The sequence below is a fragment of the Carex rostrata genome, chromosome 24 (assembly GCF_964058835.1).
Source record: "Carex rostrata chromosome 24, lpCarRost1.2, whole genome shotgun sequence".
NCBI classification, from domain to species: domain Eukaryota; kingdom Viridiplantae; phylum Streptophyta; class Magnoliopsida; order Poales; family Cyperaceae; genus Carex; species Carex rostrata.
In genome coordinates this window covers 653,547-725,635 of record NC_135941.1, presented here as the reverse complement: position 1 = coordinate 725,635, position 72,089 = coordinate 653,547, and the positions used below count along the sequence as shown (strand labels likewise).

General features: G+C 33.0%; 4 protein-coding genes and 1 pseudogene across 9 annotated transcripts; 1 reads left to right on the top strand and 4 right to left on the bottom strand.

Annotated features, from left to right (window-relative positions):
- Positions 1-13,716: 13,716 nt before the first annotated feature.
- Positions 13,717-23,134, bottom strand: LOC144575706 (putative F-box/FBD/LRR-repeat protein At4g13965). 3 transcript variants are annotated; one of them, XM_078325944.1, is made up of 3 exons: positions 22,231-23,134; positions 21,756-21,953; positions 20,869-21,257 (listed from the first exon to the last, which is right to left on the bottom strand). In XM_078325944.1, exons 1-3 carry the CDS (start codon positions 23,131-23,133, stop codon positions 21,105-21,107), a joined length of 1,254 nt encoding a protein of 417 aa, XP_078182070.1. In that variant the 5' UTR covers position 23,134; the 3' UTR covers positions 20,869-21,104. The 3 variants fall into 3 exon arrangements, with proteins under 3 accessions (XP_078182071.1, XP_078182070.1, XP_078182069.1); XM_078325943.1 differs by having other exon boundaries at positions 20,869-21,287; positions 21,783-21,953; XM_078325945.1 differs by lacking the exons at positions 20,869-21,257; positions 21,756-21,953 and adding an exon at positions 13,717-14,544.
- On the bottom strand, positions 14,573-15,767 carry LOC144575976 (F-box/FBD/LRR-repeat protein At2g04230-like). The gene is made up of 2 exons (XM_078326249.1): positions 14,825-15,767; positions 14,573-14,599 (listed from the first exon to the last, which is right to left on the bottom strand). Exons 1-2 carry the CDS (start codon positions 15,740-15,742, stop codon positions 14,573-14,575), a joined length of 945 nt encoding a protein of 314 aa, XP_078182375.1. The 5' UTR covers positions 15,743-15,767.
- An 8,284-nt stretch (positions 23,135-31,418) lies between the features above and the next one.
- Positions 31,419-63,606, bottom strand: LOC144575922 (FBD-associated F-box protein At5g38590-like). Of its 2 annotated transcripts, none has more exons than XM_078326178.1 (4): positions 62,639-63,606; positions 62,247-62,417; positions 61,589-61,758; positions 31,419-32,348 (listed from the first exon to the last, which is right to left on the bottom strand). In XM_078326178.1, the coding sequence occupies exons 1-4, from the start codon at positions 63,548-63,550 to the stop codon at positions 32,192-32,194; spliced, it is 1,410 nt and encodes a 469-aa protein (XP_078182304.1). In that variant the 5' UTR covers positions 63,551-63,606; the 3' UTR covers positions 31,419-32,191. The 2 variants fall into 2 exon arrangements, with proteins under 2 accessions (XP_078182304.1, XP_078182305.1); XM_078326179.1 differs by lacking the exon at positions 31,419-32,348 and adding an exon at positions 60,133-60,519.
- Positions 37,258-42,141, top strand: LOC144575866 (protein NUCLEAR FUSION DEFECTIVE 4-like). Of its 2 annotated transcripts, XR_013518543.1 has the most exons (4): positions 37,282-37,804; positions 39,842-40,809; positions 41,355-41,891; positions 41,993-42,141. XR_013518543.1 is itself a non-coding variant. In XM_078326115.1 (3 exons), exons 1-3 carry the CDS (start codon positions 37,469-37,471, stop codon positions 41,839-41,841), a joined length of 1,791 nt encoding a protein of 596 aa, XP_078182241.1. In that variant the 5' UTR covers positions 37,258-37,468; the 3' UTR covers positions 41,842-42,141. The 2 variants fall into 2 exon arrangements, 1 of the variants encoding a protein (XP_078182241.1); XM_078326115.1 differs by having other exon boundaries at positions 37,258-37,804; positions 41,355-42,141.
- LOC144575975 (BIIDXI-like protein At5g11420) lies at positions 49,755-52,430 on the bottom strand (annotated as a pseudogene). Its single transcript, XR_013518573.1, has 4 exons — positions 51,999-52,430; positions 50,809-51,070; positions 50,349-50,575; positions 49,755-50,157 (listed from the first exon to the last, which is right to left on the bottom strand). The product of XR_013518573.1 is annotated as a BIIDXI-like protein At5g11420 (transcript).
- Positions 63,607-72,089: the final 8,483 nt, after the last annotated feature.

The following is a 72,089-nucleotide window of genomic DNA, read 5'->3' as shown; positions in this document are numbered from 1 at the left end:
GACGCTGATGGGCCTGAAGTCAGAAGTACACCTCGGAGTATCCATCTTGGAGATCATAATAATGGTTGCTTGTTCGGAAAAGTACCTGAAGGTTCTCAAATGCATTTGAATCTGTAAAATTTATTTCTGATAATTACGCCGGTTAATATTCTGTATGTTTTAGAATTATTCAAGTAAAATGTCAGATAATCTTTATGTTGTTAATTACAAAACATGCTTAATTTATTTGAATTTAACGCAATGCAACCCATAAGTTTTTGGAAATTGCATCAAAAGATTCTAGATAGGTTTCAACAGTTTGGATTCGTTATTTAAAATCAATATGATAGATTTTGGAGTTGAATTTACAAAAAGATTTGATAAATTAAACAAAAACCCTAGTTCTACTCATAAATTATGCTCTTATTTTTTTTAACATAGAAACAAGACATATTGTCTCATGTTAATTCAACAAATTTAATTTTCGTACCAGTTAATTTATTTTTTTTCATTTGGGCCAAGTTGCTTCAATTTTTCACGGTATCAGTTTCACTTTGTCTTGTTACCACGGAAATAACTACGATCCTAAAGGATTGTAGGGTGTCTACAATTTCAAATCTAATCTTTCATTTTTTGAGTTGTACGAATCTCTTAGAAGTTATTTTTTATACACAAATCTCAAAACAAATAAAAGGTTGGATTTGAAATTGTAGGGACCCTACAATCCCTTGGGATCGTAACAGATTTATTTCCTGTTACCACAGGACAGCGGCAGCAGCATCAATCATTCTTCATTAAGGCTATGGCCAACCTGATGTCATTCTATATCTGCTCTATACAACAAGACACGGTCAAATTAATATTTATTGTGTATCCTCTTATTGCGTCCACCATAAAATATTATAAAATGTAAAAGAAATTAAGAAAAATAACCAAACTATGTAAAAAAGTAATTAAATCATTCGAGACTTGGATTAACGGGTACCTAAGCATTAACCACATGACGTAAAAACGGAGATGTCCAATTTTACTGGTCAGAGATATTTTTTTAGTTTATATTGCAGCCTAAAAGCAGTGGCGAAACTAGGAATTCAATCAAAGATAGACAAGCATAACTATATAAATAGTTATTAAAAAAAAATTAACATAAATGAACATCTGAGATTTCAACTAAGTCAAAAGTTTATAACAAATATTTTTTACATATCAAAAATAGGCAAAATATATTAATGCTACAAAATCAAGTCAATGGAGGGAGCGTTCCTCTATGGTAACTCATATTTTGCCATCGTTGCATAATTCGTTCATCATCTACCTCATCAAATAACTCACTCTCAACGCAAGTAACTAAACAATCATTCAAAAATTGATCTCCCATTGAATTCCTTGGTTTTTCACATAATTCATCGCCGAAAATACCCTTTCAACACTAGCCGTCGTATAGCATCTGTCCATTCTCTATTAACAAATTCAAAGAAAAAAAAATTAGAGTTAAGCAAGAGTCTAAGCAATTCTAAATTTCTAATTATCCGATTCAATTCTAATCTGAACCTCAGCCAAACCCTCTTAGCCTCATGTACTGTCTGATGTAAATAAGCCTATCTCTGATGGTAAACAATAAGGAGCCTGATAATTGTACCCCAAACAAAATCTCCGAGCGTGTACCCCAAGTAGTTTAACAGAAAAAAAACTTTCAATGTTATCTAACTTCCATTTTCAGCGCTAATATCCAAACATTTAAAGCTATGTTTATAACATTTTACAATGCTACTCGCAAGCATTTAAACCTCTGTCTGCAAGCATTAAAATTCTAAATCTGTATAGTTTTAACTTCTAACTACTTTTATTTTCAAGCCAAAAATATAAGGATTCCTTTTACCCACTTTTTTAATTTTTTATTTGATCATTCTCATCAATTTTCTCGACGATCAGTGATAAATTTTGCGCATCTAAAAATATGAACGTTTTTTATCTAATTTTCTCTTTCAAATGAGATCCATGAAGAATAACTTTCGAGTTATATTTGTGTCGTAATTTTTTTTACCACTTTAAATCTTTGTGACTTTCATTTTTTTTTTAATTTTGCTTCAAAATAATTTAAACCTCTGTTTACAAGCATATAAACCTCATTAATAACACTTTAAATCTCTAGAATAAAACATATAAACCTCATTTACAAAGAATTAAAACCTCAACAATAACATTTCAAAACATATAAACTCAACAATAACACTGCATTTACAAAGCTCATTTACAAAGCATATAAACCTCATGTACAAAGAATTAAAACCTCAACAATAACATTTCAAAGCATATAAATCTCAACAATAACACTTCATTTACAAAGCATATAAACCTCATGTATAAAACCTTGAAAATTTTAATGATTGCAGATTGGGATTTCAAAACTTGAAAATTTAAAGTACTCATGAGTTTTACTTTAAAAAAACAAATAATTTTAAAATTACTCAAAAGTATTTCTTCATTGATCTTATTTGAAAGATAAAATCGAATAGAAAACGTTCGTATTTTTAAATTCGTAAAATTCATTACGGATCATCGGGAAAATAAATTATAATGATCAGAAAAAAAAATAAAAAAGAGTAAATGAAATGAATCTTTTTGTTTTTGACTTGAAGACAAAAGTAGTTAGGAGTTAAAATTATGCAGATTTAGAATTTTAATGCTTTCAGACAGAGGTTTACATGCTTGTGAGTAGCATTATAAAATGTTATAAACATAGTTTTAAATGTTTTGATATTAGCGCTGAAAATGAAAGTTAGACAATATTGGAAGTTTTTTCTGTTAAACTACTTGGGGGACGTGCTCGGATATGATGGCTCGGGATACCAGAACATTTCTCAAACAATAAAACACATTCATACTCTATTTTTTCTTTTCTTTTCCGATTTAATCCTTTTTTTATTATTCTTTTCCTATCTTCTTTTCTCTCTCTTTCTCTCTCATTTTTCTTTTTGGCTAGGGGTCAACAGTAAAAAAATATCTTAGTCTGAAGCATGCAACAAGAAGTATAAACGGCGAGGGGGTTTCAGGGAGAAGCACTTACGGCCAAGGGGTTTAAGCTCTTTTGGGGGTTTAAGAACCAGATTTCATCGGTCAGTAAGTGAAGTCAAGTTTATGTGATTCGGTAAAACATGGTCCATGAGCCGAGCCCACTAAAACCAAATGAGACCCTTGGAATTAACTAATGCAAAGTTGATTAGAATGGAGTGATACAAAACAATTAACAATTAGTGAGACAACTAGTATGAGAATAATTATAAATAAATAATAAAAAAAGGTTAACTAATGTCAAACTTATTACAAAAGAAGAATTGTAACATTGACACTTTTAATTGACAACTGCAGTTAGAAACAAATTTTTAGGTCTGGGTTCTGAGGACAAAAAAATTTCAGCAACACCTGCTAACTTGTACAAGTGTACCCTTAATTTTTGGTGATACCTTAAAAAAAAAAGTTTCTCCGATACCCACCCACCTTGACAGTGGTATCTGTTATGCAGTATTCTGGCATCATCCATTGAAATTTCTACTTTGGATCCTCTAATTTAAAAAAACTCTTCCTTGGTTAAAAGAACTGAAAATAAATATTGTGCAAAAGAATGTTGTGATTTTTCCTACAATACAATAACACATAAACATGAATTTTGATAATAGACCTTATGCCAACTTTGGTTTCAGTGAACCAGTACAATTTGGGACTGTTTGGATCAGAGAAAATGCTAGTTCTAGCACTTGATAAAACATGGTTGAATCAGAGAAAATGTTGGTGAGGTCTACAACTTTTTGTAACAAAGCACAAAACTTAACAGTTGGCACAGACATTTGGTTGTCAGTTCGTCTATTCATAATATGGATTCATATAAATGATCGCCATTGTAGTAAAAACTCGTCTCTATCACATTTACTGTGGTTCTTTTTGTGAGAAACTAAAGAAATGCTCAACTCTCTGTTGAGCCAGGTTTATATTTAACTAGTTTTAGACCTCTAAATATAAACATTTCTTATAGCCAATATGACTAAAAAAAATCAGACCTTGTTCGCAACCTTCCTCTATATTTCCTCCATCCTTTCTATGAACTACAAATACACACAAAACAAGAGGAGCGAAATCAATTTAGACTTACATCAATGATTGTTGGAGTTCAAGTGTATGCATTTTTCCAAAATTATAAACAATAAAAAATACTTGCAGTTCTTTAATCCAGTAAAATTAGTCATGAGTCAAATGTTTTACTATGCCAATACTTGCAAATAGTATTGATTCATTGGTAACTGGTAAGGTACAATTGCACAGAACTCTCTTGGCTGTCTGAAATTAGCTTAGGCTCGTAATGTCAAAGATTCAACCAAGCCTCATAGGTCAAAATTTCAGTTTATTGAAGATTAATTTATCAATAAAAAGCTTACTCAGAGATCTTTTTCCATGTTATAGTAGGTTTAATTGGTAGAATATGACCTAATTGATTATGGGCAAGCTTAATTTTTGAAAAAGTTGGGAAAAAATAATAACAAAAGAAGAGTTTTGGAAGAGTTTTTTTTTTTTTTTTTTGGATAAACTCACGTTATAGGAGTGTTTGTGATGTTCTTGTATTCTCAAGGCTGTTGAAGAGGGAAGTCCCCAGTCAGTATTTGTAAGTGTTTCTTTGCAAAGCAGCGCCAGATGACAGCAATAATTACATGGCTAATTTGGTGCCTTAAGAAAATGCCCAAGTACTCTTCCCTCCAAATTTTATTCCGTATATCTATAGACATTTTCAGAATGACTGAAATCTAACTATTTTTTGTCGAGGTAAACTAAAAGTTTGAAACAATACTCAAATGTGAAGCATTACATCTAGGGGTGTAATAATCCGCTCCGTATTCGCTTCGTATCCAAATTAAATGGATACGAATAATTGCAGATACGGATACGGATAATTTTTGCATATGGTGAAAAAATGCCGGATACGGATACGGATAATTTCATGAAGGTGAATATCCGTATCCGAAATTACTCCAATTAGTTTTGACTTTACTGCTCCGGATAGAAGTTATATATTATCCCATATTCATTTCAGTCTTAGTTGTGGTATAAATGATAATACGATATGATTTTCAATTTAATCTTTTTTTCGCTAGTGATGGTGCTACAATAATACAATTTATTTTTCTTTTTACTTCCATTTCTTCACTCTTCATTCTTTTATATTCAAGACTTTAACCCATAAATGTAACTTTAGTCTCAGCTAAATTGATTTTAGTCATTGTTTCAAGACAACAATAAGTCACTCTTTTGTATCTTAAAGTGCATAACTCAATTATCCGATAATTATTCATTCCGTATCCGTATTCGAATCCGTAGATTATCTGCTCCGTATCCGTTTAAGGCGGATATGGTTTTAAATTTTGATATTTGTTTACTATCCGTATCCGTATCGTATCCGCTCATTGAAAGACGGATACGGATATGATATTAGCATTATCCACTCCGAATCCGTTCCGTTTACACTCCTAATTATATCAACTAGTTTCTTTTTCCTCTCCTTCATTTTGGTATATCTTGTTAAACTATTAAAATAAAATGAAACTTCAACCAAGTTAAATAGGTGGAAAATAACTCAGTTGATTAATAGTTGTCTAATAAAAATAAAAATACCACCATGGACCAACATAACAATAAGAAAAAATAAAGACATTTCACATCAACCTGCATGCATATGCCCCATTTGAGTCCTAACTTTACATAACAGTGGACCAAAAACAAAAGCATTTGAAGTATAGCTTTTGACAACATGCTTCAAACAAATTAAAGCCATGTTAACACAATACATGGCTAGGATATTTAGCTCCAACAAAAATTATCAAAACAAGCAAATCAATGATAATGACTTCAGTTAGTTGGACCATGCAAAGTCCTAGTTACGAGCTTGCCTCTTAGAGGAACATTTCTTACTCAGCAACTTGATGACTTCTTTACGATTCTCTTCTAAATGGAGATTTTTGAAATAAGCATAGCGGTAATTACCATCAGCATTTTGCGGCAGCTTTGTTTGCCAATCTTTCCTTTTCTTTATGGTTTGAAAGATCTAAAGCACAAAAAAAAATGCATATTTATATAGTCAATAACATACTAGAGAATTTGGAAAAAAAAATTTAAAAAAGGATGCTATTGGCAAGAAACCTAGTCCCTTTGTATCACTAAATAAAACAAATTTATCGTGCCTCCTGTCAATTCTCAACCATAGTAAAGCAACTCCAAATGAAGTCGAACTAAGGTAACATTTTTGTCCGGTGGAGTAGACACAAAGGATATCAAGGCCAATGTATTTATAAAAAATAAGATGGGATTTAAATTGGTCACAAACCCTCAATAGCATGACCTCATAGTTGGACCATGTATAGTATGAACTATGAACTCTGCTTCTATTTGCAGCTGTGTGAATGGAAATGATGCTATATAAGTACACAATTAATTAAAAAAAATACAATACTATGAACTAGGACGGGCAAACATCAGAAAAATATCACACATTTTTTCTGAATACGGCTAACTAAGTAAATATAGAAAATACTATACTGTAGGCCTAGCATACAATGGCAAAGTACTGCAAAAGATTTCTGAACCTTCAGATAATTTAATAATAGTACAAAGAGAAGCAATCAGGATTGCCAATGGTTTTATTCTGTTTGATTGTTCAATGGTTTGACATACTACACATACCATAAAAGTAAAGGTATTTTTCCAACTATTTTTTTGTGAAAGAGAGATACCCTAGGGAGACTCATCAATCAATACTTTGCTTTAAGCACTAAGATAGGAAAGGTGAAAATGATGTTAAGTACCTGGGCTGTTGAGTATTTGGGGTATAAAGAGGATAAAAAGTAGTATATGAATTCAATTACCTATTTCATCTCCTATCTTAAATGCAATCATTCGACATCAGCAACTCAATTAACAAAGTTGCATCACCAGTAATTAATGACTGACAAAGGAATACAATTGAACCCAACTCAAAAGTTCAACCTCATGCACAAGTTCAGAGTTTATTCCCAACATTCCAGAAGAAACTAAAAAGAAGAAAAGGAAAATATAAAATAAAATACTAAATAATAAAATTGAGAACTTAAGAAGTAATGGGTTGACAACAACGATGGAAGTTTCAGACGAAACTATATGGGTTGGATTGAATCAAATCAAGTATTGCCACACTCCTAATTATATCCTACTTGCTCTTCGAATAAAAATATATAAATAAATAAGAGCTCAATCCCAACGCTAGACTTATTGAAAGAAGTAGAAAAAAAAAATTAAAAAGGTTATGCACCTTATGAACCAGCTTCAGTGATTTCAGAATAGGACAATTATGGAGCATCATAATGACAGCTGCCAAATTGTGCTCATGAAAAGAAAGGTTCACATCCAAGTGCTTCAAATTATGAAAATGTGGCACATCTTTTCTTGATTCCAACAAAATAGGAATTGGGTGCTCCTCATCCTGTAGAAATCATACACATGTCAAGAATACCCAAGTAAAGTATCAACCTACAATTGTACCGTTCATTACCAAGTAATCATATAAAATTGTCATACCGGTTTCAGATAAATATCTAACATATCATAAACCACCACTTTAAATTAAAAGACGGTCAACTGATAGGTTCAGACACACATGTCTAAACAATTCGAAGATGGTCTCGCACCAGAGATGCAGAAAGAAAACATAACTGACATGTGCAAAAAAATAATAATTAAGAGGATAAAGTGTATGACCATGCTGTTGTCTAAATGCAGGCTTAGCTCTTCCACATGTGAGATACAATTCAGCAGTCCATCAACAGTACTAACATTTTTCTCACAAATATAACCAAGTTTAATAACAGCTTTTCTTAACAAAGGAATCTTTGCATGGATGTGGGATAGATTTCCAAGACTGTACAGAATTTCAAAATGAAGGGACTCCAGTAAAGGAAGAGATAACCCCACAATATCAAGTTTTAGAGGATAGTTGTTAATAATCAGTTTAAGTTTTCTGATTGTCTGGGAGGAAAGGCTAAACCCAGGAGTGCCTATTATATCAAGAAGATGTAAATCTTCCAAAGAACACAATTCAGAGAGAAGTTTGTGGAGATCGGCCACGTCAACCCTAATAGATTGAAGAATAAGGCTTCTCAGGAAGGTCAAATTGATTGCAGAAGGAAAACTAAGTTCTTGACGAGTAAAACTAGGGGAATGTAAGCAAAGCGAGAGGCCCCTAAGAGAGTTAATTGTAAAAACAATGGGGAGAATAGGGAAGTACTCTGACAACCAGAAATCAGCTTTGATGGTGAGGTGGCGCAAGTCGAGGGAGCGGGCCTTGGTAAGCAAGGGTAAAATGATCGCTATGTCATTTTGGCTGACACAATGGGATATCTCTAGGAACAAGCTGTGGAGGGGGTAGGAGGGATTGCGGCCAAGCAGCGCACGATTAACCATGGCAATGAAAGTTTTAGATCGGGGCCTAGGAAGGTCGTAGGTGTTGCTGATGAGAGCCAGGGAAGGAGAGGCCTCCCAGAGATGGCGGAAGCGGCGGCATATGACGGAGGTGCGAGCGGCGATATGAGTGGGGAGGAAGGAGATGATTGTGACAAGCAACTCGTCGGGGAGATTAGAGAGGCGATCCATTGAGTCGGAAACTATGAAAGAGTTGAGCATGGCAGCCGCTTCGAAGAAGGGCGAAAGGGTTTAAGAACAGGGTTTGGGTTTTATTTCAGTTGGGAGACGATCGAGTCGGAGTCTGAGTCTGTCTGAGTTTGAGTGAAGTCAAGTCTTTGATTCGCTAGAACATGCCCATGAGAATATGAGACTCTTGGATATATCTAGATAAAATGATGTCACGGATATTTTTGCAAGTTCATGTGCTCATGATCAGCTTTTTTTTTTAGAAAATAAAATGTGAACTCAAATTAAATTAATGTTTATAGGTTCGCGTTTTCTAAGCTAATGGTTAAAAGTATGAACTAGTAACAATATCAAAAGCTAATTACACATAATATATATTTAGAAAATTATGAATTTGTCTTTTACACAAAAAAAATTAAGTGTCAATATGAAAATAACTTTTGACTTGATCAAGTGAACTAATCGTTTATTCAAATTTAGTGAAATATCAACTTATATTTTAAAAAGTATATAAAAAACTTCAAAACTATTGTCGTGTCAAATTTACAAAATATTTTAAAAACAACTTTGAACTCATATATATAAGTATGTGCAAAAAAAAATTCAGTACATACATTCTAGAAAAATTCTGTACAAAAATTGTTAGCTTTAATAAGCTTATTTTCAGCGTAAAAAATTGTCCTTCCTTTTAATTATGATTTTAGTACCCTTTTAATTATGATTAAAATCATGTACAAATTTGAAATTTGGGTTCAATTAATTAAGATCGAATATTTCTTTGTTTTCGATATTCTATTGAACTAATTTACATTGTAATTGGATATTGTTTGAAGCTTGCATTGATTTTGATAACAGAAACAGGAGAATATATTCTACGATTGTAAGTTGTTGTTATGGCGAAAATTAAGTTAATATAAACTAGTTGCTCTTTATAGCGGAGTACCTTTTATTGCAATTTTAGCATTTCAGGAATTTTATTAAACAAGCAAATACATTTAAAATTTATTATTCAACATAGAATCATAACTAAGGTCGTTGAAACTTTTCATATTCAACAATTTTGTTTTACAATAGTTAATTAGTGCATCTTTGCGCAATCACTATTATTTTAATTGAATTAATTGGATCATAACTAATTAAGGTTGTTGAATTTGATTAGGTATACATAGTTGTCTTCATCGGAATGATAACGAATTAGGCAAAACTTTCAAGATATTAATGAGTAACGGAAGAAATTTATAAGCTCTTACATTTACCCAAACTCCCAGTTTAAAATTAAGATATGAACAAGTTTTTTTTTTTACTACACTGACTCTTTCACTCCACAAATAATTAGGGGTGTTCAAATGGTTCGGTTTATTTGGTTTTGAACTGAACCGGTAAGATTCGGTTTAAATGGTTCGGTTCGGTTTTGATTTCTCAAAACCGATTAAACCGAATCGACCGATTTTATTGATAGGGTCAAGACTTCTAGTATTATTTTGGTTCATTAATCAAAACCGAAGTTTAAATTGGTTCATTAATCAAAACCAAAGTTTAAATTGAGTATTATAGATGTATTGAGTTTTGATTTTTGAGAAAGTTCGGTTCAACCGAACAAACCGAAGTTTAAATCGGTTTAAATGGTTCGGTTTTAATTCGGTTTGCTATTTTAGTTCGGTCGGTTCGGTTGGATTTTCAAACTTCGGTTTTAAGTTCGGTTTGATTATTTTAGTTCGGTTTAAACCGAACCGACCGTTTGAACACCCCTACAAATAATGGTCTAAAAGTAGCAGTACCAGATTCTGGTACAATCTCAGATTTTCAAGGTAGGGGCATTACTTCTTCTTCTTTTTTCTTTTTTTTTGATAACCAGATAGCGACTACCAGGAGTACAAAGGTATGGGCATTACTTCACTGTTAGTTTTATGACTTTAGTCTTCCTTCATACTTCTATTGCAACATTTTTAATTTCATAATTGGAATTAACAGATGCAAAGCTAATAAGAACGGAGTGATACAAATCAGTTAACAAATTTAGTGAGGCAACTAGCATGAGAATATTTATAAATAAATAATAAAAAAATATGTGAACTAATGTCAAATTTATTACAAAAGAAGAATTGTGACATTGACACTCCTAATTGAGAACTCCTGTCAGAAGCAAATTTTTAAGCCAGGGTTCTGAGAACAAAATTTTGAGTAACATACCCGCTAACCTGTACAAGTGTACTCTTAAATTTTGGTGATATCTTTGAAAAAAAAAGTTTCCCCAGTACCCACCCGCTTTGACAGTGGTATCTGGTATGCTGTATTCTGGCATCATCCATTCAAATTTCTACTTTGGTCCTTTAATTTAACGAACTCCTCCTTGGTTAAACTATGTGCCAAGTGAAAATTATAAGAACGACAATAGAATGTTGTGTTTGTTCCTACAATACAATAACACAAAAACAGGAATTACATTAATAGCTCTAATGCCAGCTTTGGTTTTAGTAAACCAGTACAATAAGGGACTGTTTGGATAGTGAAAATGGTAGTCCTAGCACTTGATAAAACGTGGTTGGATCAGAGAAAATGCCGGTGAGGTTTATAACATTTTGTGACAAATCAGAAAACTTAACATTTGACACAGACATTTGATTGCCAGTTTGCCTAGCTATATAAATACAAGTCGCTCTCAATAACAATATTCTTAATATGGGTTGATATAAATGATCTCCATTATAGTAAAAACTCGTCTCTATCGCATTTACTATGGTTCTCTTTTTGTGAGAAACTAAAGAAATGCTTTACTCTCAACTATGAGACCTTGCTCTATATTTTTCCTTTCTATCAACTACAAATACACACAAAACAAGAGGAGCGTAATAAATTTAGACTTACAGCAATGATTGTTGGAGTTCAAGTCTATGCATTTTTCCAAAATTATGAACAATAAAAAATACTTGCAGTTCTTTAACCCAGTAAAATTAGTCGGGAATCAAATGTTTTACCATGCCAATACTTGCAAATAGTATTGATTAATTGATAAGGTACAATTGCACAGAACTCTCTTGGCTGTTTGAAATTAACTTAGCCTCGTAATGTCAAAGATATAACTAAGCCTCATAATGGTCAAAATTACAGTTTATCAAAGCTTAATTTATCAATAATAAGCTAACCCAGAGTTCATTTTCCACATTATAGGAGGTTTAATTGGTAGAATATGACCTAATTGATTATGGGCAAGCTTAATTTTTGATGAAGTTGGGAAAAATAATAACAAAAGAAGAGGTTTTTTTTGGACAAACTCACAAAAAGTTTTGAAAACCAAGGTTGTGTTTGTGATGTCCTTGTATTGTTAATTGAAGAAAACTGTTGAAGAGGGAAGTTGCCAGTCAGTATTTGTTAGTAGCTAAGTGTTTCTTTGCAAAGCAATATTGCTAGATAAAAACAATAATTACATGGTTAATTTAGTGTCTTAAAAAAATGTCCAAAGTCTTCCCTCCAGATTATTTTCCGTATATCTATAGACATTTTCAGAATGGCTGAAATCTAACTATTTTTTGTCTGACGTAAACTAAAAGTTTGAAACAATACTCAAATGTGAAGCATTACATCACCCAGTTTCTTTTTGAAGGTATATCTTGTTAAACTATTAAAATAAAATGGAACTTCAACCGAGTTAAATAGGTGGAAACATAACTCAGTTGATTAATAGTTGTCTAATAAAAATAAAAATTACACCATGGACCAACATAACAATAAGAAAAAATAAAGACATTTCACATCAACCTGCATGCATATGCCCCATTTGAGTCCTAACTTTACATAATAGTGGACCAAAAACAAAAGCATTTGAAGTATAGCTTTTGACAACATGCTTCAAACAAATTAAAGCCATGTTAACACAATACATGGCTAGGGTATTTTGCTACAACAAAAATTATCAAAACAAGCAAATCAATGATAATGACTTCATTTAGTTTGGACCATGCAGAGGCCTAGTTACGAACTTGCCTTTTAAACAAACATTCAGCAACTTGATTACTTTTTTACGATTCTCTTCCAAATGGAGATTTTTAAAATAAGCAAAGCCGTAATTACCACAAGCATTTCGCGGTAGCCTTGATGGCCATCTATTTGTCTTTCCGGTTTGCATATAGATCTAAAGCAAAAAAAATAAAATGTATATTTATATAGTCAATAATATAATAGAGAATTTGGAAAAAAATAAATAAAACAAAGGATGCTACTGCCAAGAAACCTAGCCCCTTTGTATCACGAATAAAACAAATTAATTGTGTCCCTGCAACTCTCAAACATAGTAAAGCAACTCCAAATGAAGTCAAACTAAGCTAATATTTTTATTCAGTGGAGTAGATGCAAGGATATCAAGGCCAATGTATTTTTAAAAAATAAAAGAGGATTTAAATTGGTCACAAACCCTCAATACAATACTATGAACTATGAACTCCATTTCTATTTCCAGCTATGTGGATGGAAATGACACTATATAAGTACAATTTAAAAAAAAAAATTACTATGAACTAGGACTGGCAAACATCGGCATATGTTTTCTAAATACGACTAATTTAGTAAATATAGAAAATACTATGCTCTAGACCTGACATACGTTGGCAAAGTACTGCAAAAGATTTCTGAATCTTTAGAAAATTTAATAAGAGTGAGTCTATGCATAATAGGTTCGTACTACGGATCAATATTTTTGTTTTAAAAATCCTAATGGTTGATCCGAATCGCTCAACATGATTTCCATATTAATATGTACTTGCAGATCAAATTTTACATTTTGTAGAATTTTTTTACTATTTTTTAATATAAGTAGAAAATCATTTGATCTGAAAATTCTGGACCATTCAAATACAGTGATTTTCTACCTATTTTTAAAACAGTAAAAATATTCTAAAAAAATGTAAAATTTAGTCTGCAAGTATATATTCATATTGAAATCATGTTGAATAGTTTGAATCAACCGTTAGAATTTTTAAAACGAAGATATTCATCCGTAGTACGAACCCATTTGTGTTATGCATAGTACCATAGACCCACTCATTTAATAATAGTACAAACAGGATTGCCAATGGTTTTGTTTTGTTTGATTGTCAAATGATTTGACATACTACACATACCACACAGGTAAAGGTATTTTTCCTAATATTTTTTGTGAAAGAGAGATACCCTAGGGAGACTCATTGATCAATATATGGGCTGTTGAATATTTGGGATACAGAGAGGATAGAAAGTAGTATATAATTTCCATTACCTATTCCATCTCCTATCTTAGATACAATCATCCTACATGATCAGCAACTTAATTAACAAAGTTGCATCACCAGTAATTAATGACTGACAAATTAAGGAATACAATTGAACCCAACTCAAAAGTTCAAGGGTCAATTGAAAAAAATAAAAAAAAATAAGATAAGAGGGCAATTCAACCCCATGCACAAGTTGAGGATTTATTTCCAACATTCCAAAAGAAACTAAAAAGAAGAAAATGAAAATATAATATAAAGAAAATAAATAATAAAATTGAGAACTTAAAAAGTAATGGATTGACAACAACCGATAGAAGTTTTAGCCGGAACTATATGGATTGGATTTAATTAAAACAGGTATCGTCACACACCCAATTATATCCTACTTGGTCTTCGAAAAAAATAAATAGATTAATAAGAGCTCAACCCCAACCCTAGCCTTATTGAAAGAAGTAAAAAAAAAACAAAAAAAATTAAAAAGGTTATGCACCTCATGAACCAGCTTCAATGATTTCAGATTAGGACAATTATGAAGCATCATAGTGACACCTGCCAAATTGTACTCGTGAAAACAAATTGTCACATCCAAGTGCGTCAAATTAGAAAATTTTAGCGCATCTTTTCCTGATTCCAACAAAATAGGAATTGGGTGCTTCTCATTCTGTACCAATCAAACATATGTCAATAAGTCAATAATATCCAACTAAAGTATCAACCTATAATTCTACCATACATTACCAAGTATCATATAAAATTGTCATACCGGTTTTAGATGAATATCTAACATATCGTAACACACCACTTTAAGTTAAAAGATAGTCAATTGTTAGGTTCAAACTACACATATCTAAACAATTCAAATATGATCTCGCACCAGAGGTGCATAAGAAAAACATAACTGACAATGTGGAAAAAAAAAAAATTAAGAGGATAAAATGTACGACCGTGCTCTCTTCTAAATCCAGGCTTAACTCTTCCACATGTGAGATACAATTTAGTAGCCCACCAATAGTACTGATATTTTTCTCACGAATATAACCAAGTTTAATAACAGCTTTTCTTAACAACGGAACCTTTGCATGGATATGGGACAGATTTTCAAGATTGTGCCGAATTTCCAAATGAAGTGTCTCCAATAAAGGAAGAGATAACTCCACAATATCAAGTTTTAGAGTATAGTTATTAATAATGAGTTTGAGTTTTCTGATTGTCTGAGAGGAAAGGCTAAATCCAGGAGTGCCTATTATATCAAGAAGATGTAAATCTTCCAAAGAACACAATTCAGAGATAAATTTGGGGAGATCGGCTGAGTCAGTATCAAACCATATAAGGGAAAGGGTAAGGCTTCTGAGGTTGGTTAAATTGATTCCAGAAGGAAAATTAAGTTTTTGAGATGGGCCACTGAAGCTGCTATGAAGGGAGAGGCACCTGAGAGAGTTAATTGTAAAGACAATGGGGAGAATAGGTAACAAATCTGACAAATAGAAACCTTCGATGGCAAGGTGGCGCAAGTCAACGGAGCGGGCCTTGGCAAGCAAGGACGAAACCATCGCGATGGTATTTTGCCTGCCACTGTTGGATAGCTCTAGGCTCAAGCTGTGAAAGGGGTAGGAGGGATTGCGGTGAAGCACCGCACGTTCGGCCATGGCAATGAATTTTTCAGACTGGGGCCAACGAAGGTGGTAGCTGATGAGTGCAAGGGAAGGAGAGGCCTCCCAGAGGTGGCGGAAGCGGCGGCAGAGAATAGAGGTGCGAGCAGCGATGGGAGTGGAGAGTAATGAGATGATTGTGATAAGCAACGCGTCGGGGAGATCAGAGAGGCGATCGATTGCGTCGGATTCTGTTGAAGAGGTGGCCATAATAGTCGCCTCCCCACAGAGAGGGTTTAAGAAAGGGGAGTGCTATATTCAGCGTATAAATTACAATTTTGAACGCAGAGAGATTTTTTTTTTTAAAGAGAAATTTAGATATACCCATCTTAACTTTTTTAATTAGATATTTTCCCATTCAAACTCTAAAATTAACTATTTACACATCTAAATATAATCATTTTTTAAGTACCGCACTGTACCATTTAAATATACTCTAAAATTTAGTTGTGCCCTTAAAATTAAAAGGTTACATTTACATCAGTTTCCTTGGTACCGCACCGTACCATTTCTTCAGTACTAGTCCCCTGTTTTGTACTAACCTTTGCATTATATATGATATATCTCTAGTTCATCCAAGTTTCACAACTTTATATTGACAACCAAAGTTTCACCACTTTAAAAAAAAAAATAGGCTGACCAATCCAAATCGTTCATTTTGTTCTCCATATTAATATGTATTTAGAGTAACACAAAATTACAACACAACCTCCTAGCACTGTTTACGAGTAACACAACCAGTAAATTCAAGTACCAATCTGTTCATCCTAACTGACGTCTCATACTTATCTAACAGTCTGGTACCACTGTTCACCCTAACAGCAGCCTTAGTCTGAACTGATCTCAATCAGAACCAAAAAACAGGAGCAAATATGAATAAAGTGAAATTAAAATTGAAAGAAGCTACCGTTGGATCAGCGATTTTCAAAATGGCTTAATAAATAGTAAAAAATTTCAGAAAAATGTAAAATTTGGTCTCCAAGCAGATATTAATATGGAGAAGAAGATGAACGGTTCAGATCGACTTTTTGGATTTTGAAATTTCAACTTTTTACCGGAAGCATTTCGGCCCATATGCTAGAGGAAGCGCGTTAGCCGTACTCCATATACATATATTATATTATATATACCTATACATATACATATGCATATATTATATTATATTATTTTTTTTTACGGTCATAAAAAATCCGGCATGAAAAATGTTGATCCGGATTATTTGTAACAGTCCTTCGAATAAATCAAATTATATAGTATTCCATCTATTTTTTAAAAAACTATATTAAATATTTGTAATACTTAAATACAAAAAATAAATAAATTATAAATAAAAACTGAAAAAAAAAATTTCCTAAAAAAAAAAAAAAAAAAAATCCTATTTCCAGAAATTTTTTTTCCGGATTTAGCCTATTTCCGGAAAGGGTAGATTTCGAAAAACGTTACTGATCCGGTTATTTTTTGAAATTTAATATTAAATTTGGATATTAGTAAAAAATTCGGGATTATATATATAATGTTTTCATTGCTTTTCTCATATATCTTGTTAAATTATTAATTAAAATAACTCAATATTATTATTTGATATTTGTTTTTTTCTATCAAATTTTATATTAAAAAAATATAAATAATTGCCAGTAACTTTTTAACTCTTTCTACATAGATCATTAGTTTCATTCACGAAAACAAATGAGATATTTAAATAAAAATTCAATATGAAGAGGATGTATCCGTAATTAAGTGTTTTATAAAGTATGTTACTTTATAAAAAAATATTTTTTTATCATATATTATTTTAAAATATGTTCCTTAAAAGTTACAATAAAATCTGTTTATAAACTTTATGTTATCGTATAATAAATATTCATTATTTATTTTAATCAAATGTTTAAGATTTTTTTGAGAAAATTACAACATTGATGTGATCTCTACAATAAGTTACAACAAGTTACAACAAGCATTATTTACATTTTCAAAGTCCAAATTGTCGATCCAAACCGTTCGATGTGATCTCTACAATAAAATGTGCTTGGAGACCAAATTTTACATTTTTTGGAATTTTTTTTACTATTTATTAAGATGGGTACAAAATTCAATGGTATGAATTTGACTAGTTTTTGTACCCACCTTAATAAATAGTAAACAAATTCCAAAAAATATAAAATTTGGTCTCCAAGCACATTTTATTGTAGAGATCACATCTAACGGTTTGGATCGACGATTTGGACTTTGAAAATGTAAATAATGCTTGTTGTAACTTGTTGTAACTCAAAAAATGTTGTAACTTGATCCCTCCTCTTGATTTTATTATATTATTAAAATTTATCAGCATTGTATATATCGATTTATTTTATATGACTTCACAAAAAAAATATTTAACAATCTACTATAAAAAAAATTGTCTATTAACATTTTATCTTATTTTTTTACGCAATAACACTAAGAAAACAACATTATTATTTATATAAAAAACATATTGAATGCAAATTATCATGAATAATTTGACATTCAACTTATAATTAAAATAATAAATTAAAAGTACAGCAAAAGACTACAAACTAACAAATTTATTTGGTCGCAATCCGCAAATTGTTAGCATACATAGCCTTTAGCACCATATAAATTACGAACAACAAGAAGTATATCATCACGATTTTCAAACTTTAAATTAAGAAGTTGATTGCTTTCATTTGCATAATTCAAAACTTGACTTTCAAGGTTTTCTTCTGATAAGTTAGGGATTGATAGATCTATTCAATTAACATATATAAATTAATTACAAGACATCAATAAAAAAAATTGCTAACAATTTTAATTAAAATAGACTATAGATTATAAGTATCAAAATAAAGAAGAAGAAAATATAAAAAAATTAAAAAAAATATTTGAGTTGGAATATATCATATATTAAAGCAAGTGTATCTTAATATATAAAAAATAAATTTACAAAAAAAGTTAAATACGTACCATATTGAGTCATGAGAAAAAGGAAAGATCAACAAATTTATGTAGCTTTTGATTTTACATGAATGCAAAATATAAAAAAAGAGAAAAAAATCTAGTAATTATGGAAACCAAATAATTTAATGATCACTATATTAATTACATTATAAAAAAATAGTAGTTAGAGAAACATTTAATGAGGGTTAAAATTGTCCATACATTAAATTTTTGTAAAATTGTTGTGTTAATATAAACGTGTGTATTGTTAATTAAGGAAAACTGTTGAAGATGGAAGTTCCAGTCAGGATTTGTTGGTAGCTTAGTGTTTCTTTGCGAAGCAACGCCAGATAAAAAAAAAATAGTTACATGGTTAGCACAATATTGGATACCAGGTTACAAAGTTGGAAAGGCCAACTGTTATCTTTAGGTGGACGATTAACACTAATTAATTCGGTACTTTCAGCGATACCCTTGTATACCTTATCTTTATATAGAGCTCCTAAGACAATCTTAAGAAGATTAGATACCATTAGAAATCGGTTTCTTTGGCAAGGTTCAGGTAAGTCTAGGAAAAAGTACGCTTTAGTTAAATGGTCTAAGGTTTGTTTGGCCAAAACCCACGGTGGTTTAGGCATTCTTAACTTTCAGGAAATGAACATTTCATTACTTTTGAAATGGTGGTGGAAATTTCATAACTCTCAATATTTTGCCTTATGGAAAACTGTTATTCAATTTAAATACTATTCGCCATCACCTTTACAGTTCTCTCACTTTTGGTCAAACATTATCAAATTAGATGCGTTAGGTCAACTCAGTGTTACCTATACTCCTAGTTCCCAATCTGATCTTGAATTTTGGAATACCCTTTGGTATGGTAATTGTACCCTGGCAACTCAATACCCTCAATTGTACACTATATGCTCCAATAAATCTATATCTATAGCTGAAGTGTTTAACTCACAAGGGTATGCCATTCATTTTAGACGAACACTTGCTGGGGTTTTATTATCAGATTGGCATGCTATTTTACAACTAATTAGTGCCTCTAGTTTTACTCATAATATAGATCGAATTGCTTGGAGATGGACCACCACAGGTTTGTTTACTGTTGGATCGATCTACAAGATTTTAAACTTTCGGGGAGTTAATGACAATCAATTTGCTATCTTATGGGAATTGCCTATTCCTCCCAAAATCAGAATTTTTCTTTGGCTTCTATTAAATAATAGAATCTTAACTAAGCAAAACTTATCTCGTAGGGGATGGAATGGGGATCGTCAATGCCACTTCTGTTTTGATGTTGAGGATAATAACCACCTATTTCTCAATTGCCAACAAGCGCAAAAAATCTGGTTTTGGCTAGGGAAAACTCAAGATTTCTTTCATACATGGACAACCCTTGTTGATATTTTTCACTTTTCCTCTACTTTTAGTGTTGTAGAACAAAAAGGTTTTTTAGTTATTCTAAGTGCAGTTAGTTGGACACTATGGAAGTATCGCAATGAGATATGCTTCCAATCTGGTTCACCTAAAACGGTTAGATCTATCATTCTATTGATTATTTCTGTTTTTGAATATTGGACAGGGCGCATGGATAAGAAGATTAAAGCAGCTGCTCTCGGTTGGCTCCCGACTGACATCAATGCTATTCCTCTACAGGTATGGGCTCCCACTGACAACCTGGTTGTGCCATATTCTAACAATGGACTCCTTGAGACTAGTGATCATGGTGAACAAGCTCTTAGGATGATGCCTTTAGACAGGGGTATTGGGTCTCCAGATGAATGAAGATGATTACAATCATTTTGCGTTTTTTAGGTGGTGTTTATACTTCCTTCAGCCCAAATGTCAGTGGCTTAATCTTAGAAAAATTTTCGCTAATTCTGTCTTGTGGTGGGCTCTTAAATGGAGAGCGCGTATATTTGTTCGGTTTTTGTTGCTTGACCTCTTAGGAGATCAGTGAGGTATTTGTTCGGTTTAGGGTTTTCACATGTTTGACTTGGCTGTAATTTAACTTTTGATTTCATGAAAATGAAATGGGCTTTATTGCCTTTTTTCAAAAAAAAAAAAAAAAAAAAGTTACATGGTTAATTTAGTCTTAAAATAATGCCCAAAGTCTTCCCTCCAAATTCATTTTCGCATATCTATAGACATTCAGAATGGCTGAAATCTAATTATATTTTGTCGACATAAATTAAAAGTTTGAAACAATATAATCAAATGTGAAGCATTACATCACCCAGTTTCCTTTTCTTCTCCTTCATTTTGGTATATCTTGTTAAACTATTAAAATAAAGTGAAACTTCAACCTAGTTAAATAGTTGTAAAAATAACTCAGTTGATTAACAGTTTTGTCTAAGAAAAAAAAATATAACACCATGGACCAACTTAACAAGAAGCAAAAACAAACACATTTCACATCAACCTGCATGCATATGCCTAATTTGAGTTAAGTTTACATTACAGCGAGCAAAAAACAAAACCATTTGAAGTATTGCTTTTGACAACATGCTTCAAACATAATTAAAGCCATGTCAACACAACACACGGCTAGGAAATTTAGCTCCAACAAAAATTATCACAACAAGCAAAGCAATGAAAATGACTTCATTTAGTTGGACCATGCAAAGTCCTAGTTACGAGCTTGCCTCTTAGAGAAACATTTCTTACTCAGCAGCTTGATGACTTCTTTACGATTCTCTTCCAAATGGAGATTTTTGAAATAAGCATAGCGGTAATTACCATCAGCATTTCGCGGCAGCTTTGATTGCCAATCTTTCCAATTCTTTCCTCTTGCCAAACCAGCGATATAGATCTAAAGCCAAAAAAAACAAAATGTGTATTTGTACAGTCAGTAACATACTAGAGAATTTATCCAACTATTCCATCTCCCATCTTAGATACAATCAATGCCACATTAGTAACTTAATTAACAAATTGCATCACCAGTAATTAATGACTGGCAAAGGAATACAATTGGACCCAACTCAAAAGTTCAAGGGTCATTCGAAAAAAAAAAAAAAATAAGATCAGAGGGCAATTCAACCTCATGCACAAGTTCCGGGTTTATTCCCAACATTCCCGAAGAAAATGAAAATATAACTTAAAATACTAATAAGTAATGGGTTGACAACAAGCTATGCAAGTTTCAGCCGGACTTATATGCGTTGGATTGAATTAAATCAGGTATTGTCATACTCCTAATTATATCCTACTTGCTAATCGAAAAATAAATAAATAAGAGCTCAATCCCAAACCTAGCCTCACTGAGAGCAGGAAGTACAAAAAAGGAAAAAAAAGGGTTATGCACCTCATGAACCAGCTTCAGTGATTTCAGAATAGGACAATTATGGAGCATCATAATGACAGCTGCCAAATTGTGCTCGTGAAAACAAAGGGTCATATCCAAGTGCTTCAAATTAGAAAATTTTGGCACATCTTTTCCTGATTCCAACAAAATAGGAATTGGGGGCTCCTTATCCTGTACAAATCAAACATATGTCAAAAATATCCAACTAAAGCATCAACCTATAATTCTACCGTACATTACCGAGTAATCATATAAAATTGTCATACCGGTTTCAGATGAATATCTAACATATCGTAACACACCACTTTAAGTTAAAAGACGGTCAATTGATAGGTTCAGACACACATATCTAAACAATTCGAAGATGGTCTCACACCAGAGGTGCATAAAAAAAAAACGTAACTGACAATGTGCAAAAAAATAATAATAAGAGGATAAAGTATATGACCGTGGTCTCGTCTAAATCCAGGCTTAGCTCTTCCACATGTGAGATACAATTCAGTAGCCCATCAATAGTACTGACATTTTTCTCACGAATATCACCAAGTTTAATAACAGCTTTTCTTAACAACGGAACATTTGCATGTATGTGGGACAGAGTTCCAAGGCTGTACGGAAGTTCCAAATGAAGTGACTCCAACAAAGGAAGAGATAACCCCAAAATATCAAGTTTTGGATAATAGTTGTCAATAATCAGTTTGAGTCTTCTGATTGTCTGGGAGGAAAGGCTAAACCCAGGAGTGGCTTCTATATGAAGATGTAAATCTTCCAAAGAACACAATTCAGAGAGAAGTTTGTTGAGAAAGGCTAAGTCAATATTAAACAATTGAAGAGAAAGGCTTCTCAAGCAGGCTAAAGTGATTCCAGAAGGAAAATTAAGTTCTTGATCACGAGGACAGGAACTTAAGCAAAGGGAGAGGCACCTGAGAGAGTTAATTGTAAAGACAATGGGGAGAATAGGTAACAAATCTGACAAATAGAAACCTTCCATGGTGAGGTGGCGCAAGTCGAGGGAGCAGGCCTTGGCAAGGAAGGACGAAATGATCGCTATGGCATTTTGGTTGCCACAACCGGATACCTCTAGGCGCAGGCTGAGGAGGTGGTGGGAGGGATTGCGGCTGAGGAGCGCCCGATTAACCATGGAAACGAAGTTCTCGGAGCGGAAGGGAAAATCTTTGCTAATGAGAGCAAGGGAGGGAGAAGCCTCCCAGAGGTGTCCGAAGCGGCGGCAGAGGACGGAGGTGCGAGCGGCAATGGGAGTGGGGAGTAACGAGATGATTGTGATAAGCAAAGCATCGGGGAGATTCGAGAGGCGATCGATTGGGTCGGAATCTGTGGAAAAGTTGGCCATGACAGAGGATTTGAGGGTGAAGCACTTGCGGCGAGAGGGTTTAAGAAACTGTTTTTGGGTTTGGTTGTTTTAGTCGGAACTTAGATTGATTTTAGCGGTCTGAAGTGGAGTTTCTTATTCGATTCCGTAGAACATGGTCCATGAGCGGAGCCCCATAGAACCGAATGAGACCAAACTTGGGAAGTATACAAAATGATGTGATATTTTGCAAGTTCAGGGTGCTCATGACCAGCTCTTTTTATAAAATAAAATATGGACTAACAACTATATCAAAATTTAGAAACTAAAATAAATTTCTAAATATATGTTAATTATCTTTTAAAAATTAAAACTTCTAAAATTTTGTAACTTTTCCAGACATTTTTATTAATACCCTAAAAAAAAATTACAAATCTAACCCCGATTTCATTTTTTTTTTTTCAAAAAATGACCCAACCGCCCAGGGGCAGGGGCGGTCCATACTCAGAGCTGACTGCCCGGGGCAGGGGCGGTCCACTGAGGACCTGATCGCCCATAGGCCGGCGGTTAGATATCACAAGTCTAAAGATAATGCTAATTAAAGACTTGACATTGATTCCTAATAATTTATATTATTCAAATATACACAAGGAAATATGATTAGATTGCATCAATGATGTCAACTTTTATTTAGAGAATAATTGGAGAGAAGGAGAGAGAATAATTGAATTATTTGATTATTGTCAACATATACCATTTGCTCGAAGATAGGCAAAGAAACACAATAAATAGTAAATACATTTTAAAATAATTATATGGATAATTCTTGAATAATCTCTTAGGCTTTTACCTAAACAAAATACCGATCGTTATACGTCTACCGTTGAACGAAAACTTAAATTGAATTTTTGAGGCACTAAATGACATTTTTTAAAATTCTGATACTTCGGATGCCCGGAGATATTTTCCGGGCGATATTCGGATCCGTCTCGTCCCCCCCCCCTTCCGAAAAGTGGTCATATGTGCAAATCCGACTTTTCTAGCCAAAATTATGACTGTTTAAAGTTTTTTCAAAAACTGAACTTCGAAAATTCATAACTAACTGCAGAAAAATCCAAATAAATTGAAATTTGTGTCAATTCTGTGTATTTTTTAATGCTCTACATGCTGGTGTAATCACTTTTTCATTTTGGTCTCTGTATTAGTCCAGACTTACTGATTTATCAATAGAGGTCAAATTTGATGTTTTTAGTGCATTGCACTATACCAGGGGCCTTTGCTTAATGCTTGCTTACTGAGTTTGGACTTGGTACCATACCAGAGGACAGTCTAGGATGCTTTTTGCATGGACAGAGATCTAATTTGAGGTTTGAACATATTTTAGTAACTCTAAACTACTGTTTTAGTATCAGAAATATAGAGAAGAAAATCAACAAGCTGTCAGAGCTTGAAAATTTTTGAATCAAGGCCAAGTGCTTATTTAGTGTTATCTTTAGACTTTTAATATCCAACTGACAAATCAAATCAAAGTTATAAAGAGTTACGACATCACTCGTAAATATATCAAATATTTTATTTTTTTGACATATACCCTACTAAACAAAAAAAAAACTAAAACTTCACAAATGAATATCAGATCTCTAAAAAAAAACCACAACCATATAAACAGTAAACTAATTTTATAGTTTATAGTAAATCATATAAACAATAAATTAAAAGGGAGCAATAATTTGAGTTAGTCATTTGGTCAGCATAGAGTTTATAAACAATCTTATAAAATACTATTAAAACTCATTTGAATTTATAAAATACTAATTTATTCTTTATAAAATCATAAAGTGTAATCATAAATTGCAACAACTACTAAAACATTAAAACAAAATGAATAATCATGAATTATCATGAATAATATTGAAACATATATTAATTGTTGTTCTAGCAATAATCTTTTTTGTCTATTTGACTAATTTGCAAAACATACAATTATTGAATTTTATGATTTCTTATATTTTAGAATTATGTAGATTCAAGCCGAATTGGAATTGCAATGTAGAATGCTTGAACTGAAGAAATCATGAAGATATTTATCAAGAATTTAATTTGTAATATTTTAAACTTGGTAAAGTATTTTTGATGTTGTTTCAACAGGATAAAAATGTTGGTAACGTTTGTAAAACATTATAACGATTATACCTTAAGAAAATACTTTGAAACAACTCGATCAAAGTCAAAGAAATCGAAAACGTTGCTGTAACGTTTTAAAAAGTTATGGCTGTAACGTTTTAAAAAGTCATAACGTTTGTGGAAAAAGCTGTAACATTTTAAAACGTTGGTAAGGTTTTAATTAATTTTCAAACTTTAGTAATTCCTGATTTTGATCAAGTTTTTACAGTGCAAAACGTTACATAACGTTTTACAATCGTTGGTAACGTTTTACTGAGCTCACAGAAAATTGAAAACCCTAAATCGTATTTTGAACTAAAACGTTGTAACGTTTTAACAAACGTCTGTAACGTTTTAAGTCAAATTGCTCTTTCTGGAGCTGTCTCTATAAATAGAGCTGTGGGGTCTCTTCCCCACTTGAACTCAGCCGCCCCAAATTTCAAAAAACCAGATCCCTGTGAGCTTGAGTTTCTCTATTGTTGTGAGAGCTTAAAACTTCAATATCCGTCAAACAACCTCAAATCCACTTCACTAATCTTGAGTTAGATTAGATTAGAGTGAGTTTTTGAGTGTTTATCTTGCGAACATTGATTTAAAGACTTCGTTCTCTTCTTGAGTTGTCCTTGTGACTTTCCTTGGTTGTAAGGGCTCGCCGGCTCTCATCTCTAGTTAGCCGTGTGACTTCCCTTGGTTGTAAGGGCTCATCGGTTCACAAGTTGTAAACATTTCTCATTGAGTATAGAAAGGCGCATCGAGAAGAGGTTGTGACGCCCCGGAGATGTAGGCTTTTTGCCGAACTCCGTTATCATCCCGCGTGTCAAATTTCTCTAAATTCATTTATTTACTTTTAATTGCAATTATTTTCATTTTTTTGAGTAATTAGTGGTGCCCTAAGTGTAACATTAATTAGTCAAAATGAAAGTAAATTTAGAAACTTTAAAATAATGCATAAGCATTTCATAAAAAAATATTTATGAATTTTAAGCCTAACCCTTAACAATAAAGGATGTTAATTTAAGATAGTTTGATTTAACAAACAGCTAGAATGAAACAATTAAGTGACTTTCGGGTATTGTTTTCTGTCTTTTTCTCCATCTAATAAACAATGAGGCATGCATGTCGTAAATTTTATCTTCAAATCAAAAAATAAAATAACCAATTTTTTTTATCTATTATTAAATTTATTCTGAATATTTTTCTCATGACAATAGAATATCATGCACGTGGATGTGCCAACAAGTTTAAAAACAAATTTTTTAATTTTTTAATTTTTTTTTAAAACGCGAAATACAAATATCGTGTAAATGTAAATTATTACATTTTTTATGAATATAATGAACGAAACAAATATATTTATACTTGAGAAAGAACAAAAAAATTGACATGAATATTTTTTACAGAACTCAGTACGCTAAGTCATAACATGATGGCTATAGGTTTTTTTTCCATTAATTTTTATCTTTAATTAAAAAAAAAGAAAAAAAAATCCAATTTTTTATATCTATTATTAAATTTATTTCGAACAATTTTCTCATGACAGTAGTACAATATGTATGCAATGTGCAAATTGGGGATGGCAATGAGCTGGCTCATCACGAACTAGACCTAGCTCGCAATCAATTTGTCACATCAACTGAGTGAGCCGAATGAACTGAGATTTAGAAGAAGAGCTTAACTACGAGCTTATAATCATGACGAGTCAAAAGCAAGCTAGACCAAGTTGACTTGTTTAGCTTGCTGGCCCTGGCTGAACTTGTTTTAAGAAGAAAAAAAAATGTTACAAATTTTTTGGGCCAAGCTAGGTCCAGCTCAAACTCATTAATTCTGGACCGAACTAGTAGCATACTAATTCGTTTATAGCTTGAACAAGTAACATACGACATGTTAGAGATCTAGTCAAATTCGAGTCCCGATTGTTTCACGGACTACGAACTTTTTATTGGTCATAATGTCAACAACTTTCACAATCATAAAATTTTATAGAGTTTCTTGAACACAAAATACAAGCATACTGTAAAGGTAAATTATTATATTTTACAGACCAATGAACACTTTTTTTTATAATTATATCCGAGGATTATAATAAATTATCATTTTTTTTTTTGCAACTAGACAGAGTTCATATCTCTCGATGTACTTGAATGATATCAAGGCACAGTTTTTTGACATGAACTTTAGTCCGTTTGATTTGAATCTCGTTCAAACTTTAACTTTTCATCATTATAACTAGTCATATACTATAGTTTAAATACGATTATTAAAGCAGCCCTTACATTCCACTTCGGACCGAATTGGACCGGATTTAAACTTAAAATCTGAGTTACTTCAGGGAATCCGCAATCCATTTGTTGATTCCGACAGATCACTCGGCCGAGATCGAGCCAGACTTGTTGCCAGAAAAAACCACATCCGTCCGATCTGTAAGAAACCATCAAGTCCTGGCAACTGGAGAGGTATCTTTATTATTTGTCCATCTACTCATGATCTAATTCATAATATGGATGCGAAATAAAATTGGGCCAATTAATGGGCCGAGAAACTTCAAATTTACAAATAAGTTAGATAGCAATAACACATTAAACTATAGATCTGTAATATAATAAAGGAAGCCCATGTCCGTTTTATCTTACTTTCTCCAAGGGTCCCGCCTGTCTGGAATTCAGTCTTTCACTTCCTTTTCTTTCCTTTTTTCTATTTGTCATCATTTCTTTGTTTTATGATTTGCTTTTCTTGTCCTCCTTTTTTTTTTTTTTTTTTTTTTCTGTTCCGATCTTCTTTTCTCTCTTTTTTTTTGTTAGGGGTTAAATATAAAACAAGATTATAAATTCTGGGGTCCAATGCCTAAAAAGAATGATAAAATCATTACAACAATTGTTAAATATATTTAATATTAAACTCAATTCTATCATAGTATGGAAACAAATATTAGACAAAAATAATATTATTTCGAAATACACACCAAAAAAATACACACATAGAAAATGATTCATCTTGCGCATTTTCATTAGGAAAAAAAAAGGAATAACCACTTATTTTCATTAAATTATAGGAAGCAGACAGTTTTAAGATTCGTAATGGACGGTCGGGATTCTTCACGGGTTTGAGTATGCACTGCAAATTAGAGGATGCAAAACCTTGTGAAATTTTCATTGTAGAAAGTCCTCTCCGAATTTTTATTCATATCCTCAATTAAAACAAAAAAATTAACAAATGCCCACGTTATTTATTTTAGTCATTTCCTTCATACCTTTATTGCAACCTTTTAAGTTCCATAATTGGGATTAACAAATATAGTGAGGCAACTAGTCTGAGAATAAATAGATGAATAAGCAAAAATATGTTAATTATTGTCAAATTAATTACAAAGGAAGAATTGTGACATTGATACTCTTTATGACAACTTCTGTCAGATGCAAAATTTTCAGTAAGCACCTGCTAAACTGTACAACTCTTAACATTATTGAAATTTTGGGCATTTTCCATTAATTTTTAAAATTAAATCACGGCCTCCTTAATCTTAGTGTTTTCCCTGTACCCGACCTGCTTTGATAGTAGCATGTCGTATACTGGCATCTCCCATTAATTTTTTTATTTTGGATCATTTAAGTTGAATAACCTCTTTCTTAATTAGACTATGTGCCAAGTGAACATTAGAAGAACTTCAAAAGACTGTTGTGTTAGTTACCACAATACAACAACTGATAAGGAGGAATTACGATAAAAGCCCTTATGCCAAGTTTGGTTTCCATTGGGAAGTGAACTAGTAGATAAGGGACTGATTGGATCAGAGAATGGCAGGTGAGGTCTATAACCTACTGTGAGAAAAGTATTGTAAACGAAACCGAATCGTCTGCCCCCCGGGGGGCAGGAAATTCCTGCCCCCAGAGTCTCTGCGGAGTGGGACCAATTACTGTTTAAGGGTTTAACTATTGTTACTGTTTTTAAATGGACCCCACCCGCAGAGACTCTGGGGGCAGGAATTTCCTGCCCCCCGGGGGGCAGATGATTCGGTCTCATTGTAAACTATAGCCTTGAACATTTTTTAGTTTCATAACTTAAGTTATCAAAGCTTAATTTATCTAAGAAGCTTACCCGTTGGTCTTTTTCCACATTTTAGGAGGTTTAATTGATATAATTTGGTCCTTAACTTATTATGGAAAGGTTTACATGACCTGCATTAAATTAGGCACAATCCCTGCTTTAGTAATTTTGTCACTTGCCGCACAGTTATACAACTAATTACACATCTGCAGTTACTACAAATATTTCTGAACAGTTAGACTTAAAACAGCAATTGTATAGTGTATTGTTAACTAAGGAATACTATAGAAGAGGGAAGTTTCAGGTCAGTATTTCTGAGTAGTTGTTTAACAGGTTCTTTAGCTATTTGTTTGCCAAAGTTTTTTCATATATCAATAGACATCTTCAGAACGCCTGACATCTAGCTATTTCTTTGTCAGCATAAATTAAACAGTACGCAAATGTAAAGCATTTCATCCCCCCTTTTTTATGCTTTCTCTCTTTTGTTTTGGTATATCTTGTAAAACTGTTAAAAGTGAAACTTAAGCTGAGTTATAATTTTATCAGTGGGAATATAACTTGCTAGATTTATAATTTTATTTAACAGAAATATCACCAAGAACCAACATAACAATATAAACACATTGCGCATCAAGCTACAAGCCTACATGCATGCCCAAATTTGATCTAACTTGACATAAGAGTGAGCCAAAAACAAAAACATGTCAACATGACATAGCTTGTCTCTTAGAGGTACATTTCTTGCTAAGATACTTCATGAATTCGAATTCTATACTATCCTCTTCCAAATGGAGATTTCTGTAATGAGCATAGTGGTAATTAACATTAGCATTACGCGGCAGCATTGATGCCCAATGTTTCCTTTTCCTTTCTGTTGCCCAACCAGTGAACTTGGGAAATGTATATTTGTATAGTCAGTATGAGAATTTGGAAAGACATAGAAAAAGGATACAATTGGCAAGAAACCTAGCCCCTTTGCATCACATAATAAAAACAAATTGAATGTATTCCCTTCAAATTTCAACTAGCAGTAGAGCGAAGCTAACATTCTTGTCCAATGAACTCGAAACAAAGGATATAAAGGCCAATGTAATTTGCAAACAAAAGAGGATTTATTACCAGTGATGATAACATCAACAACATAAAGAAGTAAAAATAGGTGATATTATGGTCTGAGCGAAGTATATGTAAAAAGGGATCATACTTGGAGGAAATGAAGCTAGTTTTAAAAAAATGTATTGAGACGAGAAAATCATTGCACAAGGTGCTTGTTTAATGCCCTAGATTGTCTTTTTAAGCATCCAAACATGATTAAGAAAAGAAGGATCAATGAAACTGGAGGTTGACTAAAGTACACAATTTCTTGTAATCTGCCATGTAAGAAGTCGATTATTCACATCAAGTTGATGAAGGTGGGCAGTTTAGAGCAATGAATTAGTTTAAATTGAATAAAATATGTGTTGTTACATGAGATATCATGTTAAAGATCAAACTATCCTTTCTATTTAAAAACATGTAGTTCGACTACGGATGGGAAGAACATCTAGCAATATAAACATACAGTCAAACTTATTTTTTATCACAAGGAGACTTAATTTTCTTTGCTGTGTATTTAATACCTTTGTAGAGATCTCTATATTTAATTTTGCACACAATGGATGGTAATTTTCTTTGTTATCAGATTTAGGTGGTCATAGTTTACAAGGGTTATAGGATTATCCTATACAATTTAGTGTAGACTCAATTCTAACTATTAAGTATAGCTGTTCCATTATCCCATTTTTATTCAAATCATGATTAAGTATTATAAAAGAGGGAGGACAATTTCGAAACAAATTTATAAGGAAATTAACATATTTTTTTATAAATTCAAAATTGTAAAACAAATTTCCAAACATGAATATTACAATGCATCTATTCATACAATTTGCCAAAACTTAACTATCTCCACACATCAATACATTGCCTACTAGAAAGCATATGCATATTAATAAATAAAAAAATACAAACAAAAATATTATAATTGAAAATAATTGGAAGAGCTTAATTAATAATAGTACAACAGTCACATATGACATAACATAATAAAGTAAAAATGCAACAAATAACTAGAAGAACTTAATATATATTAGTATAACAGTCACATAACATAATAAAGTAAAAAGTGATTTTAGAAATTCGACACAATTACATATAATTAGCGTTCAATGCATAGTACACCATAATTGAAAAACATAATCACCAAGTATGATGTAAAGTATATTGTGAGCCAAATTCGAACTACAAGTTACTATAATAAATTATGCCATATAAACAAAAGTCAAAATAACATAAACCTACTTAACAAAAGCAGCTCAAATCTATAGAGTGTATTTGGACTGGTTAGGAGTTCAGAGGTAGTTGACCAGACCGAAACAATTCAACTACACAGTTGACAAAAATCATCAAGCGTTCATTATCATCTTCTTTAATAAAACAGCTTCTTATCCAAGAATTGACCAAACTCAACTTCATATCCACGTGAATTGCTGGTGGTAATGCCAAGGATTGTAGCTTGTTCAAAACCTGCTCATGTACACTATTTGCTTGGCCCAATTGAGCAATCAGCTCAGTTTCTTTGTTGCTGCTGGCAAAGGAATCTCTCTGCAAATTCATCCATACGGTTAATGCTTTGTTTCTGTTTGGTACATCGTGAAGACTGATCACCCGAGTTGTTACCTCTCTTACTATTCTGTGAAGAAGGTACATGAATTGGCTCATAAACTGGCACATTTGGCATGGGATCGACTGGCTCTGAAATCGGCACATTTGGCGAGGGATTGACCGACTCATGAACTACCTCAACATTATCTGCCATCACATGAAATTCAGGGTTGCTGAAATCATCAATTTGTTGTTAGGTCGTGGTATTGTCATCATCAGAGCTAGAAACTTCACATAATGTGAGGGGAATTGAACGGTTTGGTGCAGTGGCTATGCTCTTCCCATAAAGACCCTTGCCCTCATTGCCACCAAATGCACAAGTTTCTTCCACAAGTACATCCATAATTGACCTACAACAAATTAGAGGTCTGAAAAATTAGCCCATGTACACCTTAATTTGGGGTATCATAGACACAAAGAAAATTCTAAAAATGAGCTCAAAATTGGTCAAATAACTTGCTTACCGGTACAAATTACGACATCACTGTTAGAAGTGAACAGTGCTCTTGTAAAATTGGTCATATAATATGCTTACCAGTAGAAAGTTTAACATTACTACCACTCTAGAATCAAAACTGGTACCCTTGGTACCAGAACAAATCCTTTATACTTCCTTTCTGGGCTTGTACCTTGCATTGCACGTGCAAAATGGTACACGAGGACAAAGAACCAAAACGTATCCAAGGTTTGCATTGAATTCCTGTCTAAATCTCACTAAATCACTATTTCTCTCAAATAAAAGAGATGAGATAAGTTTTGAACTACAATCAGAATTATAATATAACTATATACTAAATCACAGAAGGGAAAAGGAAATATCAACAACTTGGGTACGAAATTGTCCACTATCAGACAAGCTTCAGCATCTAAAATCAGGATATGAGAAAAAAAAAATGAAGTCTAAATTACCAAAAACCAATTTCGTACTATCAGATCTAAGCAAGAACCAAATGTGAAGCATTACATCATCCAGTTTTTTTTTCATCGCCTTCATTTTGGTATATCTTGTTAAACTATTAAAATAAAGTGAAACTTCAACCGAAATAAATAGGTGGAAAAATAACTCAGTTGATGAATGGTTTTGTCTAAGAAAACTAAATATCACCATGGACCAACATAAAAATAAGCAAAAATAAACACATTTCACATCAACCTGCATGCATATGCCCAATTCGAGTCCTAACTTTACATAAGAGTGAGCCAAAAACAAAAGCATTTGAAGTATTGCTTTTGACAACATGCTTCAAACATAATGAACCAAGCCATGTCAACACAACACACGGCTAGGATATTTAGCTGCAACAAAAATTATTAACACAAGCAAAGCAATGAAAATGAGTTTACCTCTTAGAGGAACATTTCTTACTCAGCAAAGCTGTGGAGGGGGTGAGAGAGATTGCGACCAAGCAGCGCACATTTGGCCATGGCAATGAAGTTTTCAGGTCGGGGTTCAGGAAGGTTGTAGCTGATGAGAGCAAGGGAGGGAGAGGCCTACCATAGGTGGCGGAAGCGGCGGCAGAGGACGGAGGTGCGAGCGGCGACAGGAGTGGGGAGGAAGGAGGTGATTGTCATAAGCAACGCGTCGGGAAGATTAGAGAGGCGACCGATTAGGTCGGAATCTGTTGGGTTGTTGGCCATGACAAGAGCCGCCTTGAGGAACGGCGAGAGGGTTCGAGAATCTGTTTTTGGGTTTTGTTTCAGTCGGGACTGGGGACTCCGATTGATTTCATGTGAAGTCAATTTTCTTTGATTCGGTAGAACATGGTCCTTAATTGGTCCATAAGCGGAGCCCACTGAAACCAAATGAGACCCTTGGAAGTTGGAAATAAACAAAATGATGTGATATTTTGCAAGTTCAGATTTTTCATAACAAGCTTTTTTTTTATAGAAAATATGTGGGCTAATATTAAATTAAAATTATTATGTTCCGTATTGCAATATCAAAAGTTAATACATATATTATATACTTAGAAAACTATGAGCTTGTCTTTTACACATAGTTATTAACACAATAATTTAAATGCCAATATGGAAATAACTATTAACCTTAAATATTTGGAGATCTCTGAACTTAGTGAAATGTTAACTTAAATTTAATTAAGTATATTAAAGACTTCTAAACTATTGTTGTGTCAAATTTGCAAAATATTTTCAGAACAATTATTTATTTTTTTAGAATTGTTTTTGGATAATTCTGAAATACAACATTATTTTATATAAGCATTTGCAAATGTAATCTATGTTAGGAATTTAAGATATTTTGCACTAAATAACCAAGACTATTTTATTAATATATACGAACTAATATTTTGTGGGAATTTTGTTTCACAAGTAAATCTTACTGAGGTATCAATTCTCAAATGTAGCTTAATCGGGTTGGGTTTCTTTTCTTTTTTTTTGAAAGCTTTCGCAAAAGCTGCGAAGTCGTGAGAGGAAATCGAACTCTCTATCTTTGAGTATAACAACTCTAGAACTTTTTTCTAACCAATTATGCTACCTTCTCTTTCAAATCAGATTGGGTTTCTGGACCCATGTAGTTCGGTCCCAACTGATTAGATCAGGTGGACCCAATATGTCAGGAAATATGTTACCAACACTACATAATGAAGGGTCCATGAAGATACCAATGTTATTTTAGGAAGCAATTGTGTCAGGAAAATAAAATAGCCAGTCATAACTCGTAACATTATAAGATTGTACTTGAATGTTTTCTCATAACATTATTCAATTTATTAAATATTTTCTCATAGTTATATAAACCATACAATTAATCTAACTTCAATAAATATATTACAAGATATTGGACCGTTAGAATTAGGCATTCCTGAGATTTAATTTTACTAATGTGCACGGTCCGGTCAAGATTAACCATTGAAAGCATTAATAGCAATGGTTAATGTTTGCTATTGACAAGCCAGCCTGGTTCATTGTATTACAACTTACCAGGCACAAGATGAAAAAGGTTGCATTTCATGAAACTGAGACTTCAAAACTTGTTTTCACATGCACTGGATGCTGATGCCACAGTGCATAATATGTTGTGCGCTGAACACTTGACTGATATGTTCAGACTGGGTGTGCCTCCGAGATTCAAAGTTTTTGGATGGTTAATTATTAACTTATTATTGCTGAACAGTATTCTGACAACTGACAATTTAAATAAAAAGAGGGTTTCTGCTTCATAAGCCTTTGTTACATGTGTCGAGCTGCTCATGAATCAGCAATCCACCTGTTCAATGAGTAGAATAACGGGCCTGATTATTAGAGGGGCATGAAGTAGTTCAAGCTTTATTCAATTTTACTGGTATTTGTTTTGCTTTTTATTTCACTCGCCTGTTTAGAGGAGCATGAAGCTGTTCAGGCTTTTTTCAACCTTACTGGTATTTATTTTATTTTATTTTATTTTTACTTTTTTACTTTTTTCAACTTTACTGGTACTTCTTTTGTTTTTGTTTTTTTTTTTTTCTGTCAAGGGGTTACTTCTCAGAACTATAAAATAGGAGCTAGGCTCCTATATATTCTTTGTCACAAAAAATATTTTATAAAATAAATGGATTACACTTTATCTTAGCTAAGCACCATTCCGAACAATGCAATTAAAATAATATCTGCACTGGTTCAAATAAAACAAAAATAAAAACATAACTTCTATTTATGTTATCTTGCATGTACCAGAGACCTAATCAAATAAAAATAATTTCTAAACCTTTCTTTGGCTTTCCTTTATTCTCTACCTCCTTGGCTCCTTCATATATAACAAATTAACAAGTATAAAATAGAGCCGTACAAACACAATGGAACAACTGCACATGCAAAGATGTGACACCCCTTGAGCAACGAGAGCCAATTTCTTATCATTTTATCAATATAAAGGACAGTTAATTAAATAATATATTGATTCGGGATCAATATATCAACCCTTGAGCACGCAAAAGACCATCGTTATCTTAGCTAACCAACAGCCATATTTTACCTTTTATCTATTTTATTAGAGAATTAGGAACCCGATGATTAACTCAGAAACCAATCAAATTATAGCACGAAATTAATATCCAGCTATACTATATTTCTTTGGCTGACTTTGTAATGATATGTATGAATCGGTTCAGGGGCGGACCTACATTGAGCCACGGGTCGTCTGAATTTTGAGTTTTTATGGAGATTTATAGGTTCGAAACAATTTTGTCTCTTTTTGAAATTTTATTTGCTCCTTTCTGAAATTTTAATTTTTACTTTAGGCTAACTTTAGAGTTAAAATTATAACAAATTTTTTGAATTATCATTGATAATTAGAATCAGACAAAAACATTGAAACTTAAATATCAGAGTGTTGAAAATCACAAGTTAGAGTATTGTTTTTTATCTAGTACTTAATTAACTAATTGATTTGAACCAAATTAGTTATTTAAATCCGATTCGTTATTTTCTTGCTCTCTGACAAATTCCAAATGCAATGAATTAATATTGGAATATGAAATATAATCGGAACACTGAAATGTACTAGATTTCTCATTTAGTATTCAATTCAAAATTAAACGGTAAATCTTTTAATGATATTTTATTGTAATGCTGATATTGTTTATTTTTAACAAAAAAGGGCTTATAGCGATAACACCTTTTCCTAGAGCTAGGATGGAAAACATGTTTTCATTTCTAGTAAAGGAAAATTTTGTTTGAAGTCCCAAAGCCTTAATTTAAAAAAAAATCTTCGTCTCTATTATTAGAAGCGTACATGTTTTCATTTTATGTGTATGCATATGTTAATTTTCTAATAATAAAAATTCTAAAATATTTATGTCAAAATAAAACCATAGATATAATTTATATTATTTGATCTACATGCACATAAAAAGTTATCGATATATAATTTTAGTTTAATATGAATTAATAAGTTAAAAAATAAACGGTCAAAATATATACACATCGGTGTATTTTTACAAACTATTGTACAAAAAAATTATATATATAACCTCTAATTTGTTTATTTTAACATTAATGTTTTTATTTTAAATTATTATAGTTGTAAAGACAAGATGAATCTAAAAAAAAAACATAAACTATTCTCATCTCTAATACATTTTTTTTTACTTTGTTATTGTCACTAGAAAAAAAATTGTGTCATACCCATAAGGCCAAAACTTCGGAGACATCGAGGAAAGCAACTCAACAAAATAAAATATTATATGTGACTTTAAAAGAAATAAAATATTTATGTGACTTTGAATCAAGGTAAGCATCTCTCGTGCAAAATTCCTCTCAATGTCCCTTGCACCAATGACCAATCACCTCTTGCCTCCTTCCAAATATCAAATAGCAACGGTCTTTCTTCATTCTTCAACTACTCAATGCTCATTCTTTCCATCACTAATCTCTAGCAAAAGCTCCAATTAACAAAATCCTTCTCCTAAATCACCTATAAAGATTGCACCTTTCTAAATAATCGGTGAGACCGACACCACTGAAACACCAAATGGGGAAGCTGAGAGAGAGAACAGCCGCATTTCTCAACAACAGGTGGCTGGTTTTCGTTGCGGCCATGTGGTTGCAATCCGTGGCGGGCATCGGGTACCTGTTTGGGAGTATTTCTCCAGTGATCAAGGCCTCTCTTGGTTACAACCAGAGGCAATTGGCACGAATCGGTGTTGCGAAAGACCTCGGAGATAGTGTTGGGTCCTTGGCTGGATTTCTGTGTGGAATCATACCCTTGTGGGCTGCACTTTTGATCGGTGCCTTAGCCAACTTTGTAGGCTATGGTTGGGTTTGGCTCGTGGTTACCGGTCGGTCGCCGACTCTGTCTTTATGGCCGGTAAGAATTGTGGTCATTTTTTTAAACTTAAACATTACATCAAACAGTTGTGTGTTCATTCCTATAAAGTAGGTCCATACTAGATCTTGATATATATCAATATACAATGATAAAATCAAGAATAAAATTCAAATTATGGGGGTCACAATGGAACAATTCTTACATATTTTTGGTCTTCAAATGTGAATTTTCTTAAGAAAATAATTGTATAACTCCAATATTAATTATCACATATACGTGCTTAATTATATGGTGGCAGTATGGAATTGTTTATTTCATAAAATGAGTATGAATTATGTGAACTTCTGAGGTGATATGTGAAGATCACACCAATGAGTAGTTCTAACAACTTGGTAATAATTTCATTTGTTTTATGGCAATGGTTAGATATGATCAGGTTATGTATATATATAAGAAATTTTGATTGCTACGTACTGATAGAAGAGTTGACTCAGGAGAAAACCCATTAAACCACTCAATCTTTTAATATAATTTTTAGCATTTATACTATTCATGTGCTCCACATGATCTTTATTCTATAAATTTATAACATCAAAAATCTTTTGATAATGATACGGCAGGATGTGTTGTTCAATTATTTGGCATGCAGTCCTCATTTGAGTGAGGTATTATATATACAAGGAGATCTGTTCTAGCGTATGATACCACATATAAAAAGTATATCTTAATTAACTTAGTAGTATATTATAATAATTTTTTACTTAAATTTATCTAATTTATTGTTCACCTAATTAGCTTGCTCTTTTGCAGTTTAAGGTAATATAAATAATCTGTTCTCTGGATAATTAATAATTGCTTTTAAGTAATTAATATGTTATACTCAGAGGTGTTTTATTTTCTTTTAGTATTTTTATTGTTCATGTGATCTAGATAATCTCTGTCTTCTATAAATTGATACTTTCAAGAAAGTTTTGATGATGAAAATGAAAAGGACAGGAGATGCTGTCAATAATTTGATATGCACTGCAATTCTTTTTGGGGAAGGTGTCATATATGGACCTATATATTCTAGTAGTATGATGTAATATAATAAAGAGTAGGATTCAAATGTCTTGTGTTTTTATGTCTCATTTGTGTCTTATATCCTTATTTTTGTTTTCAACGTTCAAACAACCAATCTGAATTACTCAACATATTCTCCATATTAAAATATGCTTGGAGACCAAATTTTATATTTTTTTGAAAAAACTTTACCACCTTTTTAGATAGATACAAAATCATTGTTTTACAGAAAATTCTGAACCATCCAAAAACAATGATTTTTTACCTATCTAAAAAAAATAGTTTTTTTTTTTTCAAAACATATAAAACTTGGTTTATAAGCACATTTTAATATGGTTCAGAAGAGAAACAAGAATATGAGGTCTATACGGATGAGACATGAAACACATGAGGCATTTGGATCCTGCTCTATAATAAATTATTAATTTAATTGGACATAAACGGTATAATTTAATTTAACCTAGTTGGATGATCGAACCTGAATGTAATTTAATCTAATTTATGGATCCCTTATTAGCGGCCTATTTTGCATGTTAAGGGATATACATAATCCATCCCTATATAATTAATAATTCCTATTAAGTAATTGATATGTTTGACTTTAAGGCTTCAACTTAAATGTAATATTTAGTTGTCCCAAAATCTTAGTAAAAGAACTCTGACTTTTACCAGTATACTGCTATGCTCTGATTTCTATTGCTAGCCTTGTCTGGTAAATACAAAATCAACTTGTAACAAACATTACTGCACTTTTTATATTTGTTTTGACCCCAATTCATTTTTTTTAAAAATTGTATTTTGACACAATTTTGATGTATAATTTAGAATAAATGCTTTGAATACTATAAAATTGACCTCGTTTTTTTATGAAAATTTTATAAAATGGACATCCATACAAATTTTTTGAGATTTGACCCCCATAACTTGAAAGTTCACCTCCGCCCCTGCTTGAGGGGATCGGTGCATGTAAATAACATTTTCTTTGACCTCATTTCATTCCCTGTTCTTATGCAGATGTGCATTCTAATATTTATCGGTACAAATGGTGAGACGTTCTACAACACAGCTGCACTAGTCTCATGTGTACAGAACTTCCCCAAGAACCGTGGACCCATTGTTGGCATCCTTAAAGGGTTTGCGGGTCTGAGTGGCGCTATCTTAACTCAGATCTTCGCAATGATACACACGCCCGATAAATCTGCCTTACTTTTCATGGTTGCAACTGGTCCATCAATGGTAGCGATTGCTCTCATGTTCTTAGTCCGACCCGTTAAAGGTCCCCGACAAGTTCGCAAATCTGACCAGTCAAATTTTTTATACATCTACTCCATTTGCTTGATCCTCGCGGCATACCTCATGGGCATAATGATTGTTCAAGATCTGGTAGATTTAGACCACGGTTTAGTAATCTTAATAACAATAATTTTGTTTATCCTCCTCCTAACCCCTCTTGCTATCCCAATCATCACTACATTTCATCTAGACATTATATCACCAATGGAAGAGCCACTAATTAGCCCCACTTATACACCTCCTAGTGGGGAGAGCAGCAGCATGCAGAAACAAAGGCAGGTCGAAGAATCGGAAGATGAGGTCTTACTGAGTGAGGCTGAAGAGGAGAAGTTGCAAGAGGAGGCACATTTGCAACTGCTTCAGGCATCTGAAAGGAAGAAGAGAATTGCACAGTTGAATGCGAAATTTGCTTATGCAGCGGCCAGAGGAGGGGTGAGAGTTAAGAAAAGGTCGGGCCCGCACAGAGGGGAGGATTTCACTCTGTTGCAGGCACTGGTAAAGGCAGATTTTTGGTTGATTTTTGTGACACTGTTGTTGGGTGCCGGATCAGGGCTGACAGTGATAGACAACCTTGGGCAGATGAGTCAGAGCTTAGGGTTTGATGATACGAAGGTTTTCGTGTCAATGATCAGCATCTGGAACTTTCTAGGACGGGTTGCAGGTGGGTACTTCTCGGAGATTATTGCGAGGTATAAATGTTCTTTGAATTTAAATTTTGTTTGTTTTTATTATTGTATTAGCAGGGACACATGTTGTTATTGGACTAGAGTAGCATGGTATGGTTCCACACCATTCCATTAATTGTTTCTCTTAAAACCGACCTTCAAAAGTGCATGTGAAATTAACAACAAAGAATTCTTATATAAATGGAAAATAGAGTATATAAATGGAAAATAGATTATGCCAGTATAAGTATCCAGTCAAGTAAATTACTTTAAGATTGCTTCTAATGATTTTGCAACTGTTTTTTTTTAATAAAGAAAAAAAAATGTTTGTGGTATCAAACTGATCAAACCTCCATGTTAGCATTCGAGTATATTGTTGTAATTGCTAACTTCAAATTTAGCGAGGCAACATAATTAAGAATAGTTCGATCATCCATGTCAAAACATGTAAAAATACCTGTAGTAGTCTGTAGTCTGTACTGTTGTCTGATTTTCCTATTTTGTAATAGAACTGCCACTAACATTGTCTGGGTTTCTGACCGTTTTTCTCATACCAAACTTCAAATTAGGGACCATGCATATCCACGCCCAATCGCAACAGCGGTGGCACAGCTTCTACTTGCAATTGGTCATTTCCTCTTTGCCACAGCATGGCCTGGTACTATGTACATCGGCACACTCCTTGTCGGGTTAGGCTACGGGGCCCACTGGGCTGTGATCCCAGCGACTGCGTCAGAACTATTTGGCCTAAAAAGTTTTGGCGCAATATACAATTTTCTAACCATAGCCAACCCAGCTGGCTCTATGATCTTCTCTGGTGTTATTACAAGTACTCTGTATGATTATGAGGCGGAAAAACAAGCACATGGACGTCAGATTAGAAAATTGGAATCATTTCTTGAGGGTAATGGGTTGAAGTGTGAGGGACCTACATGCTTTTTTGCAAGCTCCTTGGTCATGATGTCGGTATGTATCGTTGCAGCCGGTTTAAGTTTGGTTCTTGTGCATAGAACTAGGAGGGTATATTCATCCCTGTATGGCCGTGGTCAGAGGTGAGGAGGAATGCTTAGTAAAGTTGTGCCGATATAAACATAGACTGTGCATTAGTAATATATGATGTTCATTCTTTTGTACTTGAAAGATTATATGCACGTCTCAAGATGATTTCTCTCTCTCTCTCTCTCTCGCTCTCTCTGTTTTCTTAAAGTGTGGCAGACGCTGTGAAGGTGATTTCTCTCTCTCTCTCATCCCCATGGACAAGAGAGAGAGAGCGTTGCGATGGCATTTTTTAGACCAGTCTGTATTTGTGATTGTTAAAAGGTGTATGTTTTGTGTAGGATGCAATACTTGTATAGTAAATTTTTTTCTTGCTGATAAAATGTACAAAACTTTGATTGTTTTGGGATCAATCTGTATATATATATCAGTGCGAGTTTTATTTGTCGACATATCAGAATGTGTCAAAAATTAATAAAACAACTCAAGAACACAAGACTCGCATGAATCTCCCTTCCCTCCCTTATTTTTTATTTCTTTTCTTTCTTGATTGAATTACACAGCTCTTACATGCCTATTTACCAATTCAAAAATATTTTGTATATCATGCTAAACATGGAAACCAATCCTTAGAATTAATGACAAATAATCAAATACTATTTATTGCCTATTTCATTAGATATGATTGATATCCTTCAATTTCTTCTTTCCTTCTTTTGATTAGATATAGATCTTTTAAAGGATTTGGCTTGATCTCCAAGTTATGCTAGAACCGAGTGTAATCTTAACACTCCCCCTCACGAGGGTACGTAAATGTCTACCATTCTGATCTTCTCCAGCATTTCTTCAAATGGTTTAGTTGCTACCGCCTTGGTTAAAACATCGGCCACCTGTTCTGTTGATTTAACAAAGGGAAGAGAAATAACGTGAGAATCAAGTTTTTCTTTAATAAAGTGTCTGTCTACCTCTATATGTTTTGTCCGTCATGTTGCACTGGATTATGTGAAATGTCAATTGCAGCCTTATTGTCACAATACAACTTCATATCATTTTTCGTTCCCAGTTCTAATTCATTAATCAATTTTCATAGCCATAATAGTTCGCAAATTCCTTTCACCATGCCTCTAAATTCGGCTTCAGCACTAGATAAGGAGACCACATTCTGTTTCTTACTTCTCCATGTTACCAAGTTTCCCCTAACGAAAGTAAAGTAACCCGATGTTGATTTCCTATCCATGATATTTTCCTGCCCAATCTGCATCTGTATATCCTTCAATCTTTGTATGTCCATTATTCTCAAATTAGATTCCTTTGCCGGGTGTCCCCTTCAGATATCGTAAGATACGTGTGACAGCTCTCATGTGATCTTCACTTGGATTATGCATGAATTGACTTACTACTCCCACTGCATAAGCTATGTCAGGTCTAGTATGTGACAGATATATTAATTTTTCAACTAACCTTTGGTATTTTTCTTTGTTCGTAGGACATTAGTCAGGACAAATCTCAAACTTCACATTTTGTTCCATTGGGGTACTAACCGGTTTACAATCTAACATTCCAGTTTCGGCCAAGAGATCAAGAACATATTTTCTTTGAGAAAGAAATATACCTTTTTTTGATCGTGATACTTCAATCCCTAGAAAATATTTTAGACCTCCCAAATTTTTCATTTCAAATTCTTTTGACAGCTTCATTTGAAGCTTCTCAATTTCAACTTTGTCATCGCCTGTTATAATCATATCATCTACATAGATAATGAGAATTGCAATTTTACCTTCAGTCCTTTTAAAGAACATGGTGTGATCATAATCTCCTTGATTGTACCCATAGTTTTTCATAGCTTTGCAGAACCTCCCGAACCATGCTCTTGGTGACTGTTTCAAACCATACAATGTCTTTTCTAATTTACACACTTTGTTTTCTGATCCAATATGGTTGTAACCGGGAGGCAGCTCCATGTAAATTTCTTCTTCCAAGTCTCCATGAAGAAATGCATTTTTGACATCAAATTGATGTAATGGCCAGTCAAAGTTTGCTGCAAGGGACAATAAAACTCGAACCGAATTTAATTTTGCAACCGGAGAAAAAGTTTCCTGGAAATCAACCCCATAGGTTTGTGTATACCCTTTTGCCACTAGCCTAGCTTTATATCTTTCAATTTTTCCCTCTGCATTGTACTTGATTGTATACACCCATTTACAACCAACTGTTCTTTTTCCTGGTGGTAAATCAACTATTTTCCATGTACAATTTTTTTCTAGGGCTTCCATTTTTATAGTCATTGCTCTAGTCCATTCTTTACTTTTAAGGGCATCCTCAAATTTTTCGGGTATGGCGATAGAAGATAGTTGGTCTGCAAAATTCTTTAATGGTTGTGGCAATTTTTCGGTTGAGGTGAAGTTTGCAATTGGATATGTTATTTCTTTACTCGTCCCATCTTCCGGGATGTATCTTTTTGGTGGTTTGCCACGATTAACACGTACAGGATATCTAGGCTGGGTTTCAGAAGAACATACCTCGTTGTTATCCTCTCGTGGTATTGCCTCAGTAAGATCTATCCATTGCTTAATTACATTTGGTGAATGACCCGACTGACCTGTTTCTGCTGAATTTTGTTGCTCAGAACCTTCATCATTTTTCAAACCCGAGTCAACTGCTACTGGACCCGAGTTATTTGCTTGATTTGTACCTGAATCAGCTGCTGCTGGACCCGAATCAACTGCTGGGCCTATACCTGAATCCACTGCTACTGGACCCGAATCATTTGCTGGGCCTGGACCCGAATCAGCTGCTAGGCCTCGACCTAAATCAGCTACTAGTGGATCAGATAAAAAAGTTAGATCAAAGTCCGGTTCATCATGACTGCTGCCCTCCTGAACCGGATCTTGGATTTTGTTAAAAAATGACTCATTTTCTAAAAAAGTAACATCCATGGTAGTATAGAATTTTCTAGTACTTGGATTATAGCATTTATAACCTTTCTGATTTGCTCCCATTCCCAAAAAAAACACATTTTTCAACCCTAGGTTCTAACTTTGTGCGAAATGGTTTTTGTATATGGATATAAGCAACACACCCAAATATTTTTGGAGGCAAATTTAAGACAGATGGTATGGTCACATGAGATGATAGGACTTGGATGGGGGTTTTATAATCATTTGCACTTGTGGGTGTACGATTTGAGAGGTATACAGCAAATGAAAGGGCATTATCCCAAAACATAGGAGGTACTTTATTTTCAAGTAGTAATGATCGGGTCATTTCAAGGAGATGTCTATTTTTTCGTTCGGCAATGTCATTTTGCTGAGGTGTTCCTACACATGTTGTCTCATGAATAATCTCATTTTCTCTAAAAAAATTTTGTACCCTCTCGTTCAAGTATTCTGTCCCATTATCGCTCCTTATGGTTTTTATTTCTTTCCCAAATTGAGTCTTTACCAATTTATGAAAATCTTGAATAACTTTGAAAACCTCATGTTTTGTTTTAAGTAAATAGAGCCAAGTCATTCTGGAGCAATCATCAATAAATGAAACATACCATCTACAACCAGATTTGGAAATTATAGAGGATGGTCCCCATACATCTGTATGTATCAAATCAAAAGGATTCTTACATTTATTTTGACTGCTATAATAAGTTGTTCTATGACTCTTAGATTGGATACAAGTTTCACAAACAAAATCTTTAGGATCTAAATGCAAAAATAAATCGGGTAAAAGCTTTTTCATGTATCCAAAAGACGGGTGACCTAGTCTTTTATGCCATACCCAAATTTTATTCTTAGTAGATATATGATATCCCCTTACTATATAATTGCTACCAGTTTTGACTTCATCCAAGTAATACAACCCATCCCGTCTAGTACCATGGCCAATGATCTTTTTCGTGAGAATATCCTGGATTACACAGTGATCAGGGAACATAAGCACAGCACAATTTTGATCCTTTGTAAGTTGGCTAACAGATATCAGTTTTGTTGCAAGGGAAGGAACCACAAGTGTATTTTTCATCCTTATTTGATTTGGTAATACAATTTCTCCTGCACTTTCTACAGGATAAACTTCCCCATTTGCATTAATGATTCCAGTTTTATGTGAAGTGCACATGATTTCTAATTCAGTTTTTTCATGTGTCATGTGGTCGGTTGCACCTGAGTCAATGACCCAACCTTCATTTTTTTCTCTTTTTGCTCAAATTTGAGATATTGCACTTACCCATGCTAGTTTTGAAAATACCATTTTTACCTTCACAATGATCTTCTCCTTTTGTTTGTGACTCAGTTCTTACTGCTATCTGCTGACCAGATTGGTTCGGTCCTGGCTGCTGCCTTGGCTCTGATTCAGATCCAGCTGCTGCTCCTTTTACAAATGTCGGTTTGATAAGCCGAAATGATATCTGTTGAAACCTAGGGTTTGTTATGTAAATTAAGCCAAGTTTTGTTGGAATTAATTTTAATTAGGTTAGAAATGTTTAAAAGTTCAAGTTACTGCTCTAGTTGTGTTTATTTTGTAGGTAATCAAGTGCTTGGAGCTTAACGGAGCAAGACGGGTGATCTGGAGCAAGACAGCACGAAGATGGAGTAGATTTCACATTTATTGCGGACCGCAATTAATTTATTGCGGGCCGCAACCAACTCAGACAGAACCATCTTCAATACAGCATTTCCAGGACCTTTATTGTGGTCCACAATAACCTTATTGCGGCCCGTAATAACTTCTCCAGCACAGCATTTTCATTCCAGCACACTCATTGCGGCCCGCAATAACCTCTCCAGATTTTTCTGCGCAGTCTGTTAACTGCCTCCACTCATTGAGGCCCGCAATAAGTCGGTTCAGAGCCCGAATTTGCTATTTTTAGGGAGTTATTCTTAGTTTTTATGAGGGGTATAAAAGGGGGACTTGTAGAATAGATAAGGGGACGTTTTTTTAGGCAGAATTTTCTGGTTTTAACAAGGAAAAACAAGGAATAGCAAGAAGAGAGAAGAAGGGAGGAGAGATCATTGATCAACCAGTTTTATTATTTTCTTTTCTTCCTTTGGAACTCTTTTATTCTTTTGATTTCATTTGTGCTTTAGCCATGACTGGCTAAAGGCTTTTCTAGGGTTGATTAGGGTTGTACTTGAAACTTTTGTTATGATTTAGTTAGTTTTGTTTTATATGTTCTTGTTCTTTGTTATGATCTATTCTTTATTTTAATTGATTGTGAGGACTTAATCGAAATCACATGAAACCCTAGGATTTGGTATTTGCAATTGAGAAATTGAATATTAGGTACAAACCATAAGGAATAGGGTATTTGATAGGCTAAGTACCGAGATGTGACGCTTGTCTTATACGGGCTTTACCTAATAATTTAGACAAATTGTGACAAGTACCGAGAGGTGAAAGACGGTTTTCTAGATTAATTGGGACAGTAAGAACTTAATGACTTTAGATTAGGGTAGCCAAGTACCGAGAGGTGACGTTTATTCTAATTTAAAGATGGTATTAATATAGAGATATCCCTTTGTACCTACAACATCCAACTGTGCCTTCATAATTAAAAGAACAAATTTAACAAACCAATTAGTCGTAACATTAGTGGATAGGAATCCTAAGAAACCCTAATTTCTCATTCTTGTTAAAAACCCGAATTTCACCTTTAGACTTTAGATAAATTCAGTTTGATCACCAACAAACAAACCATTTGAACAAACAACAACCTTTTTACTTCACTTTTACTAAATTAAATAGCTAGGTTAGAATTAATATTCCAACTTGTCCCTGTGGAGACGATCCCTAAGTACTACTTGACTAGGTTGTACACTTGCAACCGAATTAAGTATCAACTAGGATTTATTACTTGTGTTGTAATAATCTACATCACGGTTGCTGCTTGCTGGTCACCAGACTGGTTGCAGCCACAGTTGTTGCTACTACACCTTTTCCTTTCTCCTCATACTTCTTCTTCTTGTCACCTTTCCACCAATCCGGGTAGCCTACCACTTCGAAGCATTGCTCCTTTGTGTGTCGGTTTTTGCCACAGTTCGTGCACCATAGTTTTGTGCTATCAAATTTTACATCAATAGCACTTGAATGAATTATACCCTCGGTCATGGCAATAGGTTGAGGTATGATTTGTGTCGCCGGTTGAGGATTGTTTATGACAGCAGTTTGCATAGCTATCATTTTAGTCATCATTCTCGTCATCTGCTTAATCAGTTCAGCAATGGTGGTCGATTCTTGGGATTTGACTTCTGACATTGTTCTACCAAGTATGGATCGCTCCTTAGAGCAGTATAGCACAAGAAATTGAAGTTAAAGACAAGAAGGGCAACAATTTCTCTAGCTATACCGCCAGGCAACCACGCTCTGATACCATGTCAAAAATAATAATAATATAACTGTCAAAAATTAATAAAACAACTCAAGAACACAAGACTTCCATGAATCTCCCTTCCCTTCCTTATTTTTTATTTCTTTTCTTTCTTGATTGAATTACACAGCTCTTACATGCCTATTTATCAATTCAGAAATATTTTGTATATCATGCTAAACATGGAAACCAATCCTTAGAATTAATGACAAATAATCAAATACTATTTATTGCCTATTTCATTAGATATGATTGATATCCTTCAATTTCTTTTTTCCTTCTTTTGATTAGATATAGATCTTTTAAAGGATTTGGCTTGATCTCCAAGTTATGCTAGAACCGAGTGTAATCTTAACAGAATGATCTAAATAATTTTTTTTTATTGTTTTGAGATCTATTTGTATAAATCAGGTTGTGTTTATCTTTTTTATTTATGCATCGATTCTATGTATATATGTTACAGATAAATTTTATGTAAGTATGTCACTCTCTGAAGTGAAAATCACAACAAGACTTGCAAGAAAAATATGAAGAATTCACTAGCTCATACAAAATATGAAAGTGCATTCTTGTTTCACCTTTTTGTTTGATATTTTTTCAGATGTGCATATAATGTTGAGAAAAGAACAAGCACGCGCACACACACACACAGTCACACGAGTATTTTTGGAACTTCTTCCAATTGCTGTGCCAATGAAATTTGCTCTGTTTTTCTGTTTTGCTGTAACAGCAGTCTCCCAAAGAAGAGTCTTCCGCTGGTAGCCCGAAAAGAGCCCATGAAGCGTAAGATGTAGTAGCGAGTAATTAACACATGGTTTTTCTAATCGAGTTATTAAGTGTTTTCTCGTGTATGATATGTTTGTATTTTTGTTTGGCTTTTGTGAAATGATGTAGGACATTGAGCTCTCTGGTTTCTCGATACTTTAAGGTACAATGTTGGTGTAATTTGCATAGAAATAAAAGTACAGAATTGCGGAGTTTTATAAAAAAAAATTAATTAGGTTGTCTCAAACACTAGGAGCAGCAATTATGTCTTTACCTTGCCCAATATTTGTGCAAATTCAGCAGTTTTTTCGGGACATATTTGCGCTGACAATGAATGCATCGTAGAAAAAAAATTACATGTGACATTATCGTTCAAACTTTATGAAAGTTTGGAAGGTCCAGTAAATTGCGAGAGATATCTAACCATGAATATTTGGCGTATAAGTTGAAATTCAAAATTCCTCTGATCCAATGAGTATTCACGATAGTAAAAGTTCTTAACAGAGTTGGTACTCTCGTGATTACTACCATCAGGTAATAGCAATACTTTCATAAATAATAATTTTTTACCTTCACGGATAATTACATATTCTTGTAGTTACAGATAATTAAAACATTTAAAGTTTATAAAATAATCCATTTTTTTTAATTCTAGAAATAAAGGAAATAATTTTTGCAGTAATTTACAGTACACAAAAACTCGGACAGTGCAATGCTTAACAGCAGTATTAGTTTGCAGTAAAAAAAAAAAAAACCTGGTATTCCACGTATTAAAAAAGAGTTCCAAAAAGGGTCATGTTTTCTATAGAGCTACCACTAAAATTAAGTTTCAACAAACAGTTCTCTCCACTTAAACCAAAACCAATCATCCCTGAGATGCTGCACCTATTGTATATCAAAACACATACATCACATTTCCTTTCTGATCAAATTACTCAAAGAAGCCTTTAGCCTCCTGCCAAGATTGTGTGTACTTAAAACAGCCAAACATCATCAATAACTGGCCCACATAGGGACCCATCAAATTTCATATGGTAGTTAGAGCTAAGGAAGACGATGCGGGTTGTAATTCTTGTTGCCACAAACTGCAAAAAAGCCTTCTGGAAGCCACCGGTGCCGTTCGACACGTAGGACACCCGGAAAGTTTCTCGGTCTGCATAGACCTCAACCAACATATAACCTATGCAACCATCAGCTGCATCGCCTACTAAGAACGTCAGAGAATAATTTTTCCCAGGAGTTGTTTCTACAATCTGCAAGCCAAGCCCCAATTATTAAAAAACTGAAGTTATTTATATTAATTGTGAAACAGGATTCTGATATGAGAGATAATGATACCATACTTCAATTTTTACTGAGCTTGCCAGTTAGATTATCAACAATTGGTTTTGACTAGACTATACAGCTAGGTTGTCATGGTTCATGTACAAATGTAGTTACAAACCTGTGCCAAGGCGCTCTCTCTACCGGCAACAAGCTCGACTGCACGCTCCCCCTGAGGCACCGCGCAATGGCCAGAGTCAATGTACTTGACAGCCTTCAGCGACTCCACCATCCATACCGGTAGCGGTGAGTTCACATCTTCTATCATGGGCGGAATCAGCACACCCCACGAAGTATTTGCAAACATGTAAGGACCCTCCTCAAAATTGCCATTCTTTAGCATATTATCTAAACAGTTGTATCAGTTTACTATAATGAAAAAAGTCAAGGTAGGTAATAAAACTAGACTGTTGGAATATTTGGTGCTTCTTAATTGGAATATTTTAGCTCTAATAAATGGTAAATAAGCACTAAGTTGCAGTGGTAAAATAAAATAAATAAATACATAACCAACTGTTTAAATTATAAGAAATAATTAATAATAAAATATATGAAGAAGGAAAAGATATCATAATGATTACATTCAGTAAGAGGGGGTGGATAAAGAGTCTGGATCGCAACTGAGTCAATAAGGGGCCCACATGAAAAGGGTTATGGATCACAAGTTCAACGTAAGGATAATTTGCCTGGAAGCACCACGCATATGAATCCCATCCGTCGCTGCTGTATATTGACTGGAAGCACCAGACTTGACTCAGGGTAGACCGATATATTCAATTGCTCATCTTGTGCGCATGTGCGAACAGCACTAAAAGTTATTGCATAGTAGCTTCCTGTCGATACCTGTTCAGAAAAGAAAAAGGAATTTTTCAGTCTTGTATAGTAACTGCTTTGTTTACATATTATTACTAGAGTAAGTCTATGGTACTATGCATATTACGATTTGTTACTGTGCTACGGCTCTATATTCGAGTTTTCAAATCCTAACGGTCAATCCGAACCGTTTATTTTGTTCTCCATATTAATATGTGTTTGGAGACCAAATTTTACATTTTTTTTGAAATTTTTTTACTATTTTTTTAGATTTATTGAAAATCACTCTTTTTGGATGGTCCAGAATTTTCAGATCAAGTGATTTTCTAAATATCTAAAAAAATAGTAAAAAATTTTCAAAAAATGTAAAATTTGGTCTCCAAATACATATTAATATGGAGAACAAGATGAACGGTTCGGATCGACCGTTAGAATTTGAAAACTCGAATATGCATAGTACCATAGACGTAGCACGGTAACAACCCGTGATATGCATATGCATAGTACCATAGACTCACTCTTATTACTATGTACCAGTTGCAATCCACATTACCTATATTTACCAATTCTCTCATTAGTATATTATGTTTCTTACCAGAATATATACTGGTGTGCAGTCAAGGTCAGGACTCAGGAGTTCAAATCAGCCTAGCTCTCTAGCTACTACTATTGTATATTATGTTTAATACTTTTTAATTGTAACAGATAGATATATTTCAAAAGCAGGGTACAACATGAACTGGAAGTATTAAGAATAAATTAGTAATTGACACTTTCAATGGCTTAACTTAGTAAACTATGTTTGTTTGGAAACCCTCTATTGCTCTATCTCCTCATTATGATTACAAAAGTTCTTTTAGTTGTATTGATACAATTTTTCGGAAGGCATTTAACCTGGTGGCCTTCAAAAATAAATAAAATTAAGAAGCTCAATAGACAGTATATTGATTAGATTTACTGGTAAGCATTGTTTTATTGACGCATCATTGCCTAGACGAACTGCATAGGCACCCTCTGGGACGATTAGGTGCATATCACCTTGCATATGGCCATATTCAATGTACTCGATGAAGCCTGATATCTCCAAATGAGGCAGCGCATATTTGCCAATCATTTCGGTACCGTTCAGTTCACTTGGGTTGGGGCCTTCCATGAAGTTGCCATTGGGTAATAAGCCTGCATGAAAATTTGGAAAAAAAAAAATGAAAGATATATATGACTTATTTTGTTTCAAGGGATAAGTTTCCGTATAAAGAACTAAACGAAGGCATTGAATTGATGTGCTGGTAGCTGGCCTGAAGGCGTAACGTGCCAGTGCCAAGCAGTGATATGATTTTGAAATGAAGAACTCAAGAAGCAAAACTGCAAATAAAACTGATTTTGTATGCATTCACAAGATTTCAGTGCTAAATTAACATCAATAACACAAAAGTAGGACTAGAATCAGAGCTGGTATCCTTTTGATACAAGCACACTACTTCTACCCACTACATAATGTTATATTGTTAGGTCCAGATGCCCCACGAGAAAGTCACTTCGGCTTTTCATCAAGCACCTTGTGTTCACAAAGTATAATCCATGGTCCATGCATGGAATCCATCTCTTAAAATCTCTATAAATGGCAGTGCTCATACCTCATTAATTACCCCAATGATCCTATTAACGGGTCTACGTTATCAAACCCATTGGTCTAAATAAGCCCGTTAATCTGACGGATGAGGCACACATCAGACCCCGTTAATCCAACAGTTCACATTTTTCCATGCGCGAATCTCAACGAAAGAACTTTTTATGTGCGAATCTCAATCAATATCAACGGTTGGGATCGTAATATAACAGGTTGCTGTGTCGGTACGAATTCAATTCACCAAAGTGATCTCAAATTTTGAATCCGGACCGTCCAATTAATTTTTTTTGACATAAATATTAAAAGAACCTGTTCATTCTAGGGCTGGCAAAAAAATTCGAGGTTCGTGATTCGATTCGGGTTTGATTCGAGTTTAATTCGATTCGAAATGGGTTCGAATTGAAACGAACCAAACCAGGTTCGGTTCGGAATTAATTCAAACCAAACCCAAACCTAGCCTGATTCGATCGAAATGGGTTCGATCATTTTTATGGTTCGAATCTCATAATAACATTGGTCGTCCATTTACCTGATGAAATTAAAATCTAAGATAGAGAGTCATAATTTAACTTAGCCGACACTCCCTCGCTCTCGAATCTCAATAACCTAGTTCTCTCTCCACCTCTCCCTAACTTACTCTCCATCTAGCTCTAAAATCTAGCTGACGCTCTCGGCGACTGGCTGTCTCTCCGGCTGTCACTCCTCTCTCCGGCCTAGATGACTCTCTCCTCTCTCTTCGGTCGTCTCTCATAGTTCATACCAGGAAAGCCGTCTCTGATGTATTTTTTCATGAACAATTTTTCAACTTAAAAACACTCATTTCATAGTTCATACCGGTAAAAGGAAGCCATGTGAATTGTCTCGCGAGAAAAAATTAATGTATAAACTACCGGTATAACTAGGACTGCTAAAAAATAATTTAGTTTGTGATTCGATTCGGGTTCGATTCGAAAAATGTGTAGTTCGAAATGGGTTCGGTTCGAAACGAATCAAATCAGGTTCGGTTCGAAATTAATTCAAACCAAACTCAAACCTAAAGTAAGTTCAGTTCGGTTCGGTTCGTTGCCACCCCTAGTTCATTCTATCTCAGAAATTGATCCGAATTCTAATTTGACGATCCAGATCCAAACTCAAAATTAGAGTCAGTTCAGAGATTCCGACTTGTCGGTACTGTCTGGTATTAAGAAATTATTTACTTGTTTTGAACTTTGTACCTCATTAATATTGTTGTTTTCTTCTCGCTTTTTTTATAACATATTCAGAAACAGTAGTCAGATTCTTTGCTTTCCTGATTTCCTCCCACTATTGAGAGAAATTATTTTTTTAATGAAATGGAAACCTTGTTGTGCTCACTAGTATTTTTTGGGAGACTAACCATTGAAAATTAACAGAAACAGTACTTAGTTATGTGTCCATTCTTACCTCCTGTTTGCACATGAATTAATAGTTAATTTATATTTCCCTTTTATTCTAATGATATTTGGTGATGAAGCACAATTAGTTAAAAAGAAAGAAAGATAATGTTAGGGAAATTTTGGAACAAATTGTTGGAATATCAGCATTTATTAAAGCTATTTGAATTCAATGTAGTAGTTGGCATATGATATACGCTGTACTGAACTCTTTTTTGAGAACGAAACGTCGTTTTCTTTTCAAAATCGATGTTGTCCAGAGGAATGCATATCCGATAGACACTGAATCAAATCGGATCAGAACAGCCACAACTTAGATAGGAGAAAGAAGAGGGCACTGAAACAAACTGAACCGGAACAGTCACTACTCAGTCAAAAAAAAAACACTGAATCAAATCGAACCAGAAACTGAATCAATCAAACCAAAACAGTTACCACTCAGAAAGAAAAAAAAATGAAAAATGAATAAATAGAAGAGGAATAAAACAACTCTTTGCATTAGGAAGATTCTTTCTTTCATAATGTTTATCTAGTACAGGTGTCAACTAAAAAGAAGCAATTTTTTTATTAATAATTAATTAGCTAGCTTTGACTTGAAGTTGGCAGGCTTCTGAGCAAGATGTATGGAATCTAAACCGATCTAGGAACTTAAAACAACAGAAGCCATGTGTTAAATTTAATGGAGTTCACAAAATATGCAATCCCAATGATCATATTCAAATAATAGTAAATATATATAATTAATTTAGGAGGGCTACGGTTTACAATGCAGAGATGGTGCTTGAGTTTACAGATCTAGACCCAATTGTGTCATTAAAAGAAAACAGAGAGAGACCCTATTGTCATTTGTTAAGCAAGATAAATTACTGCAACTTTATTTGGAAGATATTGAGATTTTTTTTGCAGTTAATATAAAGGTAATTATGTGTTAAATTTTATAGTTTTAGTGTAAATCCTATATATTAATATGCATTCCAATTTAAAATTGGCTTTAAAATCTCTCAATCAGATTTCAAACCTCCGACCTCTCACATAAATAATTGTCTATAACCAGTGTTATTAAAACCGGACCGGACCGGCCGGTTCGGCCGAAAAAAACCGGAACCGTAGTTAGATCCGGTTTGGTTCTTTTATTAGACCGTGTAAGTACCAGAACCGTTAAAACCCGGGTCATTTGACCGACTTTTGATTAAAAAACCAGTAAAACCGTGTTTAAAAAACCGGTTCTTAACGGAGCCAAAAAACTTATTAAATCTCCTTGCGAAAATTACGTTTCATTTGGCTCTTTCCTTTCACTTCTCTCATACGATTGGAAAGAGATCAAAATATGCAAATAATTAGAACGATTCATGGAAACAGGATCCCTCCACAAGCACATGGACCAACTCAGATTCTCAAGGTTCAAAGTTCAAGCAAAAAAATCTACAAAGACAACTCAAGCTGAAGCAACAATGGTCCATATCGTCATCCAAAAGCCCAATCTGTAAGTTCTCGAGTAAATACTAACACTAATTGATGAATTTGTGTTTGTATATGATAGTTGAACTACTCGTATTTGGTTAACACCCATTGAATAATAAATGCCTCTAACGTGTTTGACAAAATGCTTAAATGAACATTTCAGGACGAAGTAATGATACACTACGAGTTATTTGAGTGACATGTTATTCTTAGGTAAAAGTTGTATGTTTTATCTAAGAAAATATATATTCTCATTATTTCTTGTTAGAAGAGTTAGATGCCAAAGTAAATATCTAGATGGACTTGGAAATATTAATTTATAACTATTTTAAAAAACCAGCGGTTGAACCAATCGACCTACCGGTTCGACCAGTAAACCATTGACCCAAAGCTTTACCGGGTCAATGTCCGGTCCGGTTTTAATAACATTGTCTATAACCAATACTACATATTCATAAACTAGATAAATCACACCAAAAGAAAAGAAAAACATCAAAACGAACACATAATAAAGGCCAGACTAGAGTTCAGAACATCAATAAACAATAGCAGTAGCACAAGCCATATCTACGGACAGCTATATATCAAACAACTAGAGAGCATTGCAACCAAAAAAGGAAAGTACTATGAACTATATATGAAATTTAAACTTGTGCACAAATTACATTTATTAATTATATATATATAACTAACATTAGGTCAAATATGCTATGGTTCTTGATTTCAATGAAATCGATAGTAAATACCACTATTTTTCAAAAAAAAATATACATAACTAACATTTGCGGATCAATCAGTATCGATGGACATCAGATCAAATTTGGTATTCAATTAGTACCGTTTGATTTGAATGGTCCTGACCTAGTATCGATCAAATTTGTTCGTCTGATGTCCATTGAATCCATTCGTTCCCAAAAGCATGCATCATTATTAGAAATTAATTAGAAAGAACGGAAAGAAATCATACTATTAATAACAGCCCATGAAGTTTGAAAAGTGGCGCAGAACAGTATGAAGAGCATAGCATAGCTAAACATTTTGCCCTAGTTGGCAACTTTTAGCAATTGGAGAGAGCTAGGAAGGGGTATATTATATAATCGGCGCGTGGAAAGCTGACAAATCAGCTTATTAGTATACTATATTATTATAAAATATTTAGTGTTTTTCCAGTACTGTTGACCCGAATAAATTTTAGTTACCATCTTAATTTTATAAAATTTAATTTATCGTTGACTTTTCAAATGCCCAATTCTATTTCCACAAATATCAGCGTGATATTCATATTTTGTAAATATTTTGTAATTAAACATTGATGTATTGTTAATGGAATTAACTAAAGGATAACCATAATTAAATATCGGTGTATTTTTTGAAATGAAACATCAATGTGTTGTGTCCAAACTTTATATAACCATAATTATTGTTAGAAAACTATAATTTGGAAAGTTCGCAAAGAGACGAAAACACAATCATAATTACAAAAATATTGTTTAGGACCTCAGCGATTATATATTTTTCTACGAAAACACAATCACACAATCAGGATATTTAATTTGACAATAATTAACATCTTCAAAATAAAGTACCAATATTTAAATAATGTTTATATTTATTTTTGTTATATACCATGATCCATTAATTAACTATTTAAAAAAAACAAAAATCCACGCAATCTCAGATTGCATACCTCATTTTCCAAAAAAAAAAAAGAAAAAAAAGATCGACTAAAAATATTTCGATCCGTTGACGTGATATCTCCGTGATTTCGTTTTGAAGTCGGCACACTCAACTAAAATCGGACCGTTTGGAACTGGATCCAAACTTCAGCTTCGTATAAAATCAGATGAAAGAATCCTTGTAGTTGGACACAAACTAGAATGAAACAAATCGTAATATTCTTATCAACTAGTTTATCAATGTTAACACAAAAATAAAATAATTATAAAAATCTTCACTAAGCAAATATGTTGCCTTTCGTATTTATTTTCTAAAAGATATTTTAGAATTATTAACTATAGAAATTAGTGTAAACTAGAGAAATGAGATAAGTTGTATAACAACAATAATTTTTCTAAATGAACCACACAAAAAAAAATGATATTGCACATTGTTGCTAAATTAGTTCATAGTGCATTTTTCATGTTGTCATCCATAATAAATGAGATCCTTCATTGTTAACTACACTATTTCAAATAATTTCTCAACATTATAAATTAATTTGTAACAAAAAATGAAATTATTTTATATGATACTCGAATAACATTAGAGATTAAAACTGACAAGAATATTATTTTGTATGCTACTTGAATAACATTATTTTATATGATACTCAATTGGGTCGGAATGTGTTGGGGAGTTGGCCATGGCAGCCGCCTGAAGGAACGGAGAGAGGATTTGAGGGGGAAGCACTTGCGGAGAGGTTTAAGAATCACTTTTTGGGGGTTTAAGAACCTGATTTCATCGGTCTGAGTAGGGGTGCAAACGGGTTGGATATTATCCGATTCCATATCCGAAAATTTAATACGGATATCTGATATCCGAATATCTGTGCGGATACGGATACAGATATAGTTTTGAATTTTAATTATCCATGTCCTAATAGTAGATATATATTATATAATTTAATATGAATTATGAAAAAAATTATGTTATTCACTATTATAAAAAACGGATATCCGTATCCGGTTAATATCCAATCTGTATCCTTATCCATCTAATATCCAATCCGTATCCGTATCCGGAAAATAAAAACAGATACGGATATGGTTTTACCACTATTTGATCCGTATCCGATCCGTTTGCACCCCTAGGTCTGAGTGAAGTAAGTTAGAACATGGTCCATGAGCAGAGTCCGCTAAAACCAAATGAGATCCTTGGAATTAGACAAAATGATGTGATATTTTTAAAGTTCAGGTGCTCATGAGTCATGACCAGCTATATTTTAAAAATAAAATGGGGACTGAAATTAAAATGTGATATTTTGCAATTTCAAGAACATCTTTTTCCTTTTAAAATATGATTTATCATTAATTACTCGACTAGTTTCGTTTCAGAAAAAAAAAAAAAATGGGTATTGGTTAATTTGACCTTTTTTTACTGACATTCTTCATTGAGCATTTTCCTTTCCTTTCCATTTTACTTATCAAGTCAAGAAAGATTTGTCTGTGCTATGAACAACTGTTGTAAATTTTATCAATTGTAACTTTGTAGATTGCCTCTACCAAATTTTATCATATGATGTTTATTGTTGTTTTCTATGTACTACAGTGAATTTGTGCATAGGCTGCTGGATAGTTTCAGTTTTTTTTTGTTTCATTGAATAATACTTAATTACTCATGTAGGCCAACAAACATTAAAAAAAACAGTTGCATCATATGGGTGTCAAACACGTATGAGATCAATTATATAATTTTTTTGCGGAGAATGAAAGTCAATTTGCAGTTTTATGTTTTATGTTATTACATAAATATAAAAATTTTGAAAAAAAAAGTTGGGAGCCCATTGACTCCCATTGCTCCTTCCTCACTCTGCTCTTGGGCGTACCTGCGACGACGCACCTAGTTATTTACGAAGTTTATATATTATTAGCATATCTGCATATGCGTGGAACTCCTTGTGACTGATCAAGCGTATTACTATTAGCATACGCTTTTGTTTTATGATTTTAGTACCCTTTTAATTATGATTAAAGATAACGTACCAACTTGGTTTTAATTAATTAAGATCGAAGATTTCTCTTTGTTTTCGATATTTAATTGAACTTTCATAGCAATTGGATATTATTTGGAGCTTGCATTGATTTTGATAACAGAAACGGGAGAATATATTATGCGATTTCGATTCATATATGGAAGATCCAAGAACAATATGGGTTCATATAAATGATCTCCAATATATGCTTCTCTACTGGACCAGGATTATATATATATGACTGGTTTTAGACCTCTTAATATCTGTCAAATATCAAACATTCCTTGTAGCCCATTAATATATACAACAACAAATTGGCATAAGCTAGAAATGATATCCAATCGGAACTAAGGTTTATACGACTAAAATAATATCGGACCTTGTGTACAACTTTGCTCTTTATTCTCCACCATCCTTTCTATGAACTACAGTCTACAAGTACTCACAAAACAAAAAGGAGCGAAATCAGTTTAGGCTTACAGCAACAATTGTTGCCTTATTGGAGTTCAAGTCTATGCATTTTTCCAAAATTACGAACAATATTAAATACTTGCAGTTATTTAATCCAGTAAAATTAGTCATGGAATCTGAATGTTTTACTATACCACTACTTGCAAATAGTATTAATTCATCGGTGAGATACAATTGCAAGTAACTATCTTGGCTGTCTGAAATTAACCAAGCCTCACAATAGTCAAAGATTCAATTTATCTAATAAGCTTACCAAGTGGTCCTTTTTCATACAATAGGAGGTTTAATCTAATTGGCAGAATTTAGTCCTAATTGATTATGAACAAGCTTTAATTTTTCATCACATGGGCAAAATTCAACATATTGAAAAGGGGGGATGGGGTGGGGGAGTGTTTTTTGTTTTTTTTTTGTAAAAGAAGCATATATGCCCATTTGAATTAGCAAAAAGATAGTCATAATTACACATCCACCATCATCAAAAAGCACCCCGAGCTACCCGATTTGTAAACCAAATGAACGACCTCAGCATAGTGCATCATTTGATCAGATATTCTCTATATCTCTACCCTAAACTCTCTATACGAAAACATAGCAAAGTTAATAAGAGAAGCATAACTGTTTGGTTGGAAACTTATTACAAACCATGACATGGCACATAAAAGCTAGATATAAGCATAATATCAACTAAGCAATCTCAGAGGTGTCCCCGGCAAGCACCACAATCTCAGGAGCTCCAGCCCATTCTCTTAGTGGAATTTCTTCACCCTCATCAAGAGTCAAGTCACCATTGCTTGCACAACTTCTGCCTTGATGTTTCCTGACCAGTATTGAATTAAAGAAAGTATAAGGAATATGAGTGATCTATTTGGTTTTGGGTTAATTCCAGTAAAGCAAATGTCATTGCGATGCTTCCACACAGACCAACACATTGCACTAATCACTATCAGAGCAGCATTTTTTGTTTAGAAGGTAGAGTTTGGACAAAGTATAATATATCATTAAATTTGGACCCAGTCATAAAAACATCCTTGAATTTCCCCATCCATAACCATATAGTTCTAACAAAAGCACATTTTACAAACAAATGACCCACTGTTTCCACTAACCACAAAAGTGACATTGATTAGAACCAATCCAATCTTTTTTAACTAAAAGTTGCTTGGTCAATATTTTCCTATTATCCAGTAACCACATAAAGATCTTTATTTTAGGAGTAATAGGTAGTTTCCACCAGATGGCATATTTATCATTGTTAACCCCTCCAAAAACTAAGAATTCATATAAAGAGTGAACATAAAAGTGAGAAGATTTGTCCCATTTCCAAGATATCTTATCATGAGCATGGGTAACGGCGGTTATACTAATGAATCTTAAAATTTCATTAATAAAGCTTAGTGCACAGCCCTGCTTAGTAACAGGGACTTGAGGAAGTTTTGAAATCCTGGTTGTGTTTGTATTTGTGACGCTCTTGTATTATTATTTAAGAAAAACTGTATAAGAGGGAAGTCACCGATCATATCTTGTTAAAACGTTAAAAGTGACACTTCAACTGAGTTAAATCAGCGAAAATGAACTCAGTGTATTTATAACTTTTATCTAAAGAAATAAATATCACCAAAGATCAACATAACACTAAGCAAAATAAACACATTTCACATCAACCTGCATGCATATGCCCAATTTGAGTCCTAACTTCACATAACAGTGAGAGAAAAACAAAAGTATTTGAAGTATTGCTTTTGATAACATGCTTTAAACATAATTAAAGCCATGTCAACACAACACACAGCTAGGATATTTAGTTCCAACAAAAATTATCAAAACAAACAAAGCAATGAAAATGACTTCATTTAGCAGGACTATGCAAGTCCTAGTTACGAGCTTACCTCTTAGAGGAAGATTTCTTACTCAGCAACTTGATGACTTCTTTACGATTCTCTTCCAAATGGAGATTTTTGAAATAAGCATAGCTGTAATTACCATCAGCATTTTGCGGCAGCTTTGATTGCCAAGCTTCCCTTTTCTTTCTACTTACGAAACGGATATAGCTGGAAACCTAAGCATGAAACAAAATGTATATTTATATAGCCAGTAGCAATATGCAATTGGAAAGAAACCTAGCCCCTTTACATCACATAATAAAAACTAATTTAATGCATCCCACGGAAATCTCAACCATAGTAAAGGCCCACATAATTTGATCCACCGAGTGTCGACATATATCAAGGCCCACATAAATTTACAACTAAATAGGATTGAAATTGGCCAGGTCCCCTTAGTAGCTAGTCTGCTGGGTTTGAAAAATAAATAACAAAGTGTTCAATCCCAGCCAAAGCCCCATTTAGAGCAAAATGGGTTAAATCTGCATAACATCAAAATATGAGCTCGTCATAAACCAGACACAGATTTTATTGGGCATAGTTAAGGTTAGACCAAGCAACCAAAAGACTATTTTCATCGATGAATCTTCACACATTCATACTGAAGCACATATAATGAAATTCTTAAAATGAAAGTTCCAAATATTAAAAAAAGGTGATGCACCTTATGAACAAGCTTCAGTGACTTCAGAGCAGGACAATTATGGAGCATGGTGTTGACAGCTTCAAGATTGTGCTTGTGAAAGCAAAGGGTCAAATCCAAGTGCTCCAACTTAGGAAACTTTGGCACATTTTTTATTGATTCCAACAAGATTGGAGTTGGATACTTCCCATCCTGTAGAAATCATATACGTGTCTAGAATATCCATGTAAAGCATCAACATACAATTGTACCTTGCATCACCAAGTAATTATATAAAGTTGTTGTACCAGTATCGGATGCAATATTGTTTGAAAAAAGGCGGTCAATTGATAGGTTCAGACACTCATATCTAAACAATTAAGATGTGCAGAAAGAAAACATAAAAAAAAATTAAGAGAGGTAAAGTGTATGACAACGTCCTCCTCTGAATGGAGATTTAGCTCTTCCACATGTGAGATACAGTTCAGCAGCCCAGCAAAAATACTGCTCTCACTAATCCAAAGAAGTTTGATCACAGCTTTTCTTAATACAGGGACTTTTGCATGGATGTGGCACAGATTTCCAAGATCACACTGATCTTCCAAATGAAGTGACTCCAATGAAGGAAGAGATAACTCCAAAATATCAAGCTTAGTATAGTCGGTAGAAATAATCAATTTGAGTTTTCTGATTGTCAGGGAGGAAAGGCTAAGCTCAGGAGTGCCTCTTATATCAAGATGTAAATATTCCAGAGAACACAATTCAGAGAGAAGTTTGTTGAGATCGACCATATGAACCCCAAACAATTGAAGGGAAAGGCTTCTCAGACAGGTTAAATTGATTCCGGAAGGAAAATTAAGTTCTTGAGATTGGCCACTTAAGCAATGAAGGGAGAGACACCTGAGAGAGTTAATAGTAAAGACAATGGGGAGAATAGGTAAGAAATCTGACAACAAGAGATGTTGGATGGTGAGGTGGCGCAAGTCAAGGGAGCGGGCCTTGGCAAGCAAGGACGAAAGCATCGCCATGGTATTTTGCCTGTCACAGTAGTATATCTGACAGTGGGATAGCTCTAGTCTCAACCTCTCGAGGGGGTGGGAGGGATTGCGGCCAAGCAGCGCACGATTAACCATGGCAATGAAGTTTTCACATGGTGGCCAAGGAAGGTCTTTGCTGATGAAATCAAAGGAAGGAGAGGCCTCCCATAGGTGGCGGAAGCGGCGGCATAGGACGGAGGTGCGAGCGGCGATATGAGTGGGGAGTAAGGAGATGATTGTGATAAGCAACGCGTCGGGGAGATTAGATTGGCGGTCGATTAGGTCGGAATCTGTTGGGGAGTTGGCCATGGCAACCGCCTTGAGGGTTTTAGAGATGGTTTGAGGGTGAAGCACTTGCGGCGAAGGGGTTTTGAGGGTTTTGATCTCATCAATGATCAGATCAGTAACATCTTAATTTGATTCCGTAAAACATGGTCCATGAGCCGAGCCCACGAAAACCAAATGAGACCCCTGGAAACAAACAAACTAAAATGTGGTCTGAAATTATTTTGTAAGTTCAGGTGTCATGACCATACTGACAAATTAAAAGTTCGAATTCGGTTCAGTGAGTTCGAAAATTCGTAATTTGGATATAATTCAAAAATAATTTGGTATAATAAGAAAGTAAAAAAAAAAAAATTGGTTTTTTTTTGCATTTTTCTCGCGAATAAAATGTATTATACGTTTCTTTTGTGTTTTAAACGGAGTTCGGTTAGAAAACGTAAAAAACGTTTTATACACGAATTAAACGTGTTTAAAATGCGAGTCATGTCACCATGGTCATGACTGACATTTTTTTTTAATAAAATGTAGACTGAAATTAATTTTTTTTTCACTCACAACTATAATATAACTAGACAAATAGTTTAATTAGTTGTACATTTCACAACTGCAAGTTAGGGGTGGAAACAGATATAACACCGGGCGGATAGTGGTAAAAACTATATTCGTATTTATTTTTAATTTTTGAATACAGATATAGAGATCAGATATTTATTAAAAGATATATTAATACTAATAAATATATTAAAGTTTTGTAATATTTATCTAATTATAATGATAAATAGCATTTTTAATATATTGAATTATAAATATATATCTACTATTCATATACGGATAATTGAAACATAAAATTATATCAGTATTTGTATTCACACAAATATTCAGATATGAAATTTCTATATTTATTTTATTAAATACAGTTCCGATATTATTCATTCCGTTTTCACCTCTACTGCAAGTACATGGTACACAATGTGGATCAAATATAAAGGAAATATAACCAAAACTGATTATTTTTTCAATAACTAAATACTATAGTGAATAATACACTTTGTATGACTCCAGTATCAACAGCTTTTATGCTAAACAACTTCAAATTTTCTTGTTCAAGTCGATGAATATTATGAAATTATATATTAGATCAAATAAAGAAAATAACTACTGCATTCTCATTCGCATCATGGATATACTATAAGCTACAAGTCTTTTAGATTTTTTTTTTTTCCATTTGGGAGGAGAAAGAAATAAAAAAAAGTTATGCATTAATTTTCTATCATCTGAGAATTGCACCTTAGAAAAGAAGAAAAGAAGGTAAGCAAGAATGAAACTTGCTATTTTTCTAAGTTTTACATATTTTCAACGAAAAGTAAATCCTTCAGTGAGACAAACCCCAACATGGTTTCAGTAACATGCCTCATTATCAATGTACAGTACATATGCCGGAGTAAGATATTTATTCGACTTCATCATCTTGTCTATAATTTCACTAACATTTTTCCTCAAAAGAATGTAATATTTCAATTGAGAGTCTCATCAAGAAAAATTCACTAGCAAATGCCGATTTTTTTTTAAAACCATAAATAAAAAATAATGTTTTATCAAACCAACTTGATTGCTTTTATTTTTACAAAAACACCTCAGACCGAAATGACATTTCGGTTCCCAAAAATAAAAAAAATTGGAGCAAAATAGCATTTCGATTCTTATAATTTATGTAAAAACCAAAGCAATCAAGTTTATTTAATTTTTAACAAAAATATCACAAATACCGATTCGGTACTGATAGGATCATGTACCAAAGGCCTTACAAGAAACTATTCTTAAAACATTGGGTTCGCCAATCTCAAATTAGACCTCACCAATGGGCCGAAAAAACTAAAGACCATAAAGGCCCGTCAAGGCCTCTCTCGACAGGCTTACTCGGCACGAGTAGGTTCAGCCCGAGTTCGAGATAACTCCTTCAGAGTGATCATCGCAACCGCTTTCGTGCGATATGTCAGGCAGATTGTCAGCTTATCATGTCGACACTACAGAACAGTAAGAGGCCGACCTATAAAAGACTTGAATCTGAGCTGAAGAAGAGGTTCACAAATTTTCACTACACAAGATGTCTATAGGAAAGAATCCGGGCACCTTACAATATTCATCTTTCCACCTCGAGAGCATACAGCCACAGTATCTTCGAGATAGGACATATCAGATACTCGATTAATTTTAATGAAGCTAAAATACGACATAATGGTATAATATATTGTTGTTTTCTATTTGCTAGAATCTCAAGTAATTTAAACGAATATGATTATCTATAATAGTTTAACGTTTATTGCTAAACAAGTCATCTTCAACTTCTCCTCAATGACTGGAACTGCTATAGGAACATATATTGTGATGATGGGCATGTTAATTAATTTGGTTGCTACATAAAATTAAGGAGGAAGATATTGCTTATTTTAAGTTAAGCTGACTTAAATTATTTTTGTTTGGTAATAATTTGTTACTTTAAGTAATGACTTGAGTTATTCTTGTTTGGTTTGAAATTTGTTATGTAATTTATGACGTACTCAAGCTATTAAAATTCAAAAACCATATATTAAAATTAAGTATAATAACATTACATAATTTTGAAAATAACATTATATAATTTAAAAAAATATCATTAAAGTTAAATCTGCATTATAATAGATAGATGAAAAGACAGTAATACAAAGAAGCAAAATTATGGAAACATCCAGCACAAATTCATTTGTCCCTGTGAATAGTTTTTAGTGACTGAGACATTATAAGCTTTAATTTACCAAAACAAATTCACTGTGTCTGTAAAATTGCTTTCTTTAAAACTCTATAAATAATCCTATAAATAATCAGACCTGCAGGACCTTCAGCTGTAATTATTCCAAGATACATATCCAAACTAAAATGATAATATTTAGGAATATTTCTCTAGCTCAAACTCGATTGTTTTTAAATATAATTAAGCACACTTTAAAGTTTATAAAATTATCTATTTAATTTTTTTATTCTAAAAAAAGTATGACCTCGTGAGGTGATCATGACTTTTAAGTTGAGGTAATGCGATGTTTATGTGAAAACATTATAAGAGTATTTTGTAGTCATCGAAATATCATGTTCATACATATTTAGCTAAACAGTATAAATATTATAATTATTGCATGAATATGTTGTACATGTTAGCCTATTCTTATGAATTAATCTTCCAAACTCAATAATTCTTACATATATATGGAACCAAAATCTTTCAAATTCAAACCATGCTGACATTTAAGATATCAAAGACAATCAATTTATGAAAAAAAATATATATTAATTATTTATTTTTAAAATATATTTTGGTTTTAATTATATCCAGCTTTGATAATTAAAACCTGAGCTATTTCGCACCCAATCAGATAAGAATTGCCTATTTCCATTTTTTATTGTTTGGCAAAATTGAGCACTTCTTGGTATTGAATCCTTAATACATTATACACTGCCTTGTCCAAATCATCCACATACCAGAATAAGAACCCAATTTGTCCAAATCATCCACATATCATGAACAGGGACACTACCGATTGATTGAGGAAATAAAATAAGTGTTCTGAATTTCGCTTCTAAATAAAAGTTAAATAAAATAAAGTTTCACAATTATATTTTTACATTTTTTTTAAGTTAGCAAACTCCTATTTAAATGATATTAAGTATATCACGTAACTCTTTTAAAAGATATTGAATGTTGAATTGTATGCATGATTACAGTGATTTATATTTAAATTCATATTTTTATTGATCACGTGCATATCGGTAAACCAACGGTTGCATTTTAAATATTTGTTCAAATACATGAAATTGATTTTGTTAATTTAAATAAAACAATTATACAGTATTTTCAACGTAATATTGTCCCTAATACGTTTCATGAGAATTTGCAATTTATCGCCTAAATTTTTAATATTGTTAGCATGCACATAGTTGGATAGAAACTATTTTGCATGCCTTCACTCCATATATATAAATCTCATGCAAACGTACCCAATAAATTAACCAATTCTCACGTATGAAAATATGAAAAGTATCTTTTATCATATTCATATCCAAGCATCTCAAGCTCTTGCGTAGAAAGTTCGTCTTACAAATTTTAATTGAAGCCTTCTTTCTTTGTATCATCAATCAAAAGAGAACAATTCCGACGAATATATTTTGGAAAAATAAATAAATAAAAGGAAGGATCACTCGACAAATGCTTATTTTAATTATTTGATGAGCTCGTGAACTAAAACAAGATGAAATTGTAAATGAATGCATTGCTCGGCAAATACAATTTCGATAGAATTTTGATTTATGTTTGATTGTCTTAATTTATTTTATGAATAAAGATTAAAAAAATAAAATTTGAGTGTAGATTTTGTGCATTCAGATTCAGTGCAATACCAGACCATGTATAATGAGATATGAGTTATCCGTTTTAATCTGACACGAATCTTAAAGCGGACTCTACGTATTTTAAATAGACACCCAATTAATTTTAACCCGGCTATGTGTGTAAAACTACACGGTCAAGTACCTTAAGCGATACTCAATTTTTGTAAGGTCCGAATATGAATAAAATTTTCATGTTAGAAAGATTTGTAAAATTAATGAAGCGCTGAGGAAAGCTAAAAAATATGGAAAAAAAAAATGTCAACTAATGTCACAAAAAAAAACTCAATAAAGATAAAATGTTAATTGTCAAAATAGATATATTTTTTAAGTGTATTGAGGTTGCAGTCTCCTTAATTTATTTATAGGAGATGATTTAGAATTAACTAATTAGCATATGTCAGTGGCAATCTTCTTTCTTAACATTTTGATATCCAATTGTATTAGTAATGGACATGTCCAGTTCTTGAATTTTGTTATCTTCTACAATAACGTTGGATCGATCTCTGCTATCTTCTCGTTAATAACTTGAATTCTATTGTGTCAGTATAAAATTTATTTCAGCTTTTTGTTTTTTGAAATTCCCTCCCCTCCTAGTCTTTCACTTTTCTAATCAATCTATAATTTTGCTTTCGATATTTGCTTGATTTTCAAGTGTGTTTTTTTTTTTTATGACAGTTGCGCTGATTTTAATTTTATATTTCGGAGAGTTAAATAATATAATATATCATGCAATCAACCAGTAAGAGTAATGAGTATGACACACAAATATCTTCAAAAATCATAAACCGGTGTGACGCATCAGGAACTTTTTAATCATATAAAATATCTTTAATTTTTTATGCTTAGAACAATCAGTAAAAAAAAAATTCCGATTCAAACTTTGAATTGGTAAAAAATTTCCCAATCTAATTTTCTTTCTGGTCCAGTTACTTTGAATTCTCTGTGCCTAGGACAAACTTTGGACCTTAAAATAAATTGCCTTAAAAAATCCTTACCTTAATTGTCACAGAAGATTGCAAGTAATTTTAATAAAAGAAAAAAATGTATCAGTAAATACTGTAACCGATCTTTCTATGCATCGGAAAAAGAAAAATACTCTTTCTTTTTTCCTATATTATTTTATAATAGTTTTTTATGATTAAAAAAATTCTCTGACATATCGGTCCATATCTTCTAGAGTGAGTACTCCTAAAGTACTTAACCGGATAAAATACTCACAGTCGGATTAAAATTAATTTGATATATATTTAAAATAAGGGATCCGCTTTAAAATTTATGTCAGATTAAATTAAATAATATTTTTGACCCGGTTAAGTACGGGTCCGCATACTCTGTATTAACTCAAATTTTGAATTTAGTTCCGAGCCGTTTGATCAAAATCAGGACCATGTTATAACAGGACCCTTTAATATTCGTGCGGATCTAAATCGGATGGTTTGGATCTAAACTCACAATTTGAGTTTAAATAGTCAGGTATTGAACTAGATCTGAATTCCATGTATTCTTTTTTTTTTTTTGAGAAAAACCCTTACACCCTGTTTGGATGGAGAGTAGAGGAAGGGGAGGTGAAGAATAGAAGGGAATGGAATGGAATAGAAATGAAGATTAACATATTTAACCTCTTCGTATTTGGATGATTAATGAGAGAAAATAAATTAACTTTTTTTTGTCTCATTTCTTGTTTGGTTGATTAAAATTTATAAGGTTAATGAGAAATTTGATAGTTGTTGTAAGTTTGTGATAAAAAAAACTTACATGAGAATCATATTGGTAAGATATAGAGTTAAACATTTGTGTTATTTTTTATAAAAATATTTGCAACAAAAAAAAATTTCATCTGTTACACTCCAAATTGGAAGGAAAACCGATTCTATTAATTACAATGATACAACGTTAAACCTTTTACCTCATGTACTTTTTACCTCTGATATAATTTTGTCAACCAAACACGATTTGACGGAAAATTTTCTTTTCTTTCCATTCCCTCCCTCCCTCTACTCTCCATCCAAACAAGGTGTTAGGCAAATTCCATGTATTCTGTGTACGTACTTAGGTGCAGCAAAAATTCTAAGTAATGTTGATTAAACTATTAGGTAATAAGAATCAGCATTTGGTCTAGTAACAAAGGCACATGGTCTTCATGTGAGAGGTCATGGGTTTGAAACCCGGATGGGGGAAGTCCTTTGCTGTAATAACAATGGTATTAAATAGTTGGGTGGCGTGACATCCAACCTTTACTCAAAAAAAAAAACTATTAGGTAATATAGAACTACATATTGATTGAACTATTAAGTAATGTTGATTAATTTCTAAAATTCTTATTTTAAGATAATTGTTTAACTTTGTATTATAATATGTTATCTTGTTTTAAAATCTTGTTTCTGGGTTCTGTGGTCTATGAAAAAAAAAGAAATAATTGAAAAATTGAATCACTTCAATTTGATACTGTAAAATATCTGCATTCGCCATGAAAAATGCCTGTCGCTATGAACTTGCTACCTGTTTAATTAGAATTAAAGATAATTAAACACATTCAAAGTTTATAAAATAGTCCATTTTATTATTTTATTCTAGAAAAAAAAGGATAACCTCGTGAGGTGATCATGCCCTTTAAGTTGAGATAATGGATTTTTTTTATGTAAAAATATTATAAAAGCATTTTGTAGTCATCGAAATATTATGTTATACATATTTAGATGAACAATATATGTGTTATAATAATTGAATAAATATGTTGTGCTAGCCTATTTATATGAAATTTTCAAACCTAGTGATTCTTACACAAATAACTAAAACAATCAAAGCTTGTTAGCCTTTAAGATGCCAGAGACAATCAATTTATAGAAAAAATAATTGATTATATATTATTAAAACATAATATGGTTTTAATAACTAGAACCTAAAAATATTATGAATTATATTCTTCACTGTAAATAAAGGTTAGATATACAATTATATTTTTTTACATTTTTAAGTTAGCAAATTTATATTTTACCTGATTATGAATTTGATTTGAATTAGAAAATATAAATAGAGCCGTTGATAGTATCTGAGGGGAAGTGTCAAAAATTATCGAAAATATGAAGAATATTAGCTATGGCTAACAATTTCCATATAATAACTTTGAGCCGAGAGAGAGAATTAATAGCGGGTTTAATGTGAAATAAATCAAGAGAACCATTTTTGAATTGGTGTTGGATGCATTGGTAACTGCTACAGACAAATAACAACCATCTAACAACAGTGATGCAGATGTCGGAATTAGCAGAGAAACAAATTAAGAAAAATGGTTTTATAAAAATTGTATTAGAATAATTAATGACGACTAATTCAATATATCGTATTTTGAATCTGAAAAACATCTAACAATCTCTTAATTTAAGGAAATAATTTTTCTAAGTATAAATTTCAATTTAGGTAATCACATCCTTTCATTCTCCATTAAAAAAAAACAAATCAATAATCTCTCCTTAGGCTATGTGTTTGAGAAAATGTCATGGTTAAAAAAAAGGAGAAAGATGACAAAAAGCGTTCAGTTACCTCGTCTTTCTATTCTCTCTTAAATTTTTTGTTATGAAACACTCAGGCTCCTTTATTTTATAAACCAATATTTTTAAGCAAAAAAACATATAATAATATATGAAAAAATTAACTTTTAAACTGGATATTTTATTTTATAAACAGACCTATTAATGAAAGCAACTTCTATAATAATGTATTAGGAAGAAGCAGCTTTTAAAGGAAATTTAATGAATGAAACAAAACAATTGTGTGTGTAGTTAAAATATTTAGATAATGTTGTGTTGATAAAGTAATTAATTAATTTAAATATCATGACACATTTCATTATTTTGTACATATTGCAGTCTCTTTTATTTATAGGAGATGATTTAGAATTAACTAATTAGCATAGGTCAGTGGCAATCTTCGTTCTTATTTTTTTGATGTCCAATTGTATCAGTAATGGACATGTCCAGTTCTTAAATTTTGTTATCTTCTACAATATCGTTGGATTTATCTCTGCTATCTCCTCATAACTTGAATTATGTTGTCTCCGTATAAAATTTATCTCAGCTTTTTTGCATTTTGAAATTCATTTTTCTAATTAGTCTCTAATTTTGCTTGATTTTCCAGCTTTTTTATGACA

Excerpts from the sequence above, each read along its gene's own strand:
- LOC144575976 (XM_078326249.1), bottom strand. The coding sequence starts at position 15,742 with ATGGCCACCTCTTCAACAGAATCCGACGCAATCGATCGCCTCTCTGAT. Across the intron at positions 14,600-14,824 it reads ATTTAGAAGAGAGCACGGTC|GTTGATACTTTAGTTGGATA; the intron begins GTACATTTTATC and ends GTAGAATTATAG.
- LOC144575706 (XM_078325943.1), bottom strand. The coding sequence starts at position 23,133 with ATGGCCAACTTTTCCACAGATTCCGACCCAATCGATCGCCTCTCGAAT. Across the intron at positions 21,954-22,230 it reads TGGATTTAGACGAGACCACG|GATAAGGAGCCCCCAATTCC; the intron begins GTCATATACTTT and ends TGATTTGTACAG. Across the intron at positions 21,288-21,782 it reads CACTGAAGCTGGTTCATGAG|ATCTATATCGCTGGTTTGGC; the intron begins GTGCATAACCCT and ends TTTTGGCTTTAG.
- LOC144575866 (XM_078326115.1), top strand. The coding sequence starts at position 37,469 with ATGGGGAAGCTGAGAGAGAGAACAGCCGCATTTCTCAACAACAGGTGG. Across the intron at positions 37,805-39,841 it reads CGACTCTGTCTTTATGGCCG|ATGTGCATTCTAATATTTAT; the intron begins GTAAGAATTGTG and ends GTTCTTATGCAG. Across the intron at positions 40,810-41,354 it reads TTCTCGGAGATTATTGCGAG|GGACCATGCATATCCACGCC; the intron begins GTATAAATGTTC and ends ACTTCAAATTAG.
- LOC144575922 (XM_078326178.1), bottom strand. The coding sequence starts at position 63,550 with ATGGCCAACTCCCCAACAGATTCCGACCTAATCGACCGCCAATCTAAT. Across the intron at positions 61,759-62,246 it reads CACTGAAGCTTGTTCATAAG|GTTTCCAGCTATATCCGTTT; the intron begins GTGCATCACCTT and ends TTTCATGCTTAG. Across the intron at positions 32,349-61,588 it reads AAGAAATCTTCCTCTAAGAG|GTCAATTATGGATGTACTTG; the intron begins GTAAGCTCGTAA and ends AATTTGTTGTAG.